The following is a 70,840-nucleotide window of genomic DNA, read 5'->3' on the forward strand; positions in this document are numbered from 1 at the left end:
TGTATTTCATTTCCAATCCATTTTACAATTAATACCCTTTTATTTTTTAAATTTATGCAATTACCCCAAACTTTTACAATTTTTACAATTTAATCCATTAATTAGTTAATATATCAGATTAACTAATTTTCTCAAATAAATAATCTATCCAAATATTCTAGGCCCTCATACAGCCCCTAATAAACCTAAAATTCAGTATCAAACCCTAATATTTTGACATTTTCACAATTTAATCCTAAAATCAATATTTAACAAAAATCACTTTAAAAAATCATCACATAACACAATCAAAGCTCCAAATCCATGTTAAATTGTGACAATGAAATATTAGCTAATTGATTGTCCAAGTTCAAATTGAAGATAAGTGGCACTGTAAGAACGTTTACATTGCAAGAAAGACAACTTACTTCAGTAGATAACTAAATAAGTATGTAATCTTGTAAAAGAATCTAAGTGAACATTTTATTCAAATATTGATAAGGATTATTATGTCGTCTACAATTCCAATTGGGGGCATGACTAGTCTTGGCTATTGGAGCAGTTGACTCCACAGGTAGAGACATAGATGTATTCATTGGTAGAATGATACATTGGACTGGACCAAGTATGAATTAATTTTGAATCCATTTGTGAATTAATTCACTTGTGACGTTCATGGTGTGATTTACCTACATCTTGAGTTAGTCACTACCATGCGTATGCAACTCATGTGCTTTGATATAAGTTGAGGCTTATGCTCTGAAGATGATCGAGCCCATAGCCGGTATATTGGGTACATGACTTGTGTATGACATGGTTTTACTAGCAACAGTGGAATTTATAGCTCAATTAAAGAATTAATGATATCCTCTCATTAGCATTGTGTGGATTGAGAAATATGGAACGTGGTCACGGGTTGCTTGTTCTCGAACGAGCAAATTATCACAATCATTTGTTAACAGTGATCATATTAATCGTTAAGAAGACACTACGATTACAATGAGATAAAATAGGATTGTATTGAGTGAACGAATTTAACTCAAAGGAATCAAGGATATCATATGAAGGTAATACAAATCGAACACTTGAGCTACTCATCGTCGGCTATCATATTTCCTTTCCCTCTCGATGTTCCCGTGTCATTTTAGCTACGAATCATAAATTGACAATACATAATATTAAATTCTAGCTCAAATCTCAATAAATTTCAAAGTAATACATATTTTAAAATTTATTCAATTTAGTCCCTAAAACCAAGACTAACCTAACTTTTGATTTAAAATTCCAAAATGAAATATGATTTCACTAATACCCATTAGGGACCTCCTATTTCTTATTTATACAGTCAATTTTAAATTTCATTCACTTTGGTCCCTAATGTACAAAACTATCAATTAGTTTTACAATTTAGTCTTTTTCACATCTAACCTTAAAATCTATCAATTTAATACCTAAAACTTTCAATTGTCAAAAATGGCATCTTCAAAACTTTAGCGGTTTTACAAATTGGTACATGGGCTAGCTAAATCAAACTCCCATAACCTGAAAAACATAAAAATTACAATAAAAGACTAAATTGAACTAACCAATTGAAGACCAAAAGTTTGAAACCCTTGGCTATGGCGTCAAGAGCTTTCTTCTTCTCCAAATTCGGTTGAAAGAGATGATAATCTCTTTCCTTCCACCCAAAAATGATATATATACTTGGATTAATTTATATTTTAGCTTAATTAATTATGTTTTACTTTAATTAATCAAAATTTTACCTATTGAGCATATTAATATTATACCGTCCACTAATATCAATTTAATAAGGTCTAATTGCTATTTTGGACCTTTGATTAATTGCACCTTAAGTCCTCAATTCAGTTTCTAATTAAAAATCTATAGTGATTAGATTTTACGATTTAGTCCCTAAACCTCAATTAAGCCCTAATTCAACTAAATTACTTGTCCAACATTCAATTCATCTATAAAACAACTTCGTAAATATTTACAGGCTTAGTTTACAGAAACAAAGTCCCGAAATCGCATTTTTTTGACATCACTGAAAATCGAGTCGTTACATGATGAATTAAAAAAAAACATATATAAATCTAGGAAGGTTATGTTTATTTTTTTTAAAACATGCCAAATCGAATCTATCTATGATAATTTGATTCATGTGTTCTAAATATACTCAACTTCAAACCTAAGCTAATGGTTAGACTCATTAAAAGTTCTATAAGCAAGAAACGAGACAATGCTACAAAGAGCTTGCATCAGTTCATTTTATTTACCGATTTCAAAAGAGTCTAGCTTCAAGAAGCTTCAAATTCCTCCTTTGCTAAGCATCATATTCCCATTGATTCGAAAAATTTGAAGGCTAAAAAACACATGAGTATCGTAGGTAGAGAAAGCAAATGAATGTGGCTCATTAAAGAGTTGATAAAGGATTAAAAATGATTTTTGTAAATATATATTTTAAATTTTTTAGTACTAGAACTAAATTGATGAATTTTGTAAATTTTGAGGGCTAAATTTATTGTATTTTTTATACTTATGATCAAATTGATAGAATATGTAAATAATAGATGTTAAATTTACTATTAGACCAATAAATAAAAAAAGTTCGTGTTAGCTTTTCGCCACTCATCTTATGACAACTAATGGGTGAATGATTAAAATATTTAACTTCAAAAAGTTTAATGACTAAATAAATAAAAAATAGTTGGGTGACCAAAATCGAAAAAAAAAGAAGACATAGTTAAGTGACATTTTTAAAGGCAGGGGCCCTAGCCCCAAAATGGCAAATTATATTTTTAGTCCCTTAAAGATTTTAAAATTATAAACTAGTTTACTTGGGTCTCACGAAAAAGTTCAATTTAATCCTTTTAATACTCTAAAATAACAAGCATATACAAAAATAAAATTATACTTTAATCACTTTAAAATTTTAAAATTTAATTTTAACTCTCAAATATAAACTTCTAGCTTCGTCTCCGCACATTTACAAACGTAAAAAGTAGAACTCAAACTCGAGTCTGGGGACTCGATCTTTGTAAACTAGAGGAATACTTAAATTTAGCTAAATGAGGACTAAAGAAACCCCCAAATATTTTGCCTTTTGCCTTCGAGATATTAGAATCAAACTTTTTACTTAGCCACCCTGTCCAGGGTTGGCGGTGGTGGACGGTGTTGACGGCGCTGGTGGTTGTGGTTGGCGCTGGACCAACAGAATGGCGGCAAAATTAGGATTTTGTATTTTTCCATTTCTTGTTCTATTGTCCACGTAATAGATTTAGAAAATTACCGTTGTACCCTTATGTTGCCTTTTAAGTAAGGTGAGAAAAAAAGAATATTCCTTGAGAAAAGGGTATCACGAGATTACGACACCTAATAGAAGCCTTTTATTTTATTTTTTTCTCTCACATTATAAATAAATAAAAACACTTGAAATTTGTTGGTGGTTACTGAATTTGACGTTGACGATAAAAGCAAATTATATATTATTTGTTAATTGAGTTTTAATTTAATGTATTGTTGTCAATACAAGATGAAATGAGTTTAGTCGCGCTGAAGCATATTATCCTCTTATTTATGGGTTGATGAGAGGTTATAGATAGTTCTAGATTTTATGTAAAAAATAGTAAATATGATCATAATCTATAATGAGATTATTCAATATATATTTTTTTATTTTAAAATTAAAACTTGGAATTTATATGAAGAACTTTAATTTCATTTCTATTAAATATAAAAAAAATTATATCATACGTTAGCCAACTTTGAAATTTTTGTTTAATTGAATTCTAATTTGATTTAATTTAACTTTGAAAATAAATAGTTTATTTTTTTTTGCCAATGAGATATTAGATTTTTTTTATAAAAGTGGAGGATTTAGTAATTGTGCACTCGAATTTGAGTCATACAATACGCAGTTATCATGTGTGGGTTTTAATTTGTAGGTCGATTTTAATATGGATTATTTCGATTCTTAGTTTGTTTATGCTTTGTATTAGTTTGATTCTACTTTATAGCTGTTCAGACATGTTTTTTTAAGGTAAAAAGACATCTCCAAACGCTCTCAATTTCAATATCGAACAAATTAGTCCCTCTAAAAAAAAATAGAGTAATTTAATCCCTGCTAATTTTGGAAACAAGTAATTAAGGATAATTAATCACAATATTAATGTCTTGTGTCAATTGTACATAATTACGATTGATATAATAACAAAATTAGAGGATAAAGTTGTCCAATGATCGAATCGAAATTGAGAGAAACCAATTTGCTCAATATCAAAATTAAGAAGGACCGGAGAGGTCAATTATCTAAGGATTAAATTGCTCTTTTTTTTTAGATAAACCAATTTACTCGATATCGAAATTAAGAGAAACTAAAAATATCCTCTTACTTATCTTTTTTACTATATTATGGTTAAATATATAATATTTTTTAATAAGAGAAAAAGGATAATATTGTCCAATAATCGAATCGAGACTCGAAAATTAAAAAAAATACTTTTACCTTTCCACTGATAATTTAAACGAAACGAGTTAAATATTTTAATAATTTAAATTTAAATTGTATTTAAATACTTTAAAATAATCTAAACACACATTCAAACTTAAAATTGTTCAAAATATTCGATTGGGTCACAATATTTATTCAATGTACCACTTTCAATTCAAATGCCACGAGGTGGGCATTAAAAAAATTAAATTTAGCTAACTTATTTGATTATGATTGTAATATAATATTATACAATATTATATAAAAATATATAATATAGTTAGTGATTGAAGGAAGGAAAAAGCAATGTGCTAGGCTAGAAATGGAAAATGGTTGGTAAAAGTGTTGAATGTTGGTACCTAATAATAATAGAAAATGGGAGAAGTACATGGACCGGGTCGGGTCATATTTCGATTGGATTCGAATCGAAATTTATTATTTAAAATAATAAAATATTTTAAAATTATTAATAATTTTATATGTAACTATTATTAAAGTTTGAATTTTTGATAAATCAAAATTAAAATATTCTAATTTAAAATTCGACTCGTATAAATTAAACGAATAATCCGACCCTAAATAAATAAATAAATAAATAAGGGAAGGAAATTAGCATAATCAAAGCCCCCACCACCAAACTTTACATGCTGAATCATGGCCGGTGACAGACCTATAATATTATATTATTTTAAATATAATAATTTATTTTAAATAAATTTTAATCCATTTCTATGTTCATATTATTTTCTAGACTATTATTATATTTTAATTATTTTTCTCACATTAAAAATTAACTCTTTCAATGTTAATCGAATCTTAACTCGGTTGAGATCATACATAAACACGATTAAACATGTTAAATTAACATATCGAACTTCAAGGATTTATAGATAATATGTATTAAAAAATAATTAATCTTTCACTTCATTTTTTGGTAAAAAAAATTATTTCTTTTTTGGACTTCTTTTGTATATAATCAATCACGTCCTCCTATATTGACAATAATATTAATATAAACTAGCAAAAAAGTACGACATTGACAATTATTGAAAAATATAAGCAAATTAGTTTTATAAATAATTTATATCAATTACTTAAAAATAATTCTAATTTATATTTCATATATAAACATATTAACAATGATTTGCATTAAAATATTTTATTATAATTTAAGTTTATATATTTTATATATCATAAATTCATAATATTAACATATTTGAATATTGTTTAAATTTTCACTTTTTATTTTAAGATATCATGCTTAAAATTAACATTTTATATTCTCAAAAATATTTTATATATAATAAATTAAAAATAATATCATAACCCAAAAATAAATATAGAATGATTGTAAATATATTCTTCATCATATCCTTAAAATTTAAATAAAACTAAAAGTTAAAAATATAAAAATATTATTTAACATAAAAATAAATATTTTATTAATTTTCTTCAAAATTTCCCCTTATTTAATTTTTTAATTTTTTCCCTTTCCCTTTTCCTTTCACATATATATTTATTTATTTTTCAATTTCAATTTCATAAATAATAATATTTTTTAGAGTGCCACGAATTCCTAGTATAAATAAAAATTATCAAATTCATAATTTCATTAAAATGTATTCTATAAATGAACTAATCCAAAAAAAAACTATGATCGTGTTTGGCAATTAGCTGATAGCTAATTGTTGACTGGAGTAGTTGATTTGACCAATTGGTTCTATTAACTGATTATTTAAAAGTATTTGGTAGAACTTAGTTAATAAGTGTAAAATGAAAAATAAAAACATGCCACAGAAAAGAACATGTGGTTAAGGAAGTAATTTTTTAACAAGCATGATCAGATGTTCATTCCTAATCAGCTGTGAAAAAGTTGTTCATCCCCAGCTTTTTTTGTTTGGTTTTGGAGGTTTTAATTCAACAAGCTCTTGCAAACTTCTATTTACCAAACCCTACAATTCAATTAAAAAGAACCCAAAACTTTGTTTATCAAACACTATCTATACGAAACTATTTTATATTACAAGTTTTAATTTTTCCGCTAAAACGGATTAATATTTAAATTAAAATTTTATTGTTCAATAATAATTTCACATTAATATTAAAAAATAATTAAATGACATATTAATCCAGAATTTAATTATGACAAAAATTACTATTTTTTAAAAATATAAAATTACTTGTTTAATAATATTATATTATCAAAAAGAAAAAAAAAAGCTATTTAATTTCTTACAAAACACAAAGATTCCGGGACATCAACAGTAACAAAAACGATGAAATCTTTGTAAAACGATTAAAAAGCCGTAAAGAAAGGCAATAAGCCTTTTTAATCTTTTTTTTCATATATATATATATATGATATAATTATTCCATTTTTAAAGTTTATTTTTTTTATTTTTAACATTTGAAATAAATTTGACTTCAAATTTGTAATCAGTTAATTGATTTCAAAGGAAAATCAACCAACCCCATCATCATCATCATCCATAAAATGTTTTTTTTCAACTTTGTTTTCACTGTAGTTTTGATTGATCTTTAAATATTTCTACCTGCATAAATTTAATTTAATTAATTATTAATGAGATTTTACAGTTCATTTTGAGTTTTTTTTCTCCAAAAGAAAAAAAAAAATTTGGGTTGCCATTAGTGATAAGCACGACTGGCAGTCATCATTCCCTTTCAATTCCTTCAAACCCCTTTTTTTTTCTCTCTTTTGTTCCTTTCTCTCTCTAACTTTTTCCCTCTCTACAATTCATGCTTTGTTTCGCTGTCTAAAGCTTCCATTCCAATTCTATTTTTTTCCTTTCAATCTACTTTTTTTGAGGGTTCTTCTTAGCCTTTATTTTTTAACTCTCAAAACACTCTCATATATATTTTTTTCTTTATTTTTTTTTGGATCTGGGTTCTGCTTGCTTTCTGATAATCATCTTCAACAACCAGGTAATTCTTTTTTTTTGAACATAATTTTACTTTTTGGGGATTTTTGGTGTCTGGGTTTTTTTTGAACTAATGTTCTATCTACTAAATTCAAGAAGATTATAGAGCTTGAAGTACATATTTTCTGGGTTGTTGAGCTTTACAATATTGGGTTATTATTATTATTTTGCTATGACTTCGTTTTTGATTTTTTTTTAAAGATTTGATCTATTGGTTGGTGATGTGTTGGGGCTTTAAAAGTTTCAAGCTCATGTTTTATGAATTTAACTTCATTTTAGTAGGCACTGACTATAATGAGCATGATTTAGCTATGTTTTTTTTGGGGGGTTCATTTGATATGAATTTTCAATAAAATATTGTGTTTTTGTCACTTTCATGACATTGAATTTCGATATCTGGGAAACTGTAAAATCTAAAACACATTGATCGAATGTTGTATTTCCAATAAATTTAGAAAAATTCTTTTTTGTGTTATGGCAAACATGGATCTAGTAGGACTGGACAGCTAAATCAATAGTCTGCTTTATCAAATGGATTTCATGAGATTCTAAGCTTGGTCTTAGCTGATTCAGCTTATCTGTATGCAGTTTTAGAAATTTGTCTTTTATTTGACTGATAAAATTAGCTCTACAGCTTAAAATTGGACTAAGAATTTCAAAGAGAGCTGATTAAGCAAAGAACAATTATAGCCGGTTAGAACTCAGGGTTATGAGTCTATAATGTCTGTACTAGTTCTAACTTAAGATCTAATTGTTTGTACTCTTATCAGCTAGTAGCAATTTTTTGGGACCCTTAATGAAAATTTGTAGATAATTAAAGAAAAAGAAAGAAAAATAAAAGTGAACTCTTGTCCTTTGCTGGCAATTGCTTCTGGAAAAAAGTGAAAACTACACCCTAAATTAGAGATGCAGGTGGTTTCTATTCATGTTGATAAAGTGTTCGATGTGAAAATGCAAAATAATGATCTATTTTGTAGGTCTAAGCATTGGCTTTGTAGAGTTTAGTGCAAGACATTCTTCTACTTAATGAATAACTAATCTAAGTGCTGGTTCCATACTTAAGTGATGCTCAAATTTAATCATTGTGTCGACAGCAATACCATGAACGATGTTGTGAGAGAGCGTTGCTTTTTTCATTTCTTTAGATTCTCTTCCTGCAGTAATTTTATTTATCTATTTGATAATTCAATTGATGGTGCTGGTGATGTTTCAGGTTACCTCTATTACTTCAAGCTTGGGACCTAGAAGATCGAAACATTAAATTTAAAGCTGTGTAAGAAGTATGGCGGTTTCCATGAGAGATTTAGATCCAGCTTTTCAGGGAGCTGGGCAAAAAGCGTATCCTTCACTTTTTGAAACTTGCAGTGTTATGTGGATTATCACTCTGATTGTTTACTGTTCTTTAGATCGATAGTCGAAATAATTTTTTATAGTAAATTTAGGTTGTACATTTAGTGTAGGGTGACAACAAATGTAGAAAGAGAACAACTATCACATCTGCTGCCATTTCAATCTTGGTATGTCTGCTTTTGAGTTGCTCTTCTTCATGAATTATTCTCCTTAATAGTTCGCAGTGGAATTGAAATCTGGCGCATTGAAAACTTCCGCCCTGTTCCAGTTCCAAAGTCATCTTATGGCAAATTTTTCACAGGGGATTCCTATGTTATTTTGAAGGCAAGTCATTTCTATTTTACATATTGCTTGGTTGTATTAGCACCAAAATTTGAAGCTTGTGGATTTGTTATTAATATTTTTAATGCGACCGCTGCCATGGAGAAAAGGATCTGTTGTGGCTTTTATTTGTAATCTTTGCCAGGTTGTAAGCATTTGGCTGTTGTTGTTCTTTGCATTGGGGTTATTTATAAAAACTGAGTACTCATATATTTACTAGATTATACTTGTAGTTTGAGGCTCTAAGATGCAACTAAGTTTTCCTTCTCAGCTTAACGTTCTTTAATATTACTTTTTTTTTTTGGCTCAGACAACTGCCTTAAAAAGTGGTGCCTTGCGTCATGATATACACTATTGGCTTGGTAAAGACACATCCCAGGTAAACCTTGTTCCGACAAAAATCTTTTTACTTGTTCAATTCTTAACCTTTGAGAAAGTAATAGGTTGAATTTTGAACTAAGATATCAGATCAATTTTGTGACCACAACTTTTTTAACATAGGATGAAGCAGGTGCTGCTGCAGTCAAGACTGTTGAACTTGATGCTGCCCTTGGAGGGCGTGCTGTTCAATATCGTGAAGTGCAGGGCCATGAAACTGAGAAGTTCCTTTCCTATTTTAAGCCATGTATCATACCCCAGGAAGGTGGAGTAGCATCTGGATTCAAACATGTTCAGGAAGAGGAACATAAGATACGTATGTTTGTCTGTAGAGGCAAACATGTTGTCCATGTAAAAGAGGCAAGTCTTTCTAAGGACAAACAATACTCAATGTCAAGTGCGATTCAATACTTTTCGTTCAGGAAGTTGATGACATGTTTCATGGCAGGTTCCTTTTGCTCGATCCTCACTTAACCATGATGATATCTTTATACTGGATACAAAGTCTAAAATCTTTCAATTTAATGGGTCCAATTCATCCATTCAAGAGAGGGCAAAAGCCCTAGAAGTTGTTCAATACATTAAAGATACTTATCATGATGGGAAATGTGAGGTAGCTGCAATTGGTGAGTAAACTAACAGATACAGATCATGAAGGAAGGGAAGAATAAGATAAATGGAGTGAGAAGTGGATATTGTTTATAAACTAATAGATTCTATCTTATTACTCTATGCAGAGGATGGAAAGTTGATGGCCGATGCTGAAACTGGAGAGTTTTGGGGATTCTTTGGTGGCTTTGCTCCACTTCCTAGGAAGACTGCCAGTGATGAGGATAGGACTGTTCAGTCTCATACGGCCAAGCTACTAAGGTAATTTTATCTTGGTTTGGCAATGGCGATGATGGTCAATTGCTTACGCAAATACAATTTTCGCTTTCTCTAAATAGACCAATTAGTCATCTTTGAGTGAAAAGAAAAATGCTTTTGCATTTGGTAAAAGGCTTCTTTGTGTTCTATAATTTTGTGCTTTGAGAAATGCTCTCATTGGATTATATTTGCTGTTCAAGTGTTGAGAAGGGGCAGGCAAAGCCTGTTGATGCTGATTCCTTGACAAGGGAGTTGTTGGACACAAATAAATGCTATATATTGGATTGTGGGTTAGAAGTCTTTGTATGGATGGGAAGAAATACTTCTCTTGATGAAAGAAAGACTGCAAGCGGAGCGGCTGAGGTAATAGCTCTGTAAGGTGATTTAGACCAACTTTTATATGGATTTCTCATTTGCTCCTTTTGCATTGTTGATGTTACCAAACAGGAGTTAATCTGTGGTTCTGATCGACCAAAATCCCAAATAATTCGTGTAATTGAGGGGTTTGAGACTGTTGTATTTAAGTCGAAGTTTGAGTCATGGCCCCAGACCACTAATGTTGCTGTTACCGAGGATGGTAGAAGCAAAGTTGCTGGTTAGTAACTGAAATATCTTGCAATTTTGTTGTTTTTGATTTATGAGTTGTCTTTTCTTAATCTTTATACTATTTTAGCCATCAAATAATCATCATTTGTCACCTTAAACATCAATATATTACAATGGTTTCTGTAGCACTTTTACGACGTCAAGGGCTGAATGTCAAGGGCCTTGCAAAAGCTGCTCCTGCAAAGGAAGAACCCCAACCTTATATTGATTGCACCGGAAATTTGCAGGTATATTTGTACTTGTGTAGCTATATTTTTCTAGGTACTGAATTTTTGAATGTGCCATGCTTCCCAGACAGTGGAGCAAGAAATTTGATCTTGAGGATGTCGCACTGACATTAAAGTAATATATATTTGAATCTGATTAAAGCATTAAGTAAAAACTGAAAACACTAAATTCAGATATAAGGTAACATTTTCTGTTATTAACACATTAAGAAACTGGTTGCCTAAATATTGTCAATTTGTTCATTTGATTTTATTGGAAAGAAAATTCATGATGAGGTAAAAGGCCATGTGCAATGCTAGTTATAGTAAACAAATGTACACGCACAATAAAACCTTTTAGGTTGGTAGACTGAATATCTGCATTCTGCAGCCATTCCAAGCTTCTTGCAGAATATTGCTAACTCATCCTTCTGGCTCTAATGACGGGTTTATGTTATTGTTAAGAGTTTCATTTGTTCTATCTTTAGACTTGTTATCATGCTTAAACATATAGCCAGCTTAGTCCTTATGTAGCAGGTGGCAATGGTGCTCTTCTCTTCATGCATTGGACATAATATATGGTACATACTGTCTTTGGGTCTGAGCCAGTTTACTGATGATGGCATTAATTTGGCTGTGCAGGTTTGGCGTGTGAATGGCCAGGAAAAAGTTCTCCTTCCAGCTTCTGATCAGTCAAAATTTTACAGCGGGGATTGCTACATTTTTCAATATTCTTACCCTGGAGAAGACAAAGAAGAGTATCTTATAGGAACATGGATTGGAAAGCAGAGTGTTGAGGTGATTAAACATTCTATGACTCTCTTTGGTCTCTCTGTTCCGAAAACTATTGAGTGCCTTAAGCTTTCAACCATAGTTTCAATGACAAAACTGTCTTTTGTCCCAAACAGGGAACACATATATGTACCATGGATGTGACTTCTCCTTATCATGCTACCTTTTCTTACAGTGCGTGTATTATTTTTGTTGCTTTACTGATTATGAGTTTTTGCTTAACAGGATGAAAGAGTTTCCGCAGTCTCTTCGGCAACCAAAATGATTGAATCTATGAAGTTCCAGGCTACCCAGGTAGCTTTTTTTAAACTAGACCATTGTTCTTTTTCTGAAGTTACTGTTTGTATATGTTTGTATTTCCCTTCTGACGGTATTTATCCGATCATCAGGCTTGCATCCACGAAGGAAATGAACCCATTCAATTCTTTTCGATCTTCCAGAGCTTTATTGTGTTTAAGGTTTGAGGAATTTTGATTTGTAAGTTTTACTTCAATGGATACTATGTGTCCAAGTTCTCCTTAGATAACTGGTTCAATCATTTAAAATTCACCAGGGTGGTCTTAGTGATGGATACAAGAACTACATTGCTGAGAAGGAGATCCCAGAAGGGACATACACAGAAGATGGTCTTGCACTGTTCCGAGTACAAGGTTCTGGGCCTGATAATATGCAAGCGATACAAGTTGAAGCAGTATGTCCCAAATTTCATCTACTATATTTGTTTCCTTAAGAACTCGTAGCAATTATGATCCTTATAAAACTAGTTTTTTGCGAGAGGTCTAACATCTTCCACGTGATAGCGGTCGGGTACTCGTTTTTATTGTTTTTGATTTCTGAAAAAAGGTGACTGGACCATGTTCTGCCTTCCATGACTGGACAATCTGAAAGCACGAGTCCTGAGAAAGTTGCTAATACTTTTACCTCTATGCCACTTATAAAATGAATAGATGGACTTAAAATTTGTTTCGCTGTACATTTATTGTTTACAAGATGGAACTTATGCTCTTTTCCCTTTTTTCTTTACTTCTATCAGGTCGCATCATCTTTGAACTCCTCTTACTGCTACATATTACATAGCGGTTCCACTGTCTTTACATGGGCTGGAAACCTAACTTCCCCTGATGACCATGAGCTTGTTGAGAGACAACTAGATATCATAAAGGTTCGATTTGTATTTTCAAGAGGCTTCCTTCCCGAAACTTGATTTAGGCTTGATGGAATAGTATGGCTAAGTGGATAGTTTGCATCTGTTGTATTGAATATTAGTTCACTTTAGAAACAGCTATTTGAGTTTCCGATTTGATTCTCTAAGCTTCGATTCATACCCTTTTGATTATCTTCAGCCTAATTTACAATCCAAGCCGCAAAAAGAAGGATCGGAATCTGAACAGTTTTGGGAGTTGCTTGGAGGAAAATCCGAATACCCAAGCCAAAAGACAGCAAGGGAACCTGAAGGTGATCCTCACCTATTCTCCTGCACGTTCTCGAAAGGTATTGATAACTCTTTAATGGTTATAAGGTTTTTAATTTATGGTCTTCGTTCTACAGATGTAAAATGTTTATTCATAATTATAGTTTTCTAATTCCTTATCTTTCTTCATTGTCATGGTTCATTGCAAATTTCACTCCAATCTGTAGGGAATCTTAAGGTGTGTATTTACTTATCAGCTACTTCCAAAATTGAAAACTACGATTTTATCAAATGCGTTCATGACTTTTATATGTATGATCCATTTATTGGTCATGTTAGCAAGCTCGCAAATGTTAAGCGCACTTATTTTTTTACTATACTGCAAAAAAAAAAAAAGAAAAAAGAAAAGAAAAAGAAGCCTAAAGTAAGAAAAATCTCGTCTTTTATCTGCATCATCGGCTTAAACTGCAAGTTCTTATGCAGGTTACGGAGATATATAACTTCACTCAGGATGATTTGATGACTGAAGATATATTTATCCTAGATTGTCACTCAGATATCTTTGTCTGGGTTGGACAACAAGTCGATACCAAGAATAAATTGCAGGCTTTGACTATTGGTCAGGTAAGATCATTCGGTTATATAGGTGGAAACTATAGTTACACACTACTTTTTAAGGGTACTATTTTCACTCGTCAACATATTAAGGATGTCGAGTGTGCACATGTAAATGGACTAGTTCTTGGTTGGTTCGTACAATATCTATTAGGGATTAGGAATAGTTTGCGGTCTGTTCCACCAGGTGTGTTCTTACATTTCAATCTGTTGTTGGACAGAAATTTCTTGAGCATGATTTTCTCTTAGAAAAATTATCTCGTGAAGCTCCGATATACATAGTCATGGAAGGGAGTGAGCCACCCTTTTTCACGCGCTTTTTCTCATGGGACTCCGCAAAGTCTTCTGTAAGTATCTCTACTACTGCATTGGAATCATGGTTGCTTTATCCGTGCAAGGATCTTAGTGTTTTTATTTGCTTGCAGATGCACGGAAATTCGTTTCAAAGGAAACTTACCATAGTGAAAACTGGGGGTACACCAACAGTCGATGTAAGACTTCACTTAACTCTCTCATATTAGTTGAACTTTTGCCGCTTTTGGTATCGAGTGATCACTATCTATGTTGCTTGGACTCTTCATTTTTCTTGAAGTATCCATGTCTGACACCCATGCCTAAGACATATCTGGGTATGGATATGAGAATATGACTCTCGAAAGACTTTCAAAATACATGGAAAAACTTTTCAAAGGCATACCAGTAAGCTGGAGTCCGAGTAACATAGCATGCGTCCATTTTTGTGTTCTCGTTACCACTTTATCGGTTATCTTTAGAGTTAATTTTCGGATTAACATCTTATTGTATGTTTAGAAACCCAAGCGGAGAACGCCAGTATCATATGGTGGAAGGTCTAGTAGTGTGCCGGACAGATCACAACGTTCTAGAAGTATGTCCTTCAGCCCTGAGCGAGTTCGTGTGAGGGGAAGGTCTCCCGCTTTCAATGCACTAGCAGCTGCATTTGAGAACCCTAATGCTAGAAACCTTTCTACTCCGCCACCTGTGGTTAAAAAACTGTACCCAAAATCCGTGACTCCGGATTCTGCAAAAAAGTCTGCAGCTATAGCAGCTCTTACTGCATCGTTCGAAAAACAACCACCACCAGCTCGAGAGACCATCATACCTAGATCTGTGAAAGGTATGCATTTTCCGTGTTTCAAGATCAAATTCTATGTTATTTTCGTATTTGTACTCACAACCGAAGCATGTATCTTGATGAAGTGAGCCCACCGACACCCAAAACAACACCGACACCCGAGCCTAACTCTAAGGAGAATTCCATGAGTAGCAAACTAGAATCCCTCACTATACAAGAAGATGCTAAAGAGGGTGAAGCTGAAGACGAGGAAGGCCTTCCAATATACCCTTACGAACGTCTCAAAATAACATCAACCGATCCCGTTTCTGAGATAGATGTGACCAGACGAGAGGTATGATTTAAGACTATGATTTTAAGATGGTATTACATTTGTTCTTCAAGACTCTTATAACCGAAAAAAATGCAGACATACCTGTCATCCGAGGAGTTCAAGGAGAAATTCGGGATGAAAAAAGACGCATTCTATAAATTGCCGAAGTGGAAACAAAACAAGCTAAAAATGGCTCTTCAACTGTTCTAAGTCCCCCCTTTGATTCATCTGTGCTATTTATTCAAAACCCGCTTTCAAATGAGAGTGCAGGTGGAACAAAACATACTTCCAAATCCGTACAAGTTTACCTCTTTCTTATCTTAAATTGAATCCACAAATCGTTCTAACTATATTCATTTTGTTCGGCTGCAGTGGGAAGAACCCGAACCCGTTTTCTCAGGATCGAAAAAAAGGGACAGCATCAGTGCATATTTAGCTGCTTCTGCTCCCCTAAGAAGCTTTTGGTTTTTCTCTTTTTTGGGTCATTAATAGACATATCTGGATTTCAACCCCCCCCCTTTTTTTCTCATCTGGTTGTTTGGATGTCTAGAAAATTTGTTCCTTTTTCTTCTTGGCTTTTCTTTGTTGTTTCTGGTTGAGTTTTAGCTTTTTCTTTTTGTTGGTATTCTTTATGGTCACAGTGCTTTGTTGTGAGGTTTGCATTTTTGCATTTTTAATTTATTTTTTATTTATTTTTATTTTGGTTTTCCAAAATGATTAAAAAATTAGAACAAATATTGGGAGCTTGAAAATGCCAGACAATTTTAGGTGTATTTTGTATTTAACTTTTGAGGATGAAAAGTTTGTACAGCTGAGTGTAAGAACTAAGAACTAGTTCATTTTGCCTTTTGTTTTGGATAATAAAAGTGTGATCTTCTGTTTTTCTTCTTCTTTTTAATTTAAAGAGAAAAAAAAGTTGATCTTTATTAGTATTTGCATTTCCCATCTTTAAACTTTTAATAGGAAATATTTTTTTAACATATATTATGTTAAAATTTTTGAGGATGAGTGTTTACTTTTAGTGCGATATGTTTAGTTTTTTTTGTTTTTATTCTAGTATTATTATAGTGTTTAATTTCACTGCATTGTTTTTAATGACAGGTAAACGTTCTGTCCATCTAAATATTTATTGTTTTAATTCTTTTTCGTTAATACATTATTTATTTGGTTTTGATTAGCTTAATTCGAATATGAAAATAATTTAAATTTAAGATAATCTGAATTTGAAATGGTATAAATATGATCATAAGAAATTTGAATAACTGAACATAAAAGAATTTATATTTGAATTCTGATTTTCATTTTTATTTTGGGTCTATAAAATGAAATATTTAACTTTTTGGTTTAATATATGATAAAATTGTATTTTGTTTTTTTTAAATGATATAATTTTGATTTAGTTATTGAAAAGATTATAAGGATGCAGGTTATTAAATGATGAAATTTATTTTAATTCTTATAAGTATATACAACTTAATTTCGACTTCTAAACGTATATTTGAACAATGAATAAGATAAACTATAAAAATAGTCATTTTTATTTACTTTAGGTTGCATTTTACGTTTTAGTCACTTATGTTATCATTTTGTTACAAAGAGGCCATTTTACTGTTAAACTCTGTTATCTCTCTAACGGTAGTCATACATGGCAATCTAAATAAGTTTTAAAAGCCAACTTGGATGTCTAGTTGTTGGGATGAAAATAGGGTTTTAATTAAATAAATTTAATTTGGAATGTCACGTAGGATATCCAAATTGACATTTAAAACTCATTTGGACTGCTATGTAAGACCGCTGTTAGGGAGGTAACGTAGCTTACCGTTAAAGTGACCATTTCATAATAAAACGGTAACATAAGTAACTAAAACGTAACATTTTAAATATAAGTGATTAATATATAATCTGAAACAAACAAAATTGACTATTTTTGTAGTTTACCCCCAATGAATAAATATGACTTTCACATCTAAATACATAGAAGATAGAACTAAAAAATCAAACATATTCATGTTAAGACGTGTATTTATATCGAACATTTACATCCGAATTCGAGTAACATGACTCATTTACCTCAATCATCATCATCAAAATCAGGCTGAATCGACTGCTCAAACTCTGCATCCATAATAACACCATCCATTACATGCACAACAAGCTTCCCTCTCTTTATATCAACACTCTCTGACTTCACTCCATTAACCACCAACACTCCTCCGGCATACTTCGAAACGAACAACTCAAACCCCGACAATGAATCATAGGACACCTCTTCGCCGCTGATTGGTACCGTAGCTGTACCAAGACCACGAGGAATGGCCGAGAAACCTAACACGCGAGAGATCACCACGTAAGTGTCATTTATCTTTTCTTCGACTAGACTATCGTTCGCGCTTAACCTCAGATCGCGCTCGAAAGCGGTTTCTGAAGGGACGAAAACGGTGAAAGCGAGATCTTCAGGTAACATATCGATCATCATGTTCCCGAATGTACCGACCGATTTGTCATTGCCTGAGGATTTAAGCGGCGTGTCATCATAAATGGACATTGCTCCGTTTCCAGTGTCGACATCCGGAACTTTGAGCATCGAAATGATCAACACCGACATACAACAAAAGAACACTACCAAGAACACAAAAGCAACTGAGTTTTTGCAGTAGAACTTTCTCCTCATCTCCTTCTATAGATTATTCATTAGTTGCAATGAATTTTGGGCACTTTTTCTCCTCCCAAATCTATTTTACTTCATTGCCAAAATAAACTCAAATCTGGGATTTGGAAACATAGAGTAAATAAAATCAAAATATAAAAAATTCAAAGTTTAATGACTCGTAAAATATGTTATCAAGTAATACGAACAATTCATATATATATGCACTAATCATTCTCAAATTATTTTAAATTGAGTTATCAAAGTATCTTAATTGTAAACACGAATGTCAATACAGATCTCACGTGAAACATATTTAAGTATATATATCAATTTGTAAACACGAATGTGTTCATTTTATGAATAACTTGATTCTAACGTGTTAAAAAAACACTATCAATAAAATTTAACAGAACTATTTTTTTAACAAGTGAGATCCAATTTATCTAACACACGATTAACAGCTGCAGTGATGGAATGATATGATAAGATTCTATACTTTTAAAAACCAATCGAAACATGAAGTTGGAAACATGGAGAATTAAACCAACTAATTTACAATGAACTTAGAGTTTAACTTAATTGATTCAAACTCAGTAACAAATGATGTAAAGTTTGCTATTCAAATCCTAGAGCCTAGATGTTCCTGTTTAAGAATAGATGAAAGAGTAGCGATTTGAACTTTAAAATTAAACATAATCAAGTTTTCGATTCAGCATCTACAGACACGGAGAATTTGAAAAAAAAAAAGGTTCAATCAAAATCAAAATATAGCCAACTGAAATTCGATTGAATCTACTAAAGAAATACATGATATTTTATTTTCTCAAGAATCAAAACAATGACAGAAAAAATTAAGAAAAATGCGAAACAGCTAATCATTTCAATCAGTGTTTCTTTATTTCATCAGATTTAGAACCGGAAATCGTATTCAAACAAGAGATCAAAACTCAGGCTGAGAATCGATTGCTGAAATTAAATTGCTAAAAAGAGAAAGCAAGCAGCGAAGAAGTATATACCTGGTTAGATGCAGGAAACTATGGCTATGAAAGAATCTGTAAAGCACGAAAACGCTTGCGAAAAATCAATGGAAGATCGCAAGCTTCGGTTTCAATAATGGATTTGGAGTTGAAAAACAGAGTCCCAAAAGCTCACTTTTTTTGAATGAAACGGATTTTTTTTTTTTGGTTAAAAACGCACTAAGTTTATTGCATGTGAAATTGCCTTGAAAAATGCTCTTTCAACTTAAATTCTGTCAATGTGTATAAATTGGTTAAAATATGCCACAAGTGTCTCTACTTTCTACGAATGTCGAATTTAGTCCTTATATTTTTACTTTTAGGAATTCAGTCCCTTTACTTTTCAAATTTCAAAATTTAAGTCCAAACGTTAAGACTGATAAAATTATTTTGTAAATTCAGATTTCTTAAAATATTATTTTTTAATTACATGGCTACCAAATAAATATTTTTTTTGACTTAACTACTAAAATATCCCTAGTAAAAATAATTAAAAAAAATCAATTGAGCCTCTTATTGAAAAGTACAATCAATTGAGTCCATTGAATATGGGTTTCCATCTATATTCTTAACGAACTGTTAAGTGCTGATGTAAGATATAGTATGAAAAAAATGATGACGTGGTAATTGACGTGAAAAAAATGCTAACATGAAAGTATAAATTAGACATGTTCATGGGTCAGGTTAGGCCCTAACAAAATTCTAGGCCCATTAAGTGTTTTTGCCCAAGCTCGACCTAAATTATAGATGCTAAACTCGGGCCTCATCGTATTAATTTTTTTATTTTTTATATAAAATAAAAAATATAATACATCAAAAACACTAAATATATTAAAATAAATATTTCCAAATAAATTAAAAAAAATTTAAAAAATATTTATACTTAAATAATACTGAAATAGGTACAACTTAATAAGCAAATACCTTTAAAATAGTAGTAAAATTAATAATAAAATAAGAGTTATATAATATTTAAACAATAACAACAAAATAGTAACAATATAATAATAAATTGACAGTAAAACAATAAGAAAATAGTAGCAAAACATCATTTTTTTTCAAAAAAACCTTAACCAAGGCCTGACTCGTTTTCTAGATGGATTTTTTTTGTCTAAACCTAGTTTTTGAGTCTATATTTTTATCCAGACTTCTTATTTTTCGAACGAACTTTCAAGCCAAGTGGGACCTATGGACAAATCTAATATTAATTAATCTTTAATTATTTTACAAATATTTAATTAATTTTTTAATTATTTTACATGGTTGAATTTATTGTTATATATATTTTTAAATTCAATATTAAAACAATTTAATTAAAAAATTTATGATTTCTTTAAAAAAAATATCGTGGCAGTGTGGATTGAGTAGGCTACACGGTATTGGGCCAATGGTGGTGTAGCAAATTATGGCCATTTAAACAATTTCGCCATACTACAATTGTTGTTGTAGATTCAACGCATCGTCTTTATCGAGTAAAATTTAAAAAAGAAAAAAAAAGACAGAAAATAAAATAAAAAGTGAAAGAGCGAAAAAGAGTAAAGCACAAAGAAACAGATTTGACACAGTTGAAAATCTTTTGAGTTTCCGTGCTTAAAAAATTAAACTAGTTTTAAAAGAGGGGAAAATCATTTGATTTTCCTTTTTTTAATTTGAATTTCGCAGCAATAACTGAGAATCAATCACTTTCAGTGTTTTTTTTGGGAGAAAATTCTATGTCGAGCGAGAGAGTTCCCGTTGAGTTATCCAAGGGCGTTAACGGCCTTGAAAAAATCATCCTCCGCGAGACTCGAGGCAGCTCTGCCGAGGTAATTTTATAAAGCTTTCAGTTTCTTTTTTTTTTGTTTTATTTTTTTTGAAATTTAGATTTTCATTTCACGATCTGTTCAATCTGATCTGAGTTAGTTTTCTTTCGTTTCTTTGGATTTGATTTTTGTTATTCTTCTTCTTTTCTTCTTGTTATTTCGATAGATCTTTGATTTCGGGCTATTTAATTTTATTTCTGTTTTTTTTTTCCTAGGTGTATTTGTATGGAGGACACGTGACATCTTGGAAGAATGAGCATGGAGAGGAGTTGCTTTTCGTCAGTAGTAAGGTGCTTTTTCAGTGACAGTGATTTTCTGGATTTGATGTGAAATATACTGCTTAGAACATTCCTTTGAATTGATGGTTCATTTAGACCTAATCTAATATTTCCCCTGAAATTTTGTATGTAGTGCCTAGTAGCTGATATTGCAAAAGCTACTTTTTAGCAGTGGATTTATGCTTTTAATTAACCCATAGATGTCAGAATGATGGAATAGCTTGTGAATAAACTAGATTTGGTTGAAATGGTTCTACGACGTAGGTGTCTTACGATTACTTAAATTTTACGAGAGCCTTTATGGATATAAATTTTCATCTTCAATGGAAGCAGTTTTGCTTCTCATGTTTCCTTTGTCAACCTGAGATCTGTCTGTTTTGACTTTTGAGTGTGAGCAGTTGCAAAAGTTCGACAGATTATGTGTTTTATAGATCATAAACCTTTCTGAACCATTTTTGAAAGATAAAGAGCGGATTTGTTAGTACTTGCAATAATTTGAACCCATAGATTAACCGTCCAGAAAATCAAATTTAGAATAATGACATGTTTGAAGAAATTGAATAAACTTGTAAGACTTTGTTTGAAACTCTGCACACTATTATTAAATGAAATACTTCAGATACTTGTAGGAAAAATTGCTGTTTGGTAACTGATTTTCTTCGCATATCTTTCTTTTTTGTTCCATTCAGTGGTCATACGAGGTAAAGGAGAATAAGAATTTTTTTGGTTTATGATGTCTATAATGATAAATGACCTGAATTATTCTGATGAATCTGCTTAACAAGTAACTAGAATTCATTTTTTTTATAGTTGATCTCTAACGTGAATACTAGTATATGCAAGTGTTTAAGAATATAACACTTAGAGGTTATGTGCATTTTTGTTTCTAACGTACTAGATATATTTCTTCTGCAGGCATTGTTCAAGCCTCCAAAAGCAATTCGTGGAGGAATTCCTATATGTTTTCCCCAAGTATGTGCAGATCTTCTATTGTCGTAGCTTGTTTAGACGATGATCATTGTGGTCATGAAAAACATGCTCTGTGTTTGCAGTTTTCAAATCATGGTCCTCTTGAGCCGCATGGGTTTGCCAGAAATAAACTTTGGAGCATTGACACTGACCCTCCTGCTTTTCCGACAAACTCATCCAGCAAAGCTTACATTGATTTGATCCTTAAGCCTTCTGAAGAAGATATGAAGATTTGGCCTCACAGGTAATGTCAGTTCACAAAAAGACTTTCATATCTGAATCTTCACCACATTGTTTTATTGACCAATTAACTTGAATTCGTGGCTTTGTCTTCTATCTCAGTTATGAGTTCCGCCTGAGGGTAGCTTTGGGACCTGGAGGGGATCTAATGTTAACATCTCGCATCAGGAATACAAATACTGATGGAAAGCCATTTACATTCACATTCGCATATCACACATATTTTTCCGTTTCCGATATCAGGTAACTCAAAAGGACTTGTTTTATATTTAATTCTTCGGTCATGTGATGTTCTGTAGTACTGCTACTTCTGGGTTTATAGTTGGATACATTTGAGTTAATCTTTTGACATGCACGGATCACGCTATCTTCTTCCATTGTTGGATACATTTGCATATCCCAGTTTATTAACATTAAATGTTGACAGCTAAGCTATAATAAGTGGCTAAATCTCTTCTCATGCTACTAGCTTCTAGATGTTATCAATAACAACATGGTTTGGTTTTTCCTTTTACTTGCGTAGCTTCTTTGTCTTCTCCCATCCACACAGTTTAAGTATTCTACTTCAACATAGTAAAATATCATTTCTGGTGACATCTGTCCTATTCCTAGTTCTAGTTGATGTCTGGATCTGAAATTCTGTTCACTATTGCAAGCATGTCTTGTGTTTGAGCAATTGAGCATTATTAATGAGTGGTTTGGATTTTGTTTGAACTGCTAGTTCTTGATGGTATAGGAGATGGACAACTTTGTTTGTCCTCACCTAATTTGCCCCAACCCCCTTTGAATTGTGTGTTGGATTGGATGGTCTTGATTGTGATTTCCAGTAGTGAAAGTAACGAATGTTCTTCTGCCTGCTCATCAAAGCCACTTACTTTCCAATGATCAATTGTCTCACAATTCTTAGTTTCAATAATAAGGTATATGATAATGTAACAATAACAATTCTTAGTTGTCATCCAAAAAAAATCTTAGGTTTGGATCATGTAAACTGAAATAAAGTAATATTTTTGTAATCTATTTTGCGATATAAGTTTTATTTGCTTGTTTTGTTTTCTTGAACCTTTATTTTGAAATTTTATATTCCGGAAGTAAACTGTGGATTTGTAAAATTGTTGATTTTGTTCTTAACTTTTAACAGTTTTCTAATTATTGATATGGGTGCTAACTGAATTGCCGCTTACTTTTTCTCTTTTACTATGATATTTGCACCTCAACTAGTAAAGCTGATTCATGGTAGAATATGTTAGTCAATCACTCGATCTTTGTCCCATATCATGATTATACCATTATATATTATCAGGGTTTAAAATACTTTAGTTCCTTGTGTTCAGTGAAGTTCGTGTTGAAGGATTAGAGACACTTGATTATCTGGATAATTTACTGAACAAGCAGCGGTTTACTGAACAGGGAGATGCAATAACATTTGAAGCTGAAGTGAGTGCATAATGACTTTTTCTCTCAATCTGCTTATATCTAAATTTTGTTCTGTTGACATATTTTTATTTCTGCTTACAAAGGTGGACAAGATATACCTCAGTACTCCGACTAAAATTGCAATTCTGGATCATGAAAAGAAGAGAACTCTTGTATTACGCAAAGATGGGCTCCCTGATGCTGGTGAGGTTTATTTTCTCCAACTTTTTTATTAATGTCCATGCTATTTATATGGACCCTGACACCTTTTATGTATAAGATTTCTCTTCATACTCCGAAACACACAAACAAGAGTGTTTCCTATTTAGCTAGAACTTGGAAACAGTATCATGTTCTTCATTGCTGCTTAATAGTAGAGGAGCTACCTTTGTGTTTTTTTCGTACTCTGAATTTTGTGTTATCTGCTCAAGCTATATGACATTTCGCCAATCACTACCAACCTATGAAAACTGTTTATATGGAATTATGGATTATTGTTGGTTGATTTCAAGTATTAGTGTGAATTGCGTTTTCTTTCTCTTCTAAGATCTATATGCTTGATAAGTATTCTGAACTCGGGCTTGAGATTTTTACCAGGTAGATATAGCGATTTCTGGTAGTATTTGCATGTATGAAATGCAGAAAAACATTCCACCAAAGAGTATTCTGAAATGCCTTCTCGTATGTTAATATTCCTAGGCTGTTCTTTGTCCTAATATTATTTCTTTTGTATGTAGTGGTGTGGAATCCCTGGGATAAAAAGGCAAAGGCTATGGCTGACTTTGGTGATGATGAATACAAACATATGCTCTGTGTGGAGGCTGCTGCCATCGAGAAACCTATCACATTGAAACCCGGTGAGGAATGGAGGGGAAGGCAAGAACTTTCTGCTGTTCCTTCCAGTTACTGCAGTGGGCAACTTGATCCTCGGAGAGTCCTCCAGGGTAGCTGAAGATCCTTTACCGTGGTCAATATATGTACAGGTAATTATGCTGAATGTTTAAAACCTATACTTTAAGTTCTCTTTATTTTGTAATCACCATGTTGCTTATCGACCTATATGGAATGGTTTGGGTCATTACTGTTATCTACATGCATTTATCGTGAAGGCCTGATACATGTGCCTTACTACTTCCATGCTTTTCTGTTTTTTGGTGTCTGGTCCTGAACTTGATTTTCAAACCCAAACTTTAAACTGCTCAACCACACATAAAGAAACAAAATTTTGTAGGATATATATAACATCACGATTCTTATACTGCTGTAATTTTGGCTTTCTGGTCGTTTGCATCCAGTATCCTTTTTGTTTCTTTCTTTGCAGGTATGTATAAGTAGATTCAAGAACAGTTTTGTACAACCGTGATCTTGTTTTACTAGTATAGCTGGTGTTGTTTATTATTCCCTTCAATTAGGGCCAAACGAAAAGTTGGTTCAAACCAATTTAACCGATAGCTTTCGGTCAAGTTGGTTCAGCCAAGCAGTTTATGATGGTCAATTCGGTTTTGTGGGCAGTTAAACTAGGTTTAGTTTTTTTTTTTTTTTGGGTTAAGGTTAAAATAGGTTAAGTTGGTTTGTTATCAGGTCTAAATTTTTATAACCAATTTAACCGACTTCTGATGTATATTATTTTCTTCAATATATTTATAATACATAATAAATATATATACCATATAAAATTTTAACCAAAATCCGAACTGACCTTTATTTTGTGTTTTATTTTTCATACTAGGAAGAAAACAAGAGAGAAAAAGAAAAATGGCTGAACTGACTTAACTTAGGCGGTTTAGTCTGTTAACATATGGAGTTATTCAATAAAGTCGATTTTTTTACTCAACCGATAGATTGCTTTCCTTTAGCTTGCAATTTATGCTACTTTGCTTACTCATTGCAAATCATGTCTTTACGAATTATAATTATAATGCAACATACTGGTATCATGATGCAACATGTTGTGTGGGTGAATCCTAGATTTTTTTTTTTTTGGATTTAATGAAATAAGAGACGGTAACAGACTATGGAAGTTTTTGTACTAGGAGTTGGATTGTATTTTGTCCCATTTACTAAAAAAATGGACAAGTTAGTCCTTGTACATTAAATCATTCTGTTAAAAATTTTATCCGTTTTTATTGTTAAAAAATAGTCCATGTATGTCTACCTGTTTGATTATTTCATCATCCAGGCCGATGTTTAATAGAAAGGATTAATTTGCTCTTCGATCTAACGTACAAAGATTAATTTGTTCAGTTTTTGAGTAAATGGGTAAAATGCAAATTGATTTCTAATATAGGAGCCTCTATGATACTTTTACCCCTACTATATTAACAATAAATATTGTTACTTGCTGATATGTTGAAGCACTGTTATTTTTCAGCTATGCTATGGATGAGCTATTATTTGTCTATGGGCTGTCTTTGAATTGTCTCTCAGAGCCTCTCTCTCTCAACACCAGCTTCCCCGTTTTGTAAGAATTTCCTTAATTCAATTTGAGTTGGATTATTTTTATCTTCTTTTCATTTCATTTTGGGTTAAAGGGGCTTTGTATTAATTACATATAGTGCAAAATTATGCCTTGTCCTATATGGGATTTATTTTCTTCACGAATTGGACTTGGATAAAATATTTTGTAATTTGAATTTATATTTGGGTTATTGTTCAATTAAACAAAAAATATTTTATTTTAATATTTACGATTTTTTTTTTTGTTTTAATCTATTTCAAATTTCATTAGCCAACATCATCTATTATCTTCTTTCCACGAATTAACTAATTTATGGATAGGTTGCACAGTTGAATTGTTTTGGAATTTAAAATCAACAAGCAACTAGTTTAGCAATGTTGGGTGGTTTGAGAACCAGTTGGAGTATCAGTCTAGGTCTAAAGAGTGATTTTGAATCAGTTAAATTGAGAATTAGTAGAGATTGATTGAATCAAGTTTTTATGTATATTTTTTAATTTGACCGGCGAATTGGTGGCATGATTAATTTGATCATTGATCCGATTTAAAAAAAATACATTGGTAATTTGTATGTTGGTTAAATTCTTTGTGAAACCCTTTTCTCTTAGAAAATGTAAGTTTTGATTGTTAAATAAAAAGGGTATAATTTTATATATGAAATTTTGATATGATTTGATTCTCTCAAAATATTAACACGATTATTAATACATCATTTTAAGTTTATAAGTTGCATAGACAAATAATTATATTTATTCACTATAAAAATAATTGGATATATTTCCTTCTTTAAATGTATGTAACTTAATTAAAATGAAGGATTAATGTATATATTTGAATCACATTCAAAGTTTTATGTGTATAATTGTACCAAATTAAAGTTCATGTATCAAATTGCACATTAAATCAAAGTTCATTTATAGTTTTGAGATTTTTCCCTTAAAAAATAAAAAATAAAAAAAATTAATTTTTTATTTTTGTAGTAAATGTATTCTAATTTGATTAAATTTTGTCTTTGTATATTTTAGATTTTAAAATTTTAATCTCGACTTAAACAGTAACAATTAAATTTATTAGGTAAAACTTTGGTATTTACCACGTACTATGAGTAAGTTGGATTGAGTATTTGTTATCTAATTTGATCTTTATATTTCTCGGATTCAATCCTAATTTAAATGGTAGTTGTTAGTTTTATTATTTAAAATAATGACTTTTTTTTTGTGAGTATTACGTAAAAATAATAAGCTCACATCGCATTACGTTTGATAATATGTTTGTTGTATAAGATTTTAAAAGCATCAAAATTTAACAACTATTGTTTGTATCAGGATTAAATTTTCAAAATTTAAGAAGTACAAGGATAAAAACGATCAAATTAATAGAGACTAAATTCACAATTTACACATTAAATATTAATATTTTATCAATCAAGTTTTTCGGTAATTTAATTGTCAACTTAAACATTAAATACCAATTCGAATCTAGTAAAGTGTTTAAAAAAAATACACATATTAAATTGTAAAGATGTACTTATTAAAAAAATTCTCTTCTAATATCAATAAATAAATAAAAACTAGAAAGCAATGAATTGCTTCAAAATAATTGATTTTTACTCTCTTTTTTTCTTCTAATTTTAAGTTTAATGTGATTTACAAGTCATCTATGTTTTAAAAAAATGCTCTTTAAATATTTTTTTATTTTGGTATTTAATGAATATATAAGAAAAATGTTTTCATTGCTATTTGACTTCTGAGCTATATTAATTTTCTTATTTTCGTTTTTAAACTTTTTAATTATTTTGATACTTAAATTATTCTTTCGATATAGTTTTCTTTTTATTCAAAACATTAAGGATGTTAAAAAAATAAGTGACACACACAATCAAAAGAATACATTCACATATTAAAATTGTATGACTTGAAACCTATCAATTGTTAAAGAAATAAAATACAGTGGCAAAATAAGGGACCTGTGAGTTGAACAAGTAGAATCCGTATAGAATTATACTTCTTCTATTTGACATTGATTAGAATAGGGTTTTTCAACCTTTAAATAGATGTGGTCGAAACTCCTCTTGTATCATTCGTTTTTCAACATTAATGAATTTATTCTCCTCTGCCTGTGATTTTTTTCTTAAAAGGGTTTCCACGTAAAATTTGTGTGTTCTTATTTTTCTTATTTTGTGGTCATTTTATTACCATTATCGATGTCTATTATGACACCACATGTGCCTTTTTCCATTCCATGTCTTTGGTGATACGACCATTGACCAATAGTGTGGTTGACTAATGATCGATCATTAATTAGAGGTGGCCGACCCTTACCTAAGGTTGAGCAGTCGTTTATCATTGACTTTTGATCATTGATCTTTAATCATTTTAATATATATTTTTATTTTTTTAAATTAATAATTTTTAGACATTTTAATTTTTTTTTAATTTTTAATATTTGTAACATGTGTAAAAAATTATATGTAAAAAGTTGTTAAAACTATGTGTTCGCATTAGACTTGATCATAGGTTAGGCCATCCATTCAAATTTGAAGTCCTATTCGAAAAGTGAGAGTGTTTGGATAAAAATATGAATTGGGCTTCAAGTAGGATTTTGGCCTCGACCCAACTTAAATTAGCCTAAACTTTTTTTTTGCTGTCATTTTGTTATTATTTTATTGTCATTTCGATATTATATTGTTATTATATTGTTGTTATTGTTTAGACATTCTAACTCTTATTTTATTGTTAATTTTGCTACTATTTTAGAAATATATTAATATATTATGTTTTTAAAATTATTTTTTATAAAATAATTTTAAAAAATTAATACAGACATGCTAGATAGGACTCAAATTTAGTATTTTTAATCTAGACCAAACTTAGATTAAATTTTAAACCTATTTTTCAAGTGGAGTTCCATGATCAATTCTCGTTCGCACCTTGGGAGTTTAAGTAGCTTTGATTGTACCAAAAAGGAAGAAATTTAATTGGATTTTATCTATGAATGATACAAAACTTACAATACAAACTAATTAAGAGAAAGTGAAAAAGACAAAAGGAAAATTAAATATTGTTCAGAGGTAAGTGTAAGTCCTGTTTATGCTTAAGCCATGGAAAACTCAACAATGGAGGAGTGTTGGGACCAATGAAATCATCTCCACTCTCTGATTTAAACGAACCCCTATTACTAATTTCGCCACCTTTTGACTTCTTCTTCTTGCTTGCACCGCCGATACTCAGTGTGAGTTCAACTTCACTATCTTCATCCGAGTTTTCCCCGGCCGGTCTCTCCAGGTCGAATCCCTTGGCCAATTTCATGGCGTGAATGTGATCGCCGGAGCAACTGCTAGTCCTTTCCCTTAAGCTCGGATCAGCTTCGAGATTGGGGTTGTACCCACAGGTAATTTGCAGCGGTGTTGTTGAATGCTGGTGGTGGTTAATGAGTTGGGATTGGTTGATATGAGAAGAGGTAACCATTGGAGTTGCCCACAACCTGTTTGATTTGATCCCCTTCTTCAGTTCCTCCATTAGTGCCTTTTGAACGCTGTACACCCGATGAAGTTCTCGTACCTGCAAATTCAATTCTCAGTTTTGAAAAAGAAACAGTAATAATCCATCGAAATTTTCAAAAAAAATTTATTGATTTAAATATTTACAAGATTATCCAAACCGAGATCGAATTAATCGAATTATTTTGATTAATTCGATTTTAATCGAATTTTGTTATGACGGAAATATAGAATATAGATATGTGTTCTGATTAAAGCTCTACAAATTTGCATTTTCTCATACACATCGGATAATTTTAAGCTTTGCACCTATGTTACTTGGATTTAAGGTGAATATCATATATAGATAGGGATGAAGTTAGAAATTTTTTTAGAAGAGTAAGATTTGAATTATAAATTTTTGAGAGAGCTAAAGTGTAATAATGTAAAAGAATTTATAATTTCAAAAAGGATTAAATTATAAGTTTTTCACTTTTAAAAGGGTCAAAATGTAATTTTACCAAACAAAATTTTAATGTAACTAATATTAGAATATGCCCTGGTTATATATATAATGTTTTGAGAAAGATTTTGGTTTGACAAAATTTAAGATTTAGTCCATTTACTTCTTTTTTTTATTTAAAAATTTCGATCCAATCATTAAAATCGTAAATATTTTCTGTCAAAATTTGTCAACTTAAAATTTTGATTAGATTATCCTCGTATAATATGTCATATGATTAACAAAATATAAACAAATAAATTGACAAATTTTGACAGAGACTACTAACAACAATAAGGATTGGATTGGGATTTTTAAATTAAAATAGTAGAAGGATTAGATTTTTAATTTTCAAAGTGCATGGATTAAATCTCAAATTCTATATAAGTACAAGGACTAACAACATTTTTTAACCATTAATGAAAATAATTGTAACAAAAAAAAAAAAAGACTTGATGTTTTCACAGTCCATACCTGGTGTTTGAACATGTCTTCATGCATTTGCATCGTCTCTTTGATGGATTCCATGTTATTAACCCTAATTTCCATGGAATTACTTTCTGAGCTTCCTATTATTGGGTTTATACATCAGTGCTTAAGTTCGGTTCCCATTGCCTGAAAATGGTTTAAACCAGAAATTATTGCTTGGAGGGTCACAAAATATAGGTCTAATTACGATTTTAGTCCCTCTATTATGTTGAGAGTTAAATCTTTTTTACTTTAATTTAGCATAAGTTATGACATGGATGAATCTACATGAATTCATTAGTACTATTAACAATGTCATCAATTTACAGCAAATACTTTAACAGCAACAGATAAAAAGTAAAGAAACCAAATTACGGTAAATTAAAGTAAAGAGATTAAATTCTAAATTTTAATATAATAGAGGATTTAAAATTAGAATTAGACCTATAGCATAAGACAATAATTTTCTTTGGGAACTTTGTTTATTCTTACAACCTTCTTTTGCAGTGATCTATGTTACTTGGATTTGGATATGAATATACGGATATTTGACTATTAATCGAAAAATAAAAACTCCAAACGGGTTATCAATCCTTGTACTTTGACAAATTTTGAAATTTAGTCCATGTACTTTAAAAGTTAAAAATTCAATCATCTTGTTTTTTCAATTTAAAATTCTAGTCCAATCATTATCTTATTAGTAATTTTCCATCAAAATCTATCAACTTGACATGATTAAATCATATGATTGATAGAAAATAAACATGTTAAGTTGATAAATTTTGATGGAAATTATCAACAATGATAATGATTGGACTAGAATTTTAAATTGAAAAAACAAGATGATTGAATTTTTAACTTTTAAAGTACAGAGATTATATCTCAAATTCGAGAGACATACAAGGACCAATAACACATTTTAACCAAAACAAAAAAGATATAGGGATTATATCCCAAATTCGAGAGACTTACAAGGACTAATAACACATTTTAACCAAAATAAAAAGTCTATAGGGATTATATCCTGTATTCAGGTGATAATATTGTTAAAATTATTTTGTTAAATTCAAGTTCACTACAAACTAGGGATGAAGGTAGGGGTAGGCAAAGGCTTTGGTCCCCCAAAAGTGGAAAATTGTTGTTTTAATCCCCAGAATTTATAAAATTTAAAGTTAATATATGATAAAATTATAGTTTGCCCCCCTCCCCAAAATGTTAGTATTTTGATTTATTCCTTTTAAAAACTATCAAGATATAAGCCAAAAAAGGGTGAAATTACATTTTAACTCTCATAAAAATATATAATTTAATCCCAACCCCCAAAAATATTTTTGGCTTTGGCCTTAATTATATCGTCATTTTTCTAGTTACATTGCTACCAAGTCAGTTATTATTATTATTATTATTATTATTCAAAAATGCCACTCCTATAAATTTAAACGAAAAAATTTAACTGTAATAACAATTAAATTTGAATTTTGAAATCTGAAAAGTATATAAAATTAAATTTCTAAAAATAAAAAATATAAAAATTAAATTCCAAATTTAAAAATATATACATTGAAAGACCTACCATATATTTTAACCTTCAAAAAAAGTATCCAAACAATGAACAAGGAAGGGAAAGAAGATGGGATATGAGCAATAAAGCTACCCAAAAATGGATTGTGGATCTCTCAGTCACTAACTCTATCTGGTTTGTTCTAAAAAAGTGTCTTTTTATTTATTTACTAAAACTCATAATGGGATGTCATGTTACACTGAAGATTGAAGCTAATATGTGATGAAATTTAGCACAAAGGCAATAAAAATCATTAAATAATTCACCCAAGAACATGATAATTTGAAGTAGAGAAAATTCAGTTTCATACAGTAATTTGCAGTATTAAGGCTAAACTACAAATTTTTATCAAACATTTAATCAAACACCTTAGAGGCAATTAATCAAACACTTACGGATCAATCAAAAAACTGCAAAAAGAAAATTCTACCATAATTTTGGATATCAGCTAAACTATCCCGTGAGAAAATCTAACAAAGATTTACAAGATTAGATCGAAAATAAATTAGCAGAAGGAACTGAAATTTGTTTTACCTGAAAGAAAAAAGTTTCTTCAAAGAGGCTTTAAATTCATCCAACATATTCTTCAAAGCTCAAAAGAGCATAGATGATCTTTGTATCTTGTAATCAAAATGCAAAATCCAAACAACACCCAAAGTAGAACAGCCAACGATCATGAAACCCTTTTTTTTTTAAATGGACGGAGTTATCTAAAACATCACTCCCCCAAACAAATCTTCTCTTTGTTAAAGCCATGGAAATGTTAATAGATTTCAAAAAGCTTTGACAGGCTGTGAAAAGAAGGTGGCAAGAGCAAGAACTAAGCAAAAATAAAAATATAAAACTGGACTAGAAATGTGTTTGTAAATAAGAGTAATATTATATTTTTAGAGAGAGAAAGCTGAATTCATATATATATATATTCCATAGCTTGGTTCATGCAATTAGGAGTTTTTATCAAAAAATTAAGTTCGAGTGTATTAAAACGTATTATTCTCTTATTAAAAGGTTGAAAGGGTTATGAGTAATTTTAAGTATTGTATCAAAAAGAACCGATATAATAAGATAAAAAATATATATATATATATTTGTAATTATTTTTATGTCTTTTATATAAAAATATTATGTAATTTATAATTTGGATTTGTATAATAAAGTTGTAAAACTGCATTATGAAGGAATATCAAAGAATGGGAGGCCATATCTATATATATGGAAACAAATGGTAGTCCCAAATATAAGGAAAGGGTTTATGACTATGATAAAGACATTCTAGACAATGAGTATATATATATATATATGTTTGTGTTTAAAAAGGGATCACTTGGCCTAACTCATTGCTAAATTTATAATCACTTTTTTTTTTTTTGCAAATTCTTGATAAAAGCTGAAAATTATAAGTTAGGTCCACAATTTCAAATATTTGCTATTTTTTAAAATATTTGTAAGCAGTTGAAAATTAATTTAATCGATTTATTTTATTAAGTTGGTATTTATTAAGTTGATTTAATTGTTTTAATCAGGTATAATCTTGATTAAGATGGTTAAGTCGATCGGTTATCGCTTATTAAAATTCATAATTGACCTTATCAATTTAACCAACTTTATCTACATTATAATTTTATTTATTTTAAATGTATTTATAATATAACAGATAATATAAATGTATTTTTTTTTATAATAGATGAAAAAAAAGTCGGTGGCCTCTCAATTGCTATTGTAACAATTAAGAAGACGTGAGTTTAAATGTGCTTAAACACGTTATTTTCTTTTAATTTTAGGGTTAGAAATTATGGGAAAGTGAAATAAAAAGGTTAATTAACTTAATCGAATTGATTAGGTCGGTTAAACTATAGTTTGGACAATCAATTTGGTTTAATAGTCAATTAAGTTTAAAAAATTGACCAAATCGATTAAAAAAACCGGATACCCACTCTAAGATCGCATGCTTTAAAATTGAAATTAGAGAGTAGAGATAATTTCGATTTTGTATAATTTTATTCAATAAATTTTGAATTAATTGCATTAAAAAAATGAAATTTATTTTATATTTTAATCATCAAAGTGAGGATTGATGTAGTGTTTTCAGTTCATGATTTGACATTAATGGAGACAAGGAGATTAGTTAAGATTCTTCAAAAGGTTGCTGATTAAACAAGCAATTCAGCCCAGCAGATAAGCATGTTTTGTCTAAAATAATACATTTAATAAATAAAAATATGGGATATTTTAATAAATATATTATTTATAATTATAATGTGTGGGTCTCTTTTTCATTTTGTGTGAATATTTTAATAAAAATTCGGATTTTTTCGACTTTTACTTAGTTTTTTTTGTTCATTGTGTAGCGTACATTGATTAGATTTTATATTATAATTGATGGAATTTTTATTTATACTTATTCTATATTTGTAATTTGTACTTGTAATTATATATATAAACATTTTTTTAGTACAAATGTATAAACAAAATATTGAATCTACATTGTAGTGCTTGCCTCCTTAGTTGAAAAAAGAAAGGCTTTTTTAGTTCTTTTTAAAAAATAAAATAAAATATTCAATTTAAGATGGATTAAAGGGTAAATGAAATTCAAGGTTATTAAATTATTAATAAGTTTACGTTTTGACCATTTAATTTTAAAAAATTATAAAATGATCATTGAATCATTTGAAAATTTTCAAAAGCCAAGATGTAACTTTTTCAAATAATCCAATGATCATTTTGTAATTTTTCAAAATTAAGTGACCAAAATATAAATTTATTAATAATTTAGTGACCTAAGGTATAATTTTCTCTTAATTAAATAAAAAATACATTTTTTTTCCAAAACTTGAATCTAGTGAAGTTTTCACAAAGCCAAGATGTAATTCTTTAAGCACCATAAAAGTCAGGGGCAAATCCCTGCCAGCCCCCTAAAATGAAAAATTTTCTATTTTAGCCCTTTAAATTTTTTAAAATTTTAAATTATTAAAGATAAAATTGTACTTTACTCCCTAAATATGATAAAATTTTAATTTAATCCTTTAAAAATTATAAATCAAATTTAACCCCCTAAAAACAATTTCTAGATTCACCCCTATGTTCACCAAAAACTAAAACTTCTTATAATTCTTTATTTAGAGTTTTAAAGCCCACAAATGCACTATTTATTAGTTGACTAATTATATAATCTTATCAAGCTTTTTAAGCATCAACTTTTTTTTTTCAAAAGATAAAAAGTTAGCAAATGTCTCTTGTTACCTATTAGTGGATACTTTAACCATATTAATTAAGTAAACTCCATTTATTTATTTATTGAATAATTTCTGATTATATCTGTTTTTTTTATACAATACCAAAATTACCTGTAGCCCCTCCCAACCCATAAATAAGAGGATAATGCGGTTCAGCGCACTCAAACCCACGTCCTCCTGTATTGACAACAATACTTATGCCAATCAAACTAAGACTCAATCAACAATAAACCCCATTTATTTCAAATATAATTATTATGTAATACTAAATTATGGCACAATTCTAATGTAGATGAGAAAAAAATTATGTAATAAATTTATAAAAATTAAATGTGTCTTGGTTGAACATTATATACATGTATTTTTTCAATAATTATCAAAATATAAAAAAAACATAAATACATTTGAAATGATATTTATTGCTTTGTCGACAAAATAGATTTTTGATAAATGTACAATTGGATTGAAACCTAATTGATGCGTGACACATATCTGATCAACCTATTAATAATAAGTATACAATATTAGTGGCAGAGATTAAGGGAATTAAGAAATCATCGTATGTTTTTAATCGATATTTAAAAAATTTAAAATACTTAATTTAATTTGGTCATATTTTATATTTACTTTATCAATTTTCAAATATAATTTAAATCAACAATAAAATAGCTCAAAATAGTAATTCCAAACATGTTATTACCTTAGCTAAGACTTTATTATCAATTAAAAAAGAACTTATGATGTGATGAAGCCATAGTTATTCATCAAAAATAAATTTAAAAAATTAAAAAGATGTAAAAGATATCAATTAATCACGTTACTCTTAGGGTTTTGTCCTCCTCTTATAATTCACCAATATATATATATATATAAAGGTGGGCTGAAGTTACGGTAGCTTAGATATGATAATTAATGTCTTTTATTTTATATTATTTCCTGTGTTACGATGTGTTTAAAGTATTTTATATTGATTTTAATACGTTAAAATTTTATATTATATAAATTTTGACATATGCAGGTTTAAATTTAAAAACTAAACTTAATTAATTTAAATATGAATTTGACATGATTCAATTTGATCATAAATCAACAACCAGAACCCACTCAGCACAAATTCAAAAATGACTTAGACCCGAAAAAAGTTATTTGAAATGACCAAACTCAAGTGTCAAATCCGATACTCAAAAAACCCATCCCAAAAAATTGACTAGCAAAGTCGAACTACCTATAAACGAAATGGTCTAAACCCAAATGATCATATATATTTTTCTTAAATTTTAAATACAATTAAATGTGTTTTCATCTATTTTACGGTTCAAAATAAGCAAATAAGGGAAATATTCTTGAAACTCAAAAAGACATTATTCTTTCAAAAAAAGGGCTGAAAACATGTTGCATCCACTTCACCACATTGCATCAGATTCCAAATATGACTTCTTGACCAATAAAATAAAAAAAAATGTATATTCGATTATTTTAATTTAACAACAAACCAAAATATTTATAAAATAAAAATAAATTAAATTATCTTCTTGAGATCGCATGCCATCGTTTTAACAACAATATCTTCTCTTCCCACGTTGTTCCTACAATTTTTATTGGTTCTTATTTTAAATTTTGATCCTTCAATTATTGTTACCAAAACTCATATCCCTTTTTTTTTAATATTGATTTCGTTTTTTGGCGTTTGACACAAACTACAAAGTGGATGCATTATGTTTGGGGTAAAGTTTTTTTTTTTGGAATAAAATTATAAGTATAATTAAAATTGTAAATATAGCCGATTGAGTTTTAGTTCAATTAGTATGGGTATTGTTATTAATGCAAGAATTTTAGACCAAGCTTCTAATAAACTTTGATTTTCGGCTAACCCAGCATTAACCCTTCGATATATTTCTTGCTGGAAGCATCCTTGATCCCATTGATAACGAGTAGGACCAAATAATTCGATGGGGGTAGTTGCTGAACCATACCACATAGTTCCGGCAACAACAAAAGCTGCAAAAAAGACAGCAGCTATACTACTGGAAAGGACGGTTTCAATATTTCCCATACGTAATACTTTGTATAAATGTTGGGGTGGGCGGACACTAAGATGGAATAAGCCCGCTAATATGCCCGATGTCTCTGCTGCAATATGATGAGAGGCTATTCCTCCCGGAACAAAAGGATCAAAACCTTCTACGCCCCACGCCGGATTTACAGGTTGGACCTTGCCAGTTAGACGTTGGTTCGAATGCGCTGAAGCGCGTTATCCTCCTATTTATGGGTTGGATAGGGGCTATGAGTAGTTCTAGATATTGTGTCAAAAAGAACAGATACAATCTGGACAGAATTTAAACATGGTAGCAAGGACGAAGCTAAAATAAAATTATAAAATTTTGAGGGCTAAAGTTAAAACTTAAAATTTTATGAGGCCAAAAAAGTTTTTTTTTATTTAATCAAATGCTAAATAGGTTTAAATTAATTGTTTTAATTTTTAGAGGGGCTTAAAAGATATATTCCCTTTTAACCTACCTATCTTACATTACGAGGCTTAAACCATAATAAAATCCAAACTTCAAACTCGCATATAATACTTATGCATGATAAAACTCGATATTGGGTTAAAAATTCAAATAAAACCCATCTATGATAGGAGTTGGTAGGGACCCCAACCACCCTAAAATGTAGAATTTCACTTTTAACCCTTTTAAATTTTACAATATATTAATTTAGTGAATGATAAGTTACATTTCGTCTATCCAAAATAATAAAATTTTGATTTAATCTTTTAAAATTTATAAAAATATAAATTATTAAAATTATAAAATTATATTTTAACCCTCGTAAATTCGACCCGAGTAAAAATGTCTTAACAATGAACTACGAAATTATTGGCTTCCAAAAATAATTTTTGTAAATATAAAAATATAGTTTTTATATTTATTTTTCTCATTGAACTTAAATTTACAAGCAACCTATTATGGCACCGACATAAATATAAATATCCTATTGGAATTGGAGTTTATTAAATGTGTAATATTATTAGTTGTTTAATTAAAAATAATTAAAATATTTTACAAAAAAATAATTAAAATAAATAGGACCACATGGAGGCCACATTGCTATCCACAATTATGTGTTAAAGAATTTAATTAGGGATCAATTCATCAGACAAAGAATCTTAAATTATGATCTCATTGTTCTTAATTGGGTATTTATTAATATATATTTGGTGTTATTTAAATTTTTAAATATTTTTTGTCTGGGAAAAGATGGTAAAGTCCTAACAACAACGTGATTAGCATGACCTGAACCTAAGCCACACCTAGGATGATGAACACCATAACTATCAGGCCAACTACAAGACTTAGGTGAGATAGCAGGGGTCTCTCCTACCTTAACCAGTGGTCGAGGATTCGATCTTCGCCTTAGGTATGGAGTAGCTTTAAAACTCGCGGCCAACATCTATCCCCTTAATGGACCTATAGAATACAGATGATTAGTTATTGAACTTGTTCCGATAAATACATTAAGAAATAAAACAAAAACGCTTAACACATGTATAGAATACTTCAAAAAGAAACAAGTAAGAGTCTATATCATGCTACCTTAATTATTTTTATAATTTTTTAAATATATATTTAACATTTATAAAATTTAACACTAAAAATTCATTTCAGTATTTAATTTATAGTTTTTCGAACTTATCTTAAATTTTTAAATATAAAATTAATTTATTTTAATATTTTTATTATAATATTATATATTTAATTTTCTTACTTTGTAAAAAAAAAACATGTAAAATAAATAAAATAATGTAGATAGATTTTGCTGTCGAATTTGGATTGTATTAATGTATGATGAAATGGTACTCTAAAATTGGATTAGGTCATCGCTTGAAAAATTATTTATATTTTATAATTTTTAATATTTTTTTAAATTTTTAAGTGATGATATAACACAATTTTAAAATCTCACATAATCACTCTTGAGAGAAATCCAAGTTCATGAACCAAATTAGAAAAAAATTCGACAAGCCTTTATACCAACGTGGAAAATGTCTAAGTTGAGATCTTATTAGAGTGAGATTCCATGAGATTCTTTTTAAATCAAGGACTGTGATTAAAAGATAGAAATGAGGAGACTATAGCCGTTTGATCAAGCCATGTCAGAAACTAAAAAATTGTGTTGATGACCTAGAACTAGACCTGTCCATGGGCCGGGCGGCTCGGCCCGACGGCCCGCCCGAAAAATGGGAGGGTTCGGGTAAAAATATAGGCCCGAAATATGGGCTTGGGCAAAAAAACGAGGCCTGTTTAAAAAATGGGCCGGGCTTGGGCTCAACTTTTTTGGCCCGAGCCCGGCCCGGCCCGAATATAATAAATATATATTATTTTTATTTTTATTTTTAAATTTTAAAATACTTTAAAAATATTTTTTTATTTTTTATTTTTAAAATATTTTTGTGTTTATTAAAAATCGGGCCGGGCTGGGCCGGGCTTATTATTTTTTCCCCGGGCCGGGCCTGGGCAAAATTTTAGGCCCATATTTCGGGCCGGGCCCGGGCCTAAGATTCGGGCCAAAAAAATTTTCTGAACCTGGCCCGGCCCGGCCCATGGACAAGTCTACCTAGAACCTGTTAAATCGATTAATGAACATGTTTTTCTCTAGAAGTCAGTTTATTTCCTTCTTTTGTGTTGAAACAGATTGAATTGGTTAAAAGAAAAACTCATATTTTTCAATGTAAACCCTATGAGGCATGATCAATAGTGGATTGATGTTTTTTTTTCTCTTTTTATTTCTACTGTTAATTTAAAAAGATCCTTACTATAATGAGATCTTTAAAGAGATGTCATACTAGTGTGGACAAAAAATTCAAGGATTAAGTTGAAAAATTTTGTCAAATTTAGGAGCTAAATATTTATTTATCCCTAAATTAAATGTGGATTCTTGTTTGATTTTTTTTAATACTATTGGAGGTAATGTTTTAAAAATTGGATTGATGGTGAAACCAATCCAACCATGGTTCGACTGTTAGTTTAACAATAATTAAACAAACAATTAAATTTTATTTTAATTTTAAAAAAAATATTAGAATATCATAAATTGGTTCAACCATTGTTTTTTTTCCGATTTTAGGGTTTTTTTAATCGATTTTGAATGGTTCGATTAGAAGTTGATCTAATCCCTTTATTCAGACTAATATACTGGTTATTCCCAATTCAACCAGTCTGATCCAGTTTCAACAACATTTATAAGAGGTATGGTTGAAGCTAGAGTCGTCCACGGGTCGAATTATCTACCCAAGTCTAAAGACCTGCCCGAAATATGAGAAGGTTTAGACTAATAGACAAAGCCCAAAAATCAGACGTGGGAAAAAATGTAAACCCATTTTCAACTCGAGCTAGGCTAAGCTCTACTTGGATTACCTTATTTTATATAAGACCAAATATAAATAAAATATTAAACTCATATTTCAAACCGGATCAGAGTGAAGCAAAGACAATACGTAAAAATCCCTTGTCTAAGCCCGCACCAGCTCGAAGCACAAAAAATTGAAGAAAAATTACAAATAAATTACAAAGTTGTAAAAATAACTCATAAAATTATACATTTATACACGAGTTAAAAACAACAATGGCTGCCCATATGTAAATAGAAACATCTCTATTTTTATCATTTTATCTAAAAGTCTCAAAACTTTTTGTTGCTTTCAGTTATTTATTTATTTATTTCACTAATATTCATCTTCATCTTCATTTCTTGATCCAAAGAATCTCCTTACAACAGCTGCAACTGCACCCAAAAACATAAACAAGAGGAGTGTATCGAATCCGCCTCCGACGCCGACCGCAACGCTAGGGCCGGGAGCAAAGAATGAGAACGGTGACCAGCCCCAACCACCGTAGAACGGCACGCCGTAACCGTATCCGTAGCCTCCGACTAGAGGTGGGGCAACCCGTGGATTAATGTAAATGTTGGTCCTGGACAAACATTTAGAACAGAATTTAGATGAAATGTGGGTCCGACGTATATCCGAATATGAGTATGGGGATTGAGGGATATGAATTATGATACTCCGACTCTTCATTTCTAAATTAGAAGGTAGAACCACGTGTATTTTTAATCGGTAAAAGTATCACGGAGATCTTTTTTTTAGTCAGACTATATTTTGCTCTCTTTACTAAAAAATGAGCAAATTAATAACTGTACGTTAGATCAAAGAGTAAACTAATTATTTCTATTAAAAATTTCGTCTATTTCTAATGTTAAAAACTGATTGCTCCTCTTGTTGACATACAAGGACAAGTTTTTAATAATAAAAATAGGCGAAATACAATCTAAATTGTAGTTCAAGAGCCTCATGATATTTTTACCATTTTTAACCCTATATTACTTGGACTCGAGCATCAATATTGGATGTAAATATATGTTTACGCGAGTTTTTTTTTTTTTTTAAAATTCATATATTCAGAAAGTTCTTGAAAAATCATATCTCTGAACTTAAATCCATATATGTAGAATGGAAAAAAATTTCCTAGGGTCAAAACATAAAATTAATCTCACAAACATAGTGGCCTAAACAAAATCAACATTACAATTTACATAGCTAAAATTTGATGAATTACCTGGAATTGTTGTTGGCTCTTGGTGCTGAGCGAGGAGCCGCCGACCGGAATGCTTGGCCGCCAACTCTACCACCGGTTTTGGCGGCTGATGCATCACCCACCGAACCCAGAGTCAATACCCCGGCTGCCAGTGTCACCATTGCTAGCTTTGCTAACTGTTTCTCATTTCTCCTATATGAAAAACAATCCAACACACCCAAAGATTATCCTCAATGTCATAAATTTACATATCAATCGAATACTTAAAAGTTATTTTTAAAAAGAAATTTTATATAATCACTTTAGTGACTTCGAATAGACGATACTTCATAAAATTCTTTCGAAAGCATCGGAAATAACTCAATAACTCAATAACTCAATAAGCTTATACTTTTATATAATATAATTTTATTAATTGATGAAATTAAGCATGAAATTTCTTTTTAAACAGCCTTAATCATTGTTGCTGTTAGGTGTAAAATTTTTAAAATAGGTTGAATTATGATAATTTTGAAATTAAAACATCTATTTTGAAATTAAAAAGAAGTCTATGAAGTGTTGTGTATTCGAAACCAATAAATCTCTCAACAGGTCCAATATTATTGATCTATCTATTAATACTAAGTTGATTCACCTATTTAAGCATTCGAAAAGGCACTTCACTCGTGAACTCGTTTCTTTTCAAGTACTCAAACTTTTAGCCCTACCAAGGCAATCATTATGCCAAATTAAAGGGATTAAACCCAGAATTATACCCATATTAAGAATCTAGCCCTAAACCCCAAATTAACAGCAAGATTCTGAGAATAAAAGAACAAAAAAAACCATGGAAATGAACTATAATTACCAGGAGGAATCGTCGTGGTCGTCTGAGTGGAACCTGCAAGTAATGAAAGCAGGAGAATTGGGAAGCTTTGTTTTGGGTTTTCGATTAAATGAGAAAGCATTGGCTATGAAAGTTTGATGAGAAGCTGATAATGCTACCGACATGTTTCCGGGAATAATCGGTGTTGCTGTGTTTTCGTTAGTATTTTGGTAATATTATATGAACTGAGATTTTCGTTCATCTTTTTTTCATGATATGGGGATCACCACGTGTTCCAATTTTAATGGCTCTCCGTCCAAAATATCTCGTTTTGGCCGTCGTTTCCAAATTCTAAATGGTGTAAGCGATAGTTTGGATGAGCGGTGTGTTTATTTCCGGTGAGCTTAAAAATGGCGGTGGCAGTGAGATTGGATACTGTAGCGGTAAGATTAAAAATAATGGTGGAATGTGTGTTTGGATTCAAACGCAAATGTAGCAGTGAGGTGAGAATAAAAAATGACTATTAAGGATATCAGATTAGAATTGATATATAATACAAGTTTTTTAAATTATTTTATTTTTTTAAAAATTATTAAAATATGTGAATTTATAAATTCATTTAATAAAATATTAAAATGTATCTTTCAATATTTTAATGAATTATATAATTAATTTAAATTATTTATTAGATAAAATGATAATTATTTTTAATTTTTTATAGTTAAATATTTTTTTATAACAATGATAAATATTATTTTCACAAATAGTAACATTATACTTAGATCAAATTTTAAAGTATCTAAACGGATGATTTTTAATAAAAAAAAACATAGTAATATAAGACATAACAAGTTTCATTATTATTAGAAATTAGATTATGATACAAAATATTTTTACAAATATGGATTCATTAAACTAGTTGCAATGGTTTCCCTTAATATCGTGATTTCAAGGCCACTTTCTCTGTTAGAAGAACTCGATTCACCTCTATCAAACTGGCTTGAAGAGACTGGCATGTCGGGTATATTCTCAAATTCTCGAAAATTCTCATCATTTGACCAAACATGTCTTCGAATATAATTATGCAAAACCATTGTTGCAATAACTATTAAAACTTACTTGTTGAATGAATAACTTGAAATATTTTCTTAATATTAGCCATTTTTTTCCACACTCCAAATGTTTGTTCAATCACAGAGCATAACGAAGTATGGGCATGATTAAAGATTTTTTTTTTCCAGATACTTGATGATTACCTCGACGAAAATCAGGTAAATGATATCGTTCCCCCTATATGGACCTAGAAAATCTGCCATTTGTACAAGATAATATTTTCCTACAAAAAAATAAAACATAATATCAAGTTTAAAAATAAATTAAAAATTTTAATATTTTTTTATGTAAAAAGTAATTAAAAAATAAAAGTTCAACCTGGTGGAGGGTGTGGAAACTTCAACTCTTGTTTTCTAAGTGCTTGCAAAAAAAATCTACTATCATGTGTTGTTCCTTCCCAACCAAGAAATGCAAAAATAAAGCACATGTTGAAGACACAAACTGCCATAATATTTTGAGTTGGTTCACATTTCCGTCCGATATAAGGTATTTGACAAGAAGGCGAAATGCATGCTTTTATGTGTGTTCCATCTATGGCCCCAATACAATCCTTTAAAATAAATACAAGTAATGAGATAAAATTTAGAAATAATTATATTTTAAAAATATAAAGATTGTGTAAATTTTACCTTAAAGTGGGGCCAATATCTTGTATCATGTCGAATATGGTTCGGTACTTCCTCGAATTGACCTTCAATGAGTTTAATCGTGTCTATTCCTATTCGAGCAAATATATGCAACATATCAGTAAAAATTCGACAAATAGTTTCCCCAGATCGTTAAAATCGCTCTGTTGCATTTGAATTTGATTCTGTATTTCCAAGAATATACAATGATAATGCTAACTTCTCCATTGCCGATACTTTCCCATTCTTTAAGCCATAATTTGTTTGCAAATCATGCAACAAGCTGTGCAATATATCTTTTGGCATCCTAAAACTATTCATGCAACGATCATCGTGCCCATTTAATACTTCGCCCACCCACATTTGACCTATATAATTTGAATCCATTGGCGGTTGCATAGTGAAATAAGTTTCATGGTGTACCAATACACTACTTAACACATATTCTTCCTCTTCATGATAATTGTTGTTCTCAACTTGGGTAACAATTGTGGCTATTCTTCGTTGAGCTTCTTCATTTAATTCAAGAGTATTATAATTCATATCAAAACTCTTATACATATTGTTAAATTCATATATAACCTGAAAAAGTAATCAAATGAAAATAAATCCTTTAAAATCTCGTGACATTCTATACAACGCAGAAACATGATTAAAAGTATAGCATAAAAATACCAAACATAAAAAGTATAATACATTAGTTTTACATATAAAAAAGTAGTATAGTTATATTACAATAATAATTCTAAGGAGCTTATGGTGGAGGTGGTTGATGGTATGGTTGGAAGGGAAATGAGGATGTTGCTACCAAGGATGAAAATGATGCAATTGGATTTTGTTTAGCATACTCACGTCGAAGCCACCAAACCCTATCATCTGGATCTAAGTTCAAAAACATATTTCGTTTCACCGATATTTAGAACATTTTGGTGGCAAAATAGTACAGTTCATCTTTTTTTGGAATTTCATCTCCCAAAGCACGCAAAGCATCCATTGCATTTGAAATAGTATATTGAGAGTGAGGAAAAATAATTTCATTCACTGACTTCCTTGGACTAGCCATACTCTCACACAATTTCTCAATCTGAGTAGTTAATTTATTTATCGATGATTTTCTACTTGAACTTGATTTTTTTCCTTTACCGTGTACAACACCAAGTGTTTGCTTTCTTCGATTAGGAATGTCATGAGAAGGGTTTGATGGTACCTCATCAGGAGAAATACATTCATTCTCGTTACTATGTTCATCTGAATCACCAAATCCCTCATTAAGTGCATCATCTCCCATAGGAACCCCACTTGGAAGAACACTAGACGAAGTTGCCCATGCATTCTCTCCGGTGGCTACAATGCCACCAAACATTTGCCACATTAACTCATTCAATCGTGGTTCAATTCATTTCTTCTTAAATCCTTTAAAATCAGGATTTTCCTACATAACATGTTAAATGTTAAATGTTATACTAAGATTTTTATAATTGTAAATTATTAATTTCAATAAACTTTATGCATTAAAATAATGATAAAGTTAACACTAACCTGTATTTTTGCAGCCTACCATTCTTCGGTAGTATCGACCGTCATTTTAGATGGATATCATTCAATACCTGTAGATTCCTTAAGCAACTCCCTCCATAACCTCCATTCCTTTTTTAATGTATCCCACTTATTTTCAATTAAGGTTTTCCATAAACTTTTTTGTGTTTTTGCTTGAAAAAGAGCAATGTCATTTTCCCATCCTTTTGAGTTTAGATGAGTTGTCGGTCTATTACCAGTATTGACTTCATTCACGCAAAGTTCACAAAATATCAACGTCAGCTCATCATCCCAAACAGCTTTTGTTGCTAAGCTACTATCTCTCTTCACAAAATTTTGTATCTTTACCATCTATTATTATTTTGATTTTAAATGTCAACAGACATAAAACCATAAATATATAATTAGATATAATAATATAGTTTCATAAATAATAATAATACATCACGAATGGATAAAATCCATAAGATGAACACTTCTTGAAGCACAAGCAGTAAAGCTAGTTCATGGAGATGAGAAATCTAGTGCAAATTGTACTAAAGACAAAAGAAAAAAATCCGAGGGGAATAGTTGTTCCAGTTAAGAACGGTGATGCAGAGAATGAGAAAAAAGCAGATTCATCGCATATTGACAAGGTTCAAAAGAAGGCTGACATAAATGAACCCAAAAATCGAAGCGGTAAACAAAGTGCTTCTGAGGTAATCAAAGAATTGCAGGTCCTATTTGAGAAAGTTTCGGAGTCCGAAAATGGAGTTTTAAATATGCTTGACACTGGAAAATTTCGCTATCATCACAAAAAATCTGTTTATCAAGGTATAGTTTTAAACATTCCCTCGGCTGACCATGGGTTTGAAATTTTAATTACATTTTTGTATGGTTTCCGCAATTCTTTCAGGTACTACGAAGGTATTTCATATGATTACTTCAAACTCATGGGAAACAGATCCCTTACTGTCAAAAGGTAAGTCTAGTTATATGGATAATAATGAGATTGTGAGTTCACAGAACCTGTCTTCTACTATGAGGAAACTGTGTATGTGGGAAAAGAAGCTCTATGATGAAGTCAAGGTATGGTTCAGGAATCAATATGCTTTTAGATTTTACTTTACTTTTTTCACCTTTTTCTTTTAGTTCATGTTTTTGTGTCGAAGAGATGAATGACTCGGTAAATTTTGAAATACTTTATCAGAGTTTATTTTCTTTGAAAAACTTTAACCGTAGTTTTTTAGGCAGCATTGAAATGTTTTATGGCTTATATATTTCTCAAATGATTACAAGTATGGTTAGATGAGAGTGATATCTAAACTGCTCTCTTGTAATGTAATCTATGAAATTGATATGTTTTCAACCAAATCAGGTGTTATATATTTGGACAATAACATGTCTATTGGGAAAAAAAAACCATAGCCATGTGTTTGAATTGTTTGAGATCACCTCAGTAAGGGGATTTTGGAAATTTTAGAACTCAAGGGTACGAACATCACTTACTTTGATTAAATAGATATGGTTCCTCAAAGTACAGTGTTTCACAATGATTTAAGCAGCGCCTGTAAAATGGTCAAGAATATAAATTTAAAGCATTATCTTTTTGTCATACAGTTCTTTTCAACCCAGTTTTGGAGTTCTTCTTATCTATATATATATATATAGACTTTGTTTTGTTTTTCGATGCTTAGGGTTGAGTAGGAAATGGATGGAGAATAATGTTGAGTTTCGAGAATACAACGTTCAATTAGAGGTTGATTTACAACAATTTCCTTTGATTTTATCTAGTCTTTTATTTTCAATTTCAGGAGCTAAAATTGGGTTTTCTTTTTCTTTTCTTTTTCCATAAATGTATGGGAAGGAGGAATGTGCAGAGAGAGCAAGGGAGATGATTGAAATCATGGATTATAAAGAGCCAGGGCCTAATACTAACCCCAGAACTAGTTCTGTTTTACTTGGTTCAGCAACTTTAGTTCTGTAATAAAGAGCCAGGGCCCTCCTCCCCAACCACAACCTTAGTTATGTTTTACTTGGTTCAGCAAACTATTAAGATGGTTTTACAACTTAGGATTAGGTTATATATGTATTGTAAAATCTATGGATTTTCCCTTTCTATGTTACATGAAAATGACACCTTGGTCTTTTTATTACAGTTAATATTATGTATGTGTGTATGTTGAGTACTTGATTGCAAGGGAATATCAGTTTCAAGAACCCAATAATCTATTGACTTGTATGATTTGTTTGAATTCTGTCTAAGAGAACCAGACTACTCAAAAGAAAAGCAATAACAATAACAACAATAATAACAGTGAGTGACAGCAAACCATCTCACCTTGATTGCGGTGTCATTGGTCGGACCTCGTTGGCTGAAACTATCTCAACCAGAGGCTAAAACTATCTGAAAACAACAACAACGATGGGAGAAACTAGCGAAAACGAGGGGAGATATGGCTGTTTTGTTCCCAAATATGAAAACAAATAAGATTGGGAAAGAAATTAGTTTAACATCTAAGGCTAAAGTAGTAAAATAATAATTTACCATAAACATGTTTTGTTAGTATACCATGAAATGCTAATTCAAAGAAAATTGAGTCTCCATATATGCTTTATTAGGACTGATTTAGACTTTTCAATACTTTAGAAAAGAAACAATGAAGGAAAATGAACTATAAATAACAGAATCAACAATCAAATAGAATTTCACATGGAAAAACTAAATGAGTAATAAAGTACTCACTTTCACTAATTTTGGTAATCAAACCTTAAACCGTTGTATCAACCCCACCAAGTGTGCCACTAGGTAGCTCCAAATCAAGTTCTGGGACTTTTACACTTGTAGTATCTGACTGATAAACTTACAAAACCACTTGTTAGATAACTTACCATAAGCATGGAAAAAAGAACAGGCAGAACATGCCATTTCAATCCCATGAAATATTCATTACATGTTTGAGGCAAAGGTGACGCCCAATGTAATAATAGTATCAAAAGCTTGAGGAGATGCAATGTTAACTTAAATTGCTAAATGTGAAAACTAAATTAATGACTATATTAGTACCTGTTACAGCCATGATATTTTATATGGCCAAGATATGATAATACTGTGGATGCAATCAGCCTTTAAGTGTGATTGCTAACAACCCCTATTGTAACCTTATATTTCCTTTTTCCCTTGATAAAAATTTAGAAAAGAAACTGAACCAACTCCAGAAGATTTGATATTCACACCCAAATCCTTTATAAAGGCATTTCAATAAGAAGAAAATAAGGAAGATTGAACAGCTTGTTAGATTTTCGATTTTGTGTTCCAATTTGCTCTATTGGTTTGCATATTAAAATAAACAAAAAAAATGGAGCAAATTTCACCAAATTTAGTTCCCACAATTACACTACATAAAAAAGAATCTAGATTCAGGAAATTCAGTCTGATGGATGAATTAAAAAATCAAATCGATAAAAAAAATGGTAAAAACCTGCAATTTAAATTCATGTCCCAAGTAACAACAGCACATTTTTGGTGTGACATGTATCGGATTCAAGCGAAATTTCTTTTTCATATTTCAGATTGAACTTTGGTCTAAGCAACCCAATGTTGTTTCATATCTAAAAACGATAGAAAAAGTTTGAATCTTGGGAGAATATTTACCTTAGATTCAAAGGATTTATCTCTGTTCTTGGTGAGAAAGTAAGGAGAAGTAAATTTCTGGCATAGAATTGAGGGAACCTAACCTCAATGAAAAAGAAAACGTCTGTGAAGATTTTCCCAAATCTGAAAACAAATAAGGTTGGGAAAGAAAATACTTTAAAATGGTAAAATAATAAATGAAAATATGGGCATTTTTGTCTGCAACAAAAGTTAGACTGCTCACGGTGTATAAGCTGGAGCTTTTATCTCCGGTTGGAAATGATGCTATCAGTGAGGTTCAAATCTTCATCTGCAGCTCACTATTGTTTTTCCAAACACCAACACAGTGCAGGGAAAAAGAATATTCCTTCAAAATTCCATCTCACCATGACTGATTTTGCATCCAAAAGAAGCCTAACTCTGCTCTGCTTCTAGTCCTTACCTTTTTAGCATATTTGAAATTTAACTAGATATGTTAATGGGTCGGGTCATTCAGTCTGGCCTGAAGATCAGTCCGAAATGTAAGAGTATTTGGATAAAAATATAGGCTTGAAAAATGGGCTTGGATAAAAAAATAAGGCCTGTTTAAAAAACGGGTCGGGCCTTAGGTAAGGCATTTTTGGTCCAGGTCTAGCCCGGCCCGAATTCACTAAAAGACAAAAAAATTCTATTTTTTAATATTATTTTCTCCCTATCTTGCTACCATCTACTATTTTGTTATTATTATTTGGATATTGTATAAAACTTATTTTATTGTTAATTTTATTATTATTTTAGAGGCATTTGCTTGTTAAGTTGGTGTTATTTAAATATACATATTTTTTAATATTTATTTTCAATTTGTTGAGAAATATTTATTTTGATATTTTTAATATTTTTGAAGTATTATATATATTTTAGAATTATATAAAAAATAATATAAAAATTAATATTTGCGGGTCGGGTCGAGCCCAAAATTTAACATTTTTATACGAATTAGACTTTGGTAAAATTTTAGGCTCATTTTCTAGGCCAGCCCGACCCGACCATGCACACTTCTAAATTTAACCCTATTTTAAATCTCAATTATTCTCAAGAGTTAGATCTTTCTGCTCTTTATATTTCATAACGTCAATCGGATTATGTGAAATTGGAAGACTTTCACGTGTGTAATATTGGTTATATGATTAAATTTTTATAGCCTTTTATAGAGGGTTATTCTCTCTTAACATTATCTGAATTGGGAAATCATTATATTTGAAACTTTGATTAAAACTTTTCAGAGAATATATTCTCTGATTACAAAAATACAAATTACAAAACTATTCACTTGTCTTTTCTTGCAGGGAATATTTCATGTTCACGCATTATTTTGTTGCAGGGAGTCTCCTGTTCACGCATTATTTTGTTGCAGGGAATCTTTTCTGTTCACGCATTATTTTGTTGCAAGGAATCTCTCCTGTTCACACATCATTTATTACAGGGAATCTCTCCAGATATTATTTCTTTTTGGACCTGGTGATGGTTACTGAAGTGGTATCATCTGCAAGATCCACCGTCTTAATTGAGGATGCTGATGATTCATCTTTAGATTCGGATATAATTTAATTTAATGGAATTCTCTTCCCATCGATATTAATTAAACTTCGATTATTAAATGAAAAAAAAATAGAGGGTCGAATCCTTGAGATTAAAATTAGAGGAGATATGAAAAGAGTAGTATAGGGTTTGAGACCGCTGCTATATATTCTAAATTTATTTGAAAACACGTTTTAAATATATTTAATTTATTTGATATACTAGTGTTATTTTTAGATTTTACAATCAAAATTTATAAATATCACTTATGGCTGAGGGTGAAGTAAAAGAATGGGTTAAATCTGCTGTTTGAGGTATGAGTATGGTAATTTTTTTCATATTAGTATTAAAAATAATTCTCTAAGTTTAGTCCTAAATTTAGCAATTATTCATACATTAAAACTTAAACTTGGTAACTTTTCACATATTAGGGCTTGGATTGTTTTTTGGTTTAAGTTTAGTCCTGAAGTTGACAATTGTTCTCACATCAAGACTTGAACTTTAGGATTTTCAACGACTAACTTGGATAAAAAAAAAGTTGAAATCTCGATGTAAGAACATTTGTCAAGTTCAAGGCCTAACTTTAACAAAAAAAAATCCAGACCCTAATGTGTGAACAATTATCAAGTTCAAGACCTAACTTGAAAAAAAAATAAACCCCAAGATAAAAAAATTACGGCTCAAAATGTGATTTAACCTAAAAGAACTTTTATGTATTAAAAAATGCAACACGCGGCCATATTTAAACTCCACATGAGGAGTTAAAATATTACAACATTAGTATAACAATTATCAAATAATAATCCATGGTAATTGTTATTAATATTATTGATATACGGAGGAGATTGTGGTGTCCCAAAACAATGGGCAAAAAGTCATATTTGCCTTTTCGCATTGAGGTCCCAATTTTACATATGAGAGGTCATGTATTATTTTGTGATTAAGGTAATGATTAATAAGTGGTCAGTCTTAGTTTGGGTAGAATACACTATGATGTGAAAGGGAGCATTTCAATTTAGACAATAGGAGAAATAAAGGGATATGAATAAAAATTTAATTCAAAGATTAAAGCATATAAAAATATGTAAATTCGAATGTTTATATATATAGGCAAATATCCAATCCAGTCCCTAAATTTAACCCAATTTGAAAATGGGAAAAGACACCAAGCTTGAGTGCTTGATTAAAAAGCAAGAAACTGTAAAACACGGAACATTACATGATTGGCAAATTAAACCATAGACATGTTCAAATGTTTTTTTTCTTAAACTAAATTACTTTTTTTCTCTTCATCATCTGTAAATGTCAAGGAACTGCCATCCTTTCGTTTTTTCCGGCATAGGTTTCCAGTGTTCTAAACAGTATAATGCTGCTGGATCGTATCGATATCCAGCCCCTTGAGTTTCACCACGGACTCGACGTGCCCTTTGAGTGTATGAAGCTCTCGAAGCCTATAAAACCGACATCAGAAATCCGTGATCGAGTCATAAAATGAACAGTTATAGATTTTAGTGTTAATGAATAAGGCATGATGGGTTAATCTGTTACCTTGCAACTTCGGCTCGTCTCTTGGCCTGCTCGGCGATCTCCGATAACTCCCGGTAACTGTTCTTGTCATTGAAGAGATTAGAAGTTTCCGGTGGTTGAAGTCCGTGCAATGTTCTTTGAGCAAGTGCCCATTGTGCTTCCCTTTCTTCTTTGCCATAATCTTTCTTTGTGGTGAATGCAGTCTGTGATGGAGGCTGGGTTAGTAAATACGAAAGCGACTCGACTAATATGTGTAAACCAAGTATGTATATACCTTGTTTTCGAGTAGGTTGAGCCAAGCTTTTCCGCTTAAGATGTAACGGATGGCGAACTTCATTATATCCAATGGTACGTAGAAAACTATACTGTAGAGCCATATGACACCAGCCCATCCCCAACCAATTCCTTTGATCCTTGCAAATCCCCAGTTTGCATATACAGCAATCAAAGTTGCAACCTATAACCAACACGGGAATCGATTAATTCGATGCTTTACGACTCAGAAATGAGTGTAGGGATATAGGTACGTGTTCTTACAAGCTGTGCAATGATGAAGGCAGTGACCAATAGTAGTCCGGGACGCTCAGCGTACGACCAGCTACGCGATCTAGTTACGAAGATCAGAGCCTGGCTCACAATGCTCACTTGTAAGTATAAAGCGCCCATCATCTCATGGTCTCGTTCTCGTAGAGATCGAACACCGAATTTGTCCTGCATTTTTCGATACAAACTGTTAAGAGATTAAGCTGAAATCAAAAACGAAGTTTGAATACTTTCAGTGGGTATAAATTGCAAAAATTTTCAGCACTGCGTACCGAGAAGAAGTCGGTATCATGCATGACCCAGAAGAATATGACAGTCATCAATGCCAAGTAGCCTCCAAGCACGATTCCAGTGGCAAAAATTTCTTTCAGTTTCCAGCTATCAGGCAAGGGAGATGGCTTGACTCGATCCTTTGAGATTGTCATAATGGTTCCTGGAGTAATATTTGATTCAATTGATGTTAATACTCGGATTTGAAGCATGGAACACGAGAAGAAGATAAGTCATGTGTAAGTTATGTAATAATCTACGTACCATCATTAAGAATGGCAATGATCAAAACCATGAATGGCGAAAAATCAAACTTCCAGATGAGAGCGATAAACAAAAATCCGAACTACAGAAAATCCGAGACAAAAGATCACATGAATGAATCAATACCTGTAGGTTCATGTAATCAATAATTAATTCGTATAAAACCATTTTATCATGTACTAACCACAATACGGATCGTGATCGAAACTGCGTAGATCTGCGAAAGTAAACAAACACGAAAAGGTCATGCATCGCAAAGCATAATGCATATAAATCTTCAGAAATATGTTATAGAGGGGAGATCCACTTACAGTATAGTTCTTCATCCTTTGGAAAATGGCTCTGCTAGTTAACACTGCACTTATAATAACACTCAGCCCCGGTTCTGTGAGAACAATGTCGGAAGCACTTCGTGCGGCATCTGTAGCATCAGCCACTGCAATACCGATATCTGCCTTCTTTAAAGCAGGAGCATCGTTAACACCATCTCCAGTCATTCCACAAATATGCTTCCTCTCTTGTAATTTCCTCACAATTTCGTATTTGTGCTCTGTAAAGTGTGATACAAAGGTTTTATGTTACTCGAGACCCCGAAGACAAAAGAGTTCACATTTGCGAATAGCCAGGATATGTCAAAACAAGTTACCTGGAAACACTCCCGCAAACCCATCGGCCTTCTCAATCAACTCTTCCACAGGAAGGGCAGCTATGCTTGCATCTTTGTCTTGACCTAGCAAAGAAGCAGAAGGATACATGTTCGTCCCCATTCCGAGTCTGCGGCCAGTCTCTTTTGCAATCGCAAGTTGATCACCTGGACATAAGTACAAAAGCATAACTACTAAATTGCTGCAATGAATGAAGTAACAAATGGAATTATCCATTGGTGAACTCGGTTAGAGGATTCATTACCAGTAATCATCTTAACATTCACACCAAGATGAAGAGCTTGGCGAATGGTTTCCGCACTGTCATGCCTTGGAGGATCAAACAGAGGCAATAAGCCGACAAATTGCCATGGAGTGCCGGCGCTTTCTTTTGTTTTCTCCGGCACTTGCTGGAAAGTGTAGGAAATTTGGCAAGTATAAGGGAACATTTTAATATTCAAACTACATAATAGTGATTAGAACATCATGATTTCAAGAAAGAAACCTGTCTGGAAACGGCTAAAGAACGAAGCCCACGTTCCGCAAACTTGTCGATGATAGAATGAACTCTCTTCTTAAGATCTTCTTTTGCATTGCAAAGGGCCAAGATCTGTCAACAGATATGATAAATTAAACGACATGGAGGCCCTTCACAATGTTTATACCATCAGTAAATAGTGATAACAAGGTTACCTGTTCGGGAGCACCTTTGCTTGCTCGATGCCAGTTGCCATTGGAATCAATGTAAGTCAATGCAGTTCTCTTGTCTACAGGATTGAAAGGCAAGAAATGCACCTCTCTAATACCAGCTCTCGCCTGTATGTACAACATATCGAACATAAATATTCCCCTTCGATAATGGGAGCAATATAGAGAAGAAACGGTTATATACCTCCTTAGGGTCGGCAAGCATTCCAACAATGGCAGCATCGATAGCATCTTGATTTTCAGTTCTAGAGGCCCTTGCAGCAAGCAAGACAACGTGCTCCTTATCAGCATCCTTTACAAACACCTCAATCAAGTTTTTATCGACACTCAGCTTGTTGAGCGTCAATGTTCCTGTCTTATCACTGCAAAGGACATCCATACCAGCCATTTCTTCGATGGCGGTCATACGCTTGGTGATAGCACCCTGCTGAGACAGCCTGTGAGATCCAATGGCCATGGTGACAGACAAAACAGTCGGCATAGCAATGGGAATACCACCGATCAAGAGGACCAAAAGATTGTCGATCCCATCCCGGTACTTGCGGTGTTGAATCGGATACATGACAACGATCTCGACCAACATACCAATGGCAATGGAGCAAATACAAAAGTTTCCAATAGCAGTGAGCACCTTTTGGAAGTGTCCTACTTGGTTAGTGCTATCCACAAGATGTGCAGCCTTCCCGAAGAAGGTATGCACACCGGTAGCGATAACAATGGCTTCAATTTCACCCTGTTTACAAGTTGAACCTGAGAAGACTTCATCCCCGGGATTCTTCGTAACGGGAAGCGATTCTCCGGTTAAGGCGGATTGATCAACCTTTAATGGATCGCCTTCAAGAAGACGAGCATCGGCCGGGATGATATCTCCCAATTTGATGCTAATGATGTCTCCAGGAACCAGAATTGCTGCTTCTTGCTCAGTCCATTTACCATCCCTTAGCACCTATAATTTCACAACCATATAAATTCAATAACAATTCCATCATAAACATTAACTCTTAGCCATCGCAAAGATTCTATAATATGCATCAAAGTTTTCATGGGTCAAGTTGATCTAGATTTCAATCAAGTTAATGGATGGTAGTAATATTATACATAGATAAACAAATTCTACAAGGTTTAAAATATAGAACTCAAATTTTGTTCAAATCTACTCATATTTATAAATAATTAACTCAAACTCATTTAGTACAACATATAATATTTTTTAAAATTTATAAAATATATATTTGTTTCTATTTAATATTTAATAATTTTATTTTCACTTTTATTTAATTTGTAAGCATATAAACAACTAATATATTTTTTAATATTTACATTTTATAATATATATATATATAAAGAAAAGAGAAATAAAGTATTATGAAACCGAAAACAGGCTGAGCTGAGTTTGAACGTTTGATATTGAAACGTAAACTCAACTCATATTATTTGTTTAATTTTCAGATTTAAAATTTTTATTCAAACCTTTCAAATGTTAAATCAACCTTCAAATTTAAATTTTGAGTCTTGAACAACTACACTACCACTGCTACTAAACAGCCCAAAAACGAACCCAAATCTCGACATAAGCATCGGAACTTAACCTGAAGCACCTTTCAACCCTATTTACTTAGATGAAAATGTATTAAAAATTACCTTGGTTTTGGGAGCAAGACCAGCCATAAGAGCAGCAGCAGCATTACCAGCATTATTTTCTTCAATAAAACTGATGGTAGAGTTAATCACCAATAAACAAACGATACCGACGAAATCTTGCCAATCCGGCGGCTTCCCATCACCGTTGGCTAAAGCAATGGCCATGATTGCAGCAGCTTCCATGACCCATGACAACGGATTCCACATGAACCCCAAAAACTTGAGAATTTTGCTCTCCTGTTCATTTTAAAGCATAATTTTAATATTTATTATGATTGCAGACGTAATAACCATCGAAATTAAATCCTTAGTAAAGCATCATAATAAGACCTTTTTCTCCTCGAGCTTGTTGGGGCCAAAAATCTGAAGCCTGTTGACTCCCTCGTCTGAGCTTAAACCTTCTCTGGTACATTTCAGCTGCTCAAACACTTCCTCGATGGGGATTTTTTCCTATAAATAAAGCAATTATCCAGAAATTAGAAATTATATTTTAGAAAAAAGCAAAGGAAAATTTTTATTTTTAAAGAAAAAAAAGAGAGGAAAAGGTGGTAAAGTACCTTAAAATTCCCAAACTATCATAAAAACAAATCGCTTTCAAATCAAAAACACAAACAAAAAACCACTTTATTCAGTACAAGTAAAAGATTAAACCGTAGCCAACTGTATAACCGTCTTGTCCTGTCCTCGGGTTTCACATTTTAATATATATTTTCTTTTAGAGATTATTACTTGAGGGTTTGTTTGGATAGAGAGAAAAAAACCTGAAAGAAAATTAAACACCCAGTAGTATTTTACAATTTATTTTTTTATAGTATCAAAATTATATTTTAGCCTATTAGAAATTTTAGGATTACTCCTTTGTTTTCAATATTTTAAAATATATTTAATAAAGTACAAAAATAATTGTTTTTAAATATATTTGTCGCATGGTCAAAAGGTAGCTTCCGGTTTAATAGTACACAGCACATGGGATGTATCAGTTGATTTGACTTTCTTTTCCTTTTTCGAGGAAAATCGGTTTATTTGACCTCTAATATTTCGATATAAAAACATTAGTTTTATAGAAAATTATTTTATTCTTGGATCTAATAATAATTCTAATTATCAGGCAATTATATGGTGTAAATAGCATGTTATAAAGTTATTAAAATAATGATACCATAAAAACTTATGTAGATTGAATCTTAGTTATCAATATAAAGGAACGATGAATAGTTTTAAATAAATATGATCAGATGTTATAATCAAATTATTTAAAAAATTTATATTTTTACTTAAGAACAGAAAATTAAACCAAATAAATACTTCTAAATACAAGCTAAATTAAAACTTAATCAAATTTAATAAATACCAATAGAAATCAAATCAAATGCTATAATTTAAATTGATTTTCTAGATTTTTTTTCTCACCCTTACCGATATTTAATTTTAATTTTTTTTATAATTTTTTTCTCGTAATTTATAAGGCGTATCATGTATCAATTTTTTTTTGGACCTGATGTCAAATAAAGTAAGAGTAAAATTCGCTAATTTTCTTTCTTTTATCAGCATGGCTGACTCAAAAACTTTTCACGGGAAAGTGACAAGGAAAAGCAGACCAGTGTAGATCTCATTTTAAAAAGATAAACAGAGCAAACAAGCTTAACAAAATGTAGAAGACGATCCATTTTAGTAGTCGAATTTTTTTTTTAAATTTAAAACTATTTAAGAAAATACTAGAAAAATAAAAAGACTATTACCAGATCAACAGTCTCGTTCTTGATCTCTTCAAGACTAATACCGGCCATGTTTCAGTTTCCACGACGATCACCACCACCGGCAACGGCGGCTTAAGAAAAAAAAAGAGCACTCGAAATGAAGTAAAACAAAAAAAAAACAAACTCGAGAGAAGAGGAATCAAAAACTCCTGGAATTATGAAATAAATGAAGAGAGAGAGATTGGATTTGAGGTGGAAAAAGTAAAGACCATTGAATGGAACTTTCAGATTCCCGAGAAACAAACAGAAAATAGAGAGAGAAAAGGAGAGATTTTTGTGTATGTTTTTTTTTTTTCTTCTCTTCTGCGTAACACTGAAAGGCTAAGCTTTTTATATACTCTCAAATAAGAGAGAAGATGCGACTTTGTACAATCACATTAAAATTATTATACTAGATTTTTATAATCACAATTTTCCCTATTTAAATGTGTTATTATTGTATTAAAATTCTATATACTAAATTTAGGTCCAGTTGGCAAAAGCGGAATCGCACCCAAATTCAGTCTTATGTAGTTATAATTTGCACCCAAACTTATAAATAAATGTAGTCTAAACTCTCTTGTAGAGGCTAACAAGGGCCCCACTCCCCAAAATTAAAAAAATTATTATTTAAGTTCTTTAAAATTTTAAATTATAAAAATTTGATTTAATCATATAAAAATTATAAAGATATAGACTATAAAAAATTAAAATGTCATTTGGTCCTCTAATATCATTTGAATTCGACAATAGTGAATTTTATTTTTCTCTGCCCGTAATTTTCCCCAAAAGGAGTTTTCACGTAAAATTTGTTTGTTTTATTTTTTTTCTTATTGCTTTACCATCGTTTTATATTACAATTATCAAAGTTAGTTTTTACATTTGTGATTACTCCCACATATTTATATTTGTATTCTGATTGTACTGCACTTTTAACACTTTCTAAAAAATAAATATTTAAAAGAAAGTTAATATTAAAAAGAACTGAATCAATTTTCAATTGAACTGTGATTGAAGTGGCAAAGAGTCTGTATTCAAGTTTTCAGTTTCGATACCCCCTTATAAAAAAATTTAAGATATCTGGCGTACCAATGCATCCAACATTTATTGATATATAGTTATTAATGTTAACTTCTATTATTTGATACACAGACAGGAGAGTTCTTTTAGACTCCACAAATAAGTTGAGAGCGTGATAAGTGATATATTTATTTATGTAATTTTTTTTTGTTATACTCTATTATATATTTGTCAAACCATTAATCCGCTTGTGAAAATTAAAAAACTCGATTTTTTAAATAATTTTATTTATTAATTTATATATATTAATTTTGATAAATGGAAAATATTAATTATACTATCACATATTTATTTTTTAATTTAATTAATACATAAATAATTTTCAAATTTACATTATATTCCTACTCACTTTTTTTTTCAAAATTACCGGCCTGTAATCATGCCTTCACCGAATACTTACTCTGTCAAAAGATATGTTTATGGTAAATCGTTTTCAAATTTTCGATTATTTTAAAATTTTTAGTAAAATATTTTATTAAGATATTTATTAAAGAAATTTTTCACTATTTTTTTTATTTGATGAGTAGTTTAAAAATTTTGTCATATATATCTTTTTAAATATTTTCTCTTTATTAAAGACAGTGAGATATGTTGATTGAGTCTTAGCTTGATTGGTATGACCATTGTTGCCAATGCAGCAGGAAATGAGTTTAAGTGCGCTGAAGCATATTATCCTCCTATTTATGGGATGGAGAGGGGCTATGAGTAATTCTAGATATTATGTAAAAGAAGCTGATATGATTAGAAACATGGGTGAACCAGAAAATTTTTGGAGGCCAAAATTAAATTATATATTTTTACGATAGTAAAAAGCATTTCACCATTTTAATATTTATATCTTTATAATTTTTAAGAATTAAATCAAATTGTTATCATTTTTAGGGTGTAAAGTGCAATTTCATCTTTACTAATTTAAATTTTATAAATCTTTCTATTTTAGAGGGGTCAACGCCCTACCAATCCCCTTAACTATACCCTTGATTAAAACCTATAACGAGATTATTTAAAAAAAGAAATAAACTATATTATATATAGTTCAAGATAAATAATTTATTACAAGATCTTCTACAGCTATATATTTTCTTGCTTTGAACAAATTTTCACTATTGAATGTCTGTACTTACCTATTCTATTTCTCTCCATATATATATATATATAAAAATACCTTATAATTAATCATTTTATTATTAAATTATATGAATTTTAGTTCAGATTACATTTTAGCCACTTATGTTTTAATGTTGCATTTTAGTTACTTATGTTATCGTGTTGTAACATTTTAGTCATTGAGCCCGTTAATTGCTATTAACTGTGTAACGATAAGTTGAAATGGCATGTTAAATCGTCATTTCAAACAAAATTTTCAAGTTAATTTCTACAATCGGTCCTCATATCTTTTTGTTTTGAGCAGTTTAATTTTCTTTATTTTATATTTTTTTAACTTTCCTTTTTTTTGTCCCATTCTCTTCTACTTCTCCCTTGGTTCTCCTCCCTTCTCCATTTCGTTTAACGTAGTTTTTCTATGTTTTTCATTTGTTAAACTAGTTCCTATACTTTTATTTTTTTTTTTGAACTATTTAATTTTTTCAAGTGAGGCGAACTTGTGGACTAGTTTTAAGAAATAAAAAACATAGAAAAATTACATTAAAAGAAACGAAGAAAGGAGGAAAATAGAGGGAGAAGCAGAAGATGATGGAAAAAGAAAAGTTAAAAGAACATAAAAAAAATTGTTCAAATGAAAAAAAAATATAGGGACCAATCGTAGAATTTAACCTAAAATTTTTCGTTTAAAATGATGATTTAACGTGTCACATCAGCTTCCCCTTTCACCGTTAATGACAATTAACGACTCAATGACTAAAATGTTACGACATGATAACGTAAGTGACTAAAACGTAACATTAAAGCATAAGTAACTAAAATATAATCCAAAGCAAACAAAAGTGACTATTTTAATAATTTACCCTAAAATTTATATATTTGATCAACAATCTAATTCGAGGCCATAGCAAAAGTCTATATATATATATTTGTACATTCCAATGTTAGATTTAACATTGAGATTCGATCATGAAGATACTATCATCCCACATTTATATAAAAACCCTAATTTCTTATTAATATCAAACCCTAATCTTAACATCTAATCAATAATATATTTAATAATAAAATTTTAGAAAAAAAATTTAATTCACTCGTGGAAAAAGCATGAAACGACATTCAAAAAGTATAAAACGGCTTTGATTTTGTACTCCACGGTCAAAAGAAACCGTTAACGTGAAGCAAAATAATTTGTTAATAGTAAATAATTTTACTTTATATTTAGTATTTTTAAATACTATATAAATTAAGATATGTTTAATAAATGTAAAAAATAAATAAAGTCTAAGATTAGGTATTATCCGTATAAAAAAATATGAAGAAAAAATTTTCGACTGACAATAAATTTTTTTATTTTTCATTATATTATTAAATTCACGTTTTAAAATAAAAAAGTTGGAGTAAAATAGAAGTTATGATATTTATATGTTTAAAAATACTTATAATTTAATAAAAATAGTGATGATTATTACGCGTTTAAAAATATTATAATTTAGTTTACAATTATTAGTTAAAAAATATTGTGCTAATTTTAAGATAGAATGATTATTTGAATAGGATTCTAAACATTTTAATTATTGAATAATTAATATATTAGAGTTAATAATGTTAATATTGTTTTATATTGTATGTTGAATATGTTAGAAATGTTACGTTAATTATCACAATTAAAAATATAATATTTAAAACATTCGATTAAATATTAAACGTGTAAACTCATATGCAAATTTTTTGAATGATTTCATTATAGGTTCTGATCATATCTGTCCCTTTTTAAGAACATATCTAAAACTACTCATAGCTTCTCCCCAACCCATAAATAGGAGGAAAATGCGCTTCAGGGCACTCGAATCCACTTCCTTATGTATTGACAATAATATTCATGCCGGTCGAGTTAAGACTCAATTGGCTTTGTTCGAATGATATTAAAGTATTTTTAAAATATAATATACATACATTAATAATTTATGTATTTAATATTAGAATGTCATGCATGTAGGCATTAATAGGCATTAATTGAGACATGTCAAGGTTAAAAAAAAAAAACAGTAGGCGATTGCACATGGAAGCATAATAATAATAATAATAATAATTAGGATGCATGATTATTGCCTATTTATTCTATTTTTTATTGGTTTTTTTTACATATTAATATTTAAGTAGTTTTTGATTATATAAATAGAAGGATAATGCGTTTCAATGAACTTAAATCTACATACTCCTGCATTAATAACAATGTCCATACCAATCGAACTAAAATTCAATCGACAATTGAAATATATTTAATTAAACATGTGACCAGCACGACTCTCACATATTTCTGGAATACGTAAACATAAAACAAATTATTATTAAATAGATAAATTATATTATAAAAATATATATTTTTATTTAAAATAACAATAAATAATAAACAAAGTACTACTTGGAGGTAAGTTGACTTTGGAAAGGGTAAATGTCCCTAATTGTTCCAGATATTGTCCTTTCAATTTAATTAAATAACACATAATAAATGTTTTATTTTTGACCCAAATCCTTTAAAAAATTATTTCAAGTCCTTTCGAACCACTGTAGGGGCTAAAATATAATTAATAGAAAAGATGCCTATTACCTCTTATTTAGACAACGACATTCTTAATTTGTTATTTAATGCTAGTTTAGTTAATTAAGTTTATTTTTATTATTTTAAAGTAATTTTTGACTCGAGGTTTTCTAAGTATCGTTTGTTAAAAGCCGATGAACTTCTTAACAGATTCGATATTGTGTTATTGGTGAAAAGAAATAATTTCGCAAATAGGTATTGTGTCATTTTTTGGGGTAAATTACATTCGAGGTCATTAAACTATTAGTAAATTTATGTTTTAGTTACTTAATTTTAATAAGTTACAAAATGGTCAATGAGTTATTAAAATTGTTATTGTATGGCCTTTTCTGTTTGCACCATTGGCACCAATTGAAAGCTATTCTTCCCATTCTTTTTTACAGTTCAGTTTTTGTTATGAAACAATTTTAAACTTTACGAATCCGCAAACCAAAATTCAAACAATCTTTTTTGGAACGAGCCTCGGTCCAACCCGACTCGACCCGTGGACAACTCTAGGCTAAAGATGAATCATAAATTATTGAGAGAGACAAAATGTAATTTTACCATTATATTAATTTATAATTTCATAAACTTCAAAGAAACTAAAAAGTATATATATCATTTTTTTTTAAACTTGTCAGGTCACCGGTTCATCGATCCAACTAGTTTTTTGGTAGGCTCGTACTGATCTAAACGATTCAAAACCACTTTCCGAATCTAATTGGTCCGACTGAGTAATCTAATCTGATTCAAACAACATTAATATTTACTATTTTCTAAAGGGCCAAGTTCACTATCTGCCCCTACCCCTATTTTGTCTCATGTTCAAATTAACCTATACTACATCAATTATCAATAATAAAACTCGAACATAAAATCTCGAAAATTTCATAACTACAACCTTATTTAATACAAAAAAATGGTGAAATGATGTAGTAGCATGCATTATTCATGTGAAATGTCAATTATTTTCCATTTAAATATTGATTATCTTCCCCTGGCGTGGGTTGTGAGCTTGCACTCACACTCGCTATTGCTTGATTGGAAATTGATAATATTAAATAATTTTTATTTTTTTCTCTAAAAAAGTCAAAATATGATAAGAAAATTATGAACCACAACTGGGATTTTTTTTATAATAATAATATTAGTACATATATATTATATATAATTATTGAGGAGGCTAATGATAGAAACAAAGGGTTTGACTTCATATTGCTGATTTAATTAGATGTTTTAGTTATTATACATTATTAACCTAATCTAATATTTATTTAATTTACTGCAAAGTCTTCTAGGGTGAAATTAGAAAAAATTGTAATTTTTACGATAATAAAAACATAATTTTATTATTTTAATAGTCTATATCTTTATAATTTTATCTATTATTAAGGGAATCAAAGCATAATTTTATCTTTATTAATTTAAAATTTTAAAAGTTTTAAAGGACTTAAATGATAAATTTTACATTTTGTCACCCCCTGAAAGTCTTATTTTTTGTTTGATCGATTTAAAAAAGAAAAAGCAGAACTAATCTCTTTTGTTATTATTATTAACCTTAATCTTTATCATGATTAAGGCATCAGAAGTCAACTTTTGTAATTTTATTTTCAATTATTATTAACATCAATCCCATCAATGGCTCATCAAATGTTTTCTTCCAGCTTTGAGATAGCCGCAATTAAATTTGAAGTGGAAATAGATTGAATTCCAAAATAGGGCAAAATCATAATTGTTTAAATCGAATCGGATCGAGAGAATCAATCAGAGAAAGACATTAGATCAATTGATTCGGGAATTGGTACAAACAAATTGACCACCATTTTTTTTATTTCTTATGGATCTTTAATGATTTATTTAATCGAACTAATTGAACCTACAAATCAGTGGCTCGATCGATTCAACTATTAATCTGGTTCTAAAGATTGTTTTGTTTTTCTTGTTTACATGGCTCAAACCTCATACCCTACTTAAGGAGCATCGAGTTATATGATTCGTAAAATAGTGTTTATTTTGAAAATTACTTAATTGGTATTTATAAGTAATTATTGATTATAAATATTATTTGCAAATAGTAATATTAGTTTGATTTTTCAAAAAATAAAAATAAAAAAGCCTTCCATTAATTTAAAATTTAGCACACCAAAGCCAAATTTGATCGATTTCGTCGAGCATTAAATTTTGTCCAAATTGGACCATTGTTTTTTTTTCTTGTCTCTTCTTTCTTATTCTATAGTTCTCTCTTATTGTCAATGAAGTTCAATTTTATTTTATTTTACTAGTTAATTAAGAGTTTAACGGCATGTTGAAAAAGAAAACCAATGACTTGATAATTCATATAATTGATAATGCAGAGTGGATTTGGTCGAGAAAAAGCTATTAAGCGAATTTAAATATGGTCTTGTTTCTTATATTTATTGAGTAATTGGGGCTAAAGACTCAATACATGTACGTCGCTGTTATCACCTATCAAATTGGGTGTATAATAAATTTAGAGAAAAAAGAAGAAGTAATTCTAAATTTAGAAATTTAAACCCATTTTACCAAAAAAGGAAAAAAATTTAAATCCAATAATTCATTAGAGATAATTACACGTAGAAAAAAAAAGATTACCTGATGTCATTTACCACTAGTGTCTTTAGAGTATAAAATTGAAATACTTCTTAGGTCAAGAAATTTTGTTATCGGATAATACTCTCTTCGTATGAGTTTAATTATTTTTGATGTATTCGCTTAATATTGGTTATTTTCTACCCAAAAAAAGAAATTTATTACTTCAAGCCTTATCCTATTGATGTATCAATTGTTTGACATACCAATATATTGAATAAATTGAATGCATAGTGGCATACCAGTCAAATAAGCTAATCAAATATGACTGGCAAACCCTTTTTATTTTTGCTTGTCCCAACACAGTCAAATAAGCTAATCAAGATTCAGCTCAGCACCACCTTTTCTTCACAACAACTGGACCGGTTTCATTGGATTCTACTTTGAAATTTCACGGTGAAAGTTCATTGCGAGGAACCCCCAATCACGTTCCAGTTCTTTCAATTTGATTAACAGTGGAGAAGGTCAAATCGAGAGATGGGTTTCTTGTTTGAGCGTGATTTATTTGATTCTGTTTGAAGTTGGAGCTGCTTCGAATTGGTATGTTTAGTTTGTTGAAAGCTTTAGACCTTTCTGTGGATAGGGAAAGTGTTCTCTTGTTACTCCATTGGCTAATTTCGGGCGTTTGGTCTGGTAATGTTAAGCACCATGTAATTGCAGTGAAACTGTTTGATTTTATTCCTGTATGGGGAATATTCGCTTGAAAGTTCGAGCTTATACCGTTGCACGACTGTTCTGCATTTGTGTCCGGGCTCTGGTATGTACATAAAAGGCAGTCTCTCCATGTTTGAGCTAATAAAGGAGACTGGCCTTTCTACTACTTTGGAAATGGTGGGAGCACATTATAACAAATTTATCAAATTATTATTCATTTTATTATTAAATGAATCAATTTGTTGAATAGAAAAATGGATAAAAATATCGTAGAGGTCGTACTAGGAATTAGATTGTATATTAGATCAAAGAGTAAACTGGTTCTTAAAAGTTTTATCTATTTCTACTGTAAAAAAACGTAGTCCATGTATGTTGGTATGAGACACACGTGATACTCTAAGTATATTTGTTCGATTATTCTGTAAGTCGCACCTGTTTTCAATAGTAAAAACGGATGCAAATTTTAACTAAAGGGACTAATTTGCTCTTTTATTTCACATACAATGATTAGTTTACTCATTTTTTGAGTAAATGGGGTAAATAACAATTTGACTCCTAATATAGGGATTTCCATGATATTTTTATCTAAAAATGCCATTTATTGTTTAAAAACAGATAATATTTTGAAAGTTTGTATGGTTTTCAAACGGATGTTTGAAGTTGAGCTGCAAATGAAAAATAACAATTTTTATGTCTTTTTTTTATCTGTATTACAATTTAACGTTGTTTGATTCTTTTTAATAGTACAATGATTAAATTGATTTATTTAATAGTTGAAAGATTAATTTAATTTAGACCAAAGTAGTTAGTACGATACTGGTGGGTGACCTTTTTCTACTAGAACTTATACGTATCGATACCGATCTGTTCCAATGTATTGTTTCGGATTTATTGATATTTTAAAAATATTTAATATATCAAATGAATTAGATTAAATAATTTCAAATATAAAAATATTAATTAATTGTATAAAATACCCATCAATAAACTTTATAAATAAAATTTCATCATTTAAAAAATCTAAAATAAACATGGAAAAGAATTATCCCACACATTAAACAACAAATTTATCCACGCCATTATTTAAAAATAATCTGTAATAAGTTCATCTCATACTTAATATATAAAACAAAAATTTAACAAAAACATACATAAATGTTGTGCTGAAAAAGCATTTAAAAATTATCTTTTTCTGTTTTATTTAGTTTATTTGTTATATAAATTTTTTATTTTTTATTATTCATTAATTTTCTACTTAAAATTTTAAAGTTGTTTCCTTACTTTGGTTAAATTTTAAATTTAAAATTGATTAATAAAAATATTAAAGTTGGTTAAATAATATTTTTATGTATTTTTAACATTATTCATGCTCTAGTTGGTGCTGTAACGTTCCAATCAGTGTAATTAGAATTGGTCAGATCGAAACCGGTACAAATCAAAGTTTATATCGATGCAGAAAAGAAAAGTAATTGTTTCAGCTTATTACTATAACGGTACCAACTGATATAATTGGAATCGATGCGAAATCAATTATATTTACTTCTAGACTCTATAATAAAAGGACTTATTAAGCAATTTCACCCTCCATAAATGGAGGTAAACAAGTGCCCAATTGATTTTGTAAGGTGAATTTTTTTTTTCTTTTGATGCATAGACTGCAATGTACCAAGTGACGTGGCAATGACAATCTGTCTTATTGATAATGGTCAGCCATTAAAGTGGATTAAGATTAGTTTTTGAGTTTCACAAAGACACTTTAGTTTAGGGCAGAAGCGGAATTATTTTATTTATTTTTACGATGATAAAAATATAATTTTATTATTTTAATAATTTATATTTTAATAATTTTTAAAAAGATTAAATTAAATTTTATTAATTTTTGAAAGGTTAAAGTACAATTTTATCATTATTAATTTAAAATTTTATAAATTATAAAAGAGTCTAAATAGAAAATTACATTATGTGTTATAACTAGACTAGTCAAGAGCTTACTTGACCCAACTCAGGTTTGGGTGTGAGTTTTTTCATCTTCGACCAGGTTTAATTCGGATGAATTTTATTATAAAAAATAAATAATAATAGAGTAAATTACATTTAGAGTCACAAGAATATTAGTAAGTTTATATTTTAGTTAGTCAATTTTAAAAAGTTATAAAATAATTACTGAACTATTTGAAGGTTTTCATTTAAGTCACTAAATTATTCGAATGTTTTTTTATTCAAGTCATTGAGTTTTTTTTTTTGTAAAGTCTAGTTAGCTAGCTCCAAATGATAAATTGACATAGAACATACCTTCGATCCAAGATGATCTAACAACCAGTCTCTAAGATCAGAAAAAAAATTTATTTAGATTTTAGTTTGTAGATTCATTATATACACAGTTATTTCATGAAAAAAAATAAACTGTGTAAAAGAAGGAAAAGAAGAGGTTTTGATTGATGCAAGTGGTGTTAATGGAAAATTCAATACAACAACGATTTTAACAGTCTAATGATGTAAATAAAAAATTATCGATTAATCCAGTGACCTTCTTATAACTTTTTAAAACTAAATGACCAGAAACGTGATTTTGTGCATGTATGATAAATTACAAAAGAAATGATACGAAGCATGAATTATTGATTTTTTTTTTGAATAATTTCAATATAGGGTTTGCCTAAAACTATCCATAAATATGAGGATAACGCGATTCAACGTACTCGAACTCATGTCATTCTGCACCAGCAACAATACTCATACCAATCAAATTAATACTCGATCTACATCAATCATTATTTTTTTAATATCTATTTATTCTTTTTGCATTTCGATGCTCTTAGATTTTTTTCCCAATAACATGTAAGAAAAGGTCCATGAAATGCTATGCCTCGATTCGTAGAAGTGGGCCGACACCCTTATCCTGTCAGAGTTGGAAATATGAAGATCGAAGAAAATATCAAATATTTTGTTTATAGTAATTTATTTAATAATTAAATAATCAAATTATTCTTTCAACATTTACTTTTTTAATTTTTTTTCTTAATTTTTAATTATATAGATGAAATTATATAGATGAAGTTATCAATATTATTAGAACCGAATTAGATCAATCGATTGGATCAAGAATTGTTCAAGATATCAATTCGAAAAGAGGTCTTGAAACGGTTGATCAGGAAACCAGTATAGGCCAGTTGAATTGAGCGATTGAACTGAATTTTTTATTAATTTTTAAAACTTTTAATAATATTTCACTAACGAACCGATAACATAATCGGTTTAACCACTAATCCGATCCGATTTAAAGGAAATTGGCCATATTTTGAAATTGCAAATAAATATTTCATTTAAACCATTTAAAGGTAGAACTATACCCATGGCAGGTCCAGCCTATCCAGGTAAGACCTTAAAATTAATGGTTCATACGAGATTTTATGTTTTTAAAGAATAAATTAATTGCATAAGACATCCTCAACTTATGTTTTAGATTTTAAATTGATCTTTAAACTTTAAAATATTTTAATTAAATATTTAAAATATCAATATTTTATCAATTGGGTCTCTATATTGACTTAATCATTATTAGCTTGAGCTTAAAATGTGAACTCAAATCTAATGTGAAACATATTTAACACACGAATCAAATGGTAAATACATGTGTACTTACTTTTATAGCTGGTTTTAAAGTTGTTGACCTGCAAAGTTTGAACAATATTTTGTTTTTTTGAATCGACTTAGACCTGCTTTGAATTTGATTTAAATGTATTTTTGAATTAAAATGTGAAACATATAAATACTAATATAAAATATATATTTTTTATTAATACTGTGAACAACGGAACGGGTTATGGGTCAAGCCAACTCGAGAACGAACCTAGACTTTAATTTTTTTGGAATCGGGTCGTGGCCTAGCTTGGCTCGATCCAAGGAAAGCTCTAGATAGTTTGAATCTAGTAAGAAAAGAAATAAGCATCCTAAATATTATTAGTACAATTTATCTTTTTAACACGTCAAATTTAAGTTATTCGTTCGAAAAGTACAAGCGCATTTATATTTTGATAACTCAACTTCAAAAAACTACAAAATGATCATTGAACTATTTGAGAGTTTTCATTTATTTCACTGAACTATTCGAAAATTTTTATTTAAATCATTAAACTATTAAGTTTTTTTTAAAGTTTGGCCAGTGAGCTCCAAATGGTGATTCGACAGTCGATACGGTGAATTAG

At 30.2% G+C, this 70,840-nt stretch overlaps 7 protein-coding genes and 1 long non-coding RNA gene across 9 annotated transcripts; 3 read left to right on the forward strand and 5 right to left on the reverse strand.

Annotated features, from left to right (window-relative positions):
- The first annotated feature begins 7,075 nt into the window (after positions 1–7,075).
- Positions 7,076–16,243, forward strand: LOC107919811 (villin-4). The gene is made up of 24 exons (XM_016849181.2): positions 7,076–7,414; positions 8,624–8,748; positions 8,985–9,084; positions 9,392–9,460; positions 9,583–9,819; positions 9,908–10,085; positions 10,197–10,329; positions 10,527–10,689; positions 10,774–10,921; positions 11,059–11,159; positions 11,781–11,936; positions 12,156–12,224; positions 12,320–12,388; positions 12,484–12,621; positions 12,964–13,092; positions 13,274–13,421; positions 13,569–13,579; positions 13,825–13,965; positions 14,178–14,303; positions 14,382–14,447; positions 14,767–15,091; positions 15,175–15,383; positions 15,459–15,632; positions 15,735–16,243. The coding sequence occupies exons 2-23, from the start codon at positions 8,693–8,695 to the stop codon at positions 15,570–15,572; spliced, it is 2,886 nt and encodes a 961-aa protein (XP_016704670.2). The 5' UTR covers positions 7,076–7,414; positions 8,624–8,692; the 3' UTR covers positions 15,573–15,632; positions 15,735–16,243.
- Positions 16,244–17,236: 993 nt separating this feature from the next.
- LOC107919813 (uncharacterized) lies at positions 17,237–19,235 on the reverse strand. The gene is made up of 2 exons (XM_016849183.2): positions 19,029–19,235; positions 17,237–18,127 (listed from the first exon to the last, which is right to left on the reverse strand). Exon 2 carries the CDS (start codon positions 18,031–18,033, stop codon positions 17,434–17,436), a length of 600 nt encoding a protein of 199 aa, XP_016704672.2. The 5' UTR covers positions 18,034–18,127; positions 19,029–19,235; the 3' UTR covers positions 17,237–17,433.
- Positions 19,236–20,468: 1,233 nt separating this feature from the next.
- LOC107919812 (putative glucose-6-phosphate 1-epimerase) lies at positions 20,469–26,414 on the forward strand. Its single transcript, XM_016849182.2, has 9 exons — positions 20,469–20,833; positions 21,046–21,120; positions 22,024–22,080; positions 22,161–22,321; positions 22,420–22,560; positions 23,652–23,754; positions 23,838–23,937; positions 24,471–24,716; positions 26,105–26,414. Exons 1-8 carry the CDS (start codon positions 20,741–20,743, stop codon positions 24,683–24,685), a joined length of 945 nt encoding a protein of 314 aa, XP_016704671.1. The 5' UTR covers positions 20,469–20,740; the 3' UTR covers positions 24,686–24,716; positions 26,105–26,414.
- Positions 26,415–29,153: 2,739 nt separating this feature from the next.
- LOC107918908 (uncharacterized) lies at positions 29,154–33,375 on the reverse strand. Of its 2 annotated transcripts, none has more exons than XM_016848481.2 (3): positions 32,732–33,375; positions 30,643–30,783; positions 29,154–29,748 (listed from the first exon to the last, which is right to left on the reverse strand). In XM_016848481.2, the coding sequence occupies exons 2-3, from the start codon at positions 30,715–30,717 to the stop codon at positions 29,242–29,244; spliced, it is 582 nt and encodes a 193-aa protein (XP_016703970.1). In that variant the 5' UTR covers positions 30,718–30,783; positions 32,732–33,375; the 3' UTR covers positions 29,154–29,241. The 2 variants fall into 2 exon arrangements, with proteins under 2 accessions (XP_016703970.1, XP_040955424.1); XM_041099490.1 differs by having other exon boundaries at positions 29,154–29,722; positions 32,732–33,189.
- A 7,595-nt stretch (positions 33,376–40,970) lies between these two features.
- On the reverse strand, positions 40,971–43,141 carry LOC107918569 (uncharacterized). Its single transcript, XM_016848156.2, has 3 exons — positions 42,871–43,141; positions 42,045–42,215; positions 40,971–41,399 (listed from the first exon to the last, which is right to left on the reverse strand). The coding sequence occupies exons 1-3, from the start codon at positions 43,011–43,013 to the stop codon at positions 41,153–41,155; spliced, it is 561 nt and encodes a 186-aa protein (XP_016703645.1). The 5' UTR covers positions 43,014–43,141; the 3' UTR covers positions 40,971–41,152.
- A 525-nt stretch (positions 43,142–43,666) lies between these two features.
- Positions 43,667–44,491, reverse strand: LOC107919694 (uncharacterized). The gene is made up of 2 exons (XR_001690426.2): positions 44,260–44,491; positions 43,667–44,164 (listed from the first exon to the last, which is right to left on the reverse strand). It is a non-coding gene; the product is annotated as an uncharacterized lncRNA (long non-coding RNA).
- A 2,118-nt stretch (positions 44,492–46,609) lies between these two features.
- LOC107920778 (nitrate regulatory gene2 protein-like) lies at positions 46,610–48,157 on the forward strand. Its single transcript, XM_016850622.2, has 3 exons — positions 46,610–46,916; positions 46,999–47,171; positions 47,950–48,157. Exons 1-3 carry the CDS (start codon positions 46,610–46,612, stop codon positions 48,067–48,069), a joined length of 600 nt encoding a protein of 199 aa, XP_016706111.1. The 3' UTR covers positions 48,070–48,157.
- A 4,197-nt stretch (positions 48,158–52,354) lies between these two features.
- Positions 52,355–58,996, reverse strand: LOC107920291 (plasma membrane ATPase 4). Its single transcript, XM_041099491.1, has 16 exons — positions 58,610–58,996; positions 57,201–57,320; positions 56,871–57,107; positions 55,414–56,175; positions 55,215–55,337; positions 55,027–55,131; positions 54,787–54,931; positions 54,524–54,688; positions 54,189–54,427; positions 54,062–54,094; positions 53,878–53,959; positions 53,616–53,776; positions 53,338–53,511; positions 53,075–53,257; positions 52,822–53,003; positions 52,355–52,724 (listed from the first exon to the last, which is right to left on the reverse strand). The coding sequence occupies exons 1-16, from the start codon at positions 58,655–58,657 to the stop codon at positions 52,628–52,630; spliced, it is 2,856 nt and encodes a 951-aa protein (XP_040955425.1). The 5' UTR covers positions 58,658–58,996; the 3' UTR covers positions 52,355–52,627.
- Positions 58,997–70,840: the final 11,844 nt, after the last annotated feature.

The sequence above is a fragment of the Gossypium hirsutum genome, chromosome D08 (assembly GCF_007990345.1).
Source record: "Gossypium hirsutum isolate 1008001.06 chromosome D08, Gossypium_hirsutum_v2.1, whole genome shotgun sequence".
In the NCBI taxonomy this organism is placed as follows: domain Eukaryota; kingdom Viridiplantae; phylum Streptophyta; class Magnoliopsida; order Malvales; family Malvaceae; genus Gossypium; species Gossypium hirsutum.

Bases quoted from the DNA above. Each gene is read 5' to 3' on its own strand.
- LOC107919811 (XM_016849181.2), top strand. From the start codon at position 8,693: ATGGCGGTTTCCATGAGAGATTTAGATCCAGCTTTTCAGGGAGCTGGG. The intron at 10,690-10,773 runs GTAATAGCTCTG...GTTACCAAACAG, and splicing joins CTGCAAGCGGAGCGGCTGAG to GAGTTAATCTGTGGTTCTGA. The intron at 12,622-12,963 runs GTATGTCCCAAA...TACTTCTATCAG, and splicing joins AAGCGATACAAGTTGAAGCA to GTCGCATCATCTTTGAACTC.
- LOC107919813 (XM_016849183.2), bottom strand. From the start codon at position 18,033: ATGAGGAGAAAGTTCTACTGCAAAAACTCAGTTGCTTTTGTGTTCTTG.
- LOC107919812 (XM_016849182.2), top strand. From the start codon at position 20,741: ATGTCGAGCGAGAGAGTTCCCGTTGAGTTATCCAAGGGCGTTAACGGC. The intron at 20,834-21,045 runs GTAATTTTATAA...TTTTTTTCCTAG, and splicing joins CTCGAGGCAGCTCTGCCGAG to GTGTATTTGTATGGAGGACA. The intron at 23,755-23,837 runs GTGAGTGCATAA...CTGCTTACAAAG, and splicing joins CAATAACATTTGAAGCTGAA to GTGGACAAGATATACCTCAG.
- LOC107918908 (XM_016848481.2), bottom strand. From the start codon at position 30,717: ATGGAAATTAGGGTTAATAACATGGAATCCATCAAAGAGACGATGCAA. The intron at 29,749-30,642 runs GTATGGACTGTG...TTGAATTTGCAG, and splicing joins AAGACATGTTCAAACACCAG to GTACGAGAACTTCATCGGGT.
- LOC107918569 (XM_016848156.2), bottom strand. From the start codon at position 43,013: ATGTCGGTAGCATTATCAGCTTCTCATCAAACTTTCATAGCCAATGCT. The intron at 42,216-42,870 runs GTAATTATAGTT...TTTTTCATATAG, and splicing joins GACCACGACGATTCCTCCTG to GAGAAATGAGAAACAGTTAG. The intron at 41,400-42,044 runs GTAATTCATCAA...ATGTTTGTCCAG, and splicing joins AGAGCCAACAACAATTCCAG to GACCAACATTTACATTAATC.
- LOC107920778 (XM_016850622.2), top strand. From the start codon at position 46,610: ATGGAGATGAGAAATCTAGTGCAAATTGTACTAAAGACAAAAGAAAAA. The intron at 46,917-46,998 runs GTATAGTTTTAA...CAATTCTTTCAG, and splicing joins CAAAAAATCTGTTTATCAAG to GTACTACGAAGGTATTTCAT. The intron at 47,172-47,949 runs GTATGGTTCAGG...ATGTATGGGAAG, and splicing joins AGCTCTATGATGAAGTCAAG to GAGGAATGTGCAGAGAGAGC.
- LOC107920291 (XM_041099491.1), bottom strand. From the start codon at position 58,657: ATGGCCGGTATTAGTCTTGAAGAGATCAAGAACGAGACTGTTGATCTG. The intron at 53,777-53,877 runs GTACGTAGATTA...ATATTACTCCAG, and splicing joins CATTGCCATTCTTAATGATG to GAACCATTATGACAATCTCA. The intron at 53,512-53,615 runs GTACGCAGTGCT...CGAAAAATGCAG, and splicing joins ATGATACCGACTTCTTCTCG to GACAAATTCGGTGTTCGATC.